Here is a 53,687-nt window from a genome sequence, read left to right as displayed (position 1 = left end):
TCTATGAATTGTGCTTAACAAACATTTTTATTTACATCTACAAAGTATTAAGACTTTAACATAATAAAATTTAATTCCATAATACTTGCAATAACTACACATAAACGTTGCTACTGATAACTGAGGTTTCGGATGAATCTGTTTTTAAGATATTGATAAACCTCTATGTTAATGTCCTCCGAGGTCTGATTAAGACCAATACATGTATCAATATTTTGGGAAGACCCACCCATCTTAAAAGTTTTTCCGTAATTATAACACTATTTGTTTAATTATAATCTATTTCTATCGGCGACCGCAACATGTAATGGCTACCACAGAAATATATATACATGTACACCAAACAATGATATCGTTGCGTTGTTATAACAAACCAATCTTGGTTATTTCATCATTTTACATATATCAAACGTGCGTTTGAGCACGTGTTGTTATTTCTACACGCAAGAATCATAAATAATAGAAATCTATATTACGTGTCTCGAGGCTAGTTAAATGTAAAAGCTTCTCGTGTGCCTCACAATTTAAATACATGAAAAATTGACATACCTTTAACTGAGACCATCCCATTCTTCTTATTCCAACAGCGTCAGTAACTGTTAAACTAGACTGTTTATTTACGGAACGTTGACATGACAGTTTAAACGTCAAGGTGATCCTCTCTCCCGTTTATTGTTCGCACAAATTAGAATATTAAATGCGGGCAAGTAGTAAAACAATGACAATCTTATCCAAATAGCTCCGTATAAAGTAAAGACATAGATTAAGACAATAGCTGTGCTGTCGTAGTTACCGATATAAATTGTTACGAAATAATAACATTAGAATGCTTTGCACATTTGCAATCTATCAAGCTTTAAATTGATGCATGATACGAAAATATTCAAACACTGTGTATTTGATATGAGTATCACTTCAGATAAAAAAATGAATGACAGGTACACAATTAGTTTATTACCAATGTCACGATGTTGTTATAAATATGGTTTTATGGTGTTTATTGCACTGGGCGATCTCTTTCTACGAAAACGCACATACTGTTTTTAAGAGATTCACTTGGATACTTGTTGTGAAAAGGAGAACGCCTTGATATATAAATAAATACGTACTTAATTAGCATTGTTGTGTGTCGAAATACGTTTATGCTTGTTAATTTAATTAACAAATTGAAATGAATATGTGAGGGCGGAATGGATTTTTGCGCGATTGTTAAGAAGTGAATTGAAGAACTACAACTGAAGGATTGTTAAAATACCCGGAATTTAGATAATTTGTGACGTTTATCAAAATCATTCAATTTTAAGTTACATGGAGATAATATATCAACAGATTTCAGGAAAATTGTCAACTACACATAAAACACTATTGCTATATACTCGCTAGTAATTTAGGTGCTCATAACATTGGACATATGGAACGGAAACCACGCACAAGACGGAGGTCTATAGTAGACATTTTCGACTTGGTGAATAGTAGTCAACAAGAAGACTTTAGAATAGTTACAAAAAGTGGTAACACAACCGTGAAACTTGCAAATAATCCTAGCTCTAAGAAATTCTTCTATCCAAACATTTTCATTTCAGTTGTAGAACTAGAGTCAGCTTGGATTTGTTTAATTTTCTTAACTTGCTTTCTGTTAAGTTGGTTTACATTTGCATTGCTTTATTTTGTTGTTGCTGAAGCAAATGGCGACTTTGTACCGACAGATGGTGAAACAATACCATGCGTTGAGGACGTCCATAACTTTTTAGAAATGTTTCAGTTTTCCATGGAAACTCAGACAACGATTGGATATGGCACGCGCTACGTTACAGACGAGTGTCCAACTGCTATTATATTAGTTGTTATACAGTCTATACTAGGAGTCTTGATTTTAACAGCCATAACTGGAGTTATTCTATTTAAATTTCAATCTCCAAAAAGAAGAGCTCACACTGTATTATTCAGCAAATTTGCATGTGTTTATGAGGAAGATGATGTATATTTTATCGAGATTCAGATATTAAATATGCAACGATCTCAGCTAATAGACCCAAAAGTTGCAGCACTATGCATCATGAATAGAGAAGATGGGTCTGGGAAATGTAGACTAGATATGGAATTTAATCCTTGTCACGAGAGCTCACGACTTTTCTTTAGACCTAAAGTGTTCAGACACCTTATTGACAAAAGTAGTCCGTTCTGGGACTTTAATCGCAAAGACTTTTTAAAGGGTGATTACGAGATTATTGTTGTGGTCGAAGGCGTTGATGAGTTCACAGACAGTTTTGTACATGCTAGGACATCATACCTCCCATCAGAAGTGAAATGGAGTCGTCATTTTAAACAGATGACCGCTGCACGTAAAGGAAACATTTTCAAGCTTAATTTTAACGACTTTACCAGAACAAAGCGTTCATATGATATGACCGACGACAGTGCGTCTGTAGCTTCAAGGCGAAGTTCAGTAGAGAAAAATGATGATAATGAAATACAGATGTCAGAGTTTGTAAATGGTGATACATATCAATACCAATAACAATTGTTTACTGAAAAATAAACAATAAGTTTAGGTCACAATCATCTATCTGCATATATTTGTAAATATATATATTTGAAATAAGAACACTTCACGTAGTTTATGTTTGTAGTAAGGCTATCAATTTGTTCAAAGGGACAGCTGTCCAGTTTCTTTGTTGTGTTTACATGCACACATCATGATGAGGTTATGTACACGTATATTTCAACTAAAGGTATTACTAAAACTTGTATCTTGACTCGAGCGGGTTTTACTAGACCAGTATCTCGCGAGGCTCCGAAACACTGGGTGTGATCGATCCGTTCTGATAATATATCAGAGTAGATCAATGTTCTCTTAAAATTGACCATTTTTTTTATCTACCTCTTTAAATTAAAACTATTCTTTTTAACCATAACGTATTCGTTGGAATTACGTCAGCATCGTATACAATACGGGCTATATTCTTGTCTGGTCGTATACAAACAGTAAAATATGACAAAATATTTTAATTTTTAATATTTTAATATTAACGTCAGGCCGCATTCGATGGCGATATGTCCGAATGACGGATAGTATTGTGTGCGACGACATGGCATGTTTGTTTAGTGTGAAATTTAACAAATTTAATGAAATAAAAGTGATTAAAACATAACACGGACATTTTATTTGGGGTTGCAATTGGTATTACGCTTCATATGCATAATTTAATTGCTCATGATTAAATTAACCTAGAAGATATACAATATTGTTAACGTTACATAATGCGTCTTTCTGAATAAAATTATGGTCAAATTGTCAACTTGTTTCAATTGTATCGTAATTAGAGTCAATGTGTAAAGCTACAATTTTACAATCAATTGAAGTAACTAGCTCTAATATTAGGGCATTATTAATTGGTTTGACGTCAAGTTGCAATTTGTGAGGGTTGTGTCAGTTGGTGTCCATTCCCGGGCAGTTAATGAGTTATGTCATGTTGTGACAAATGAAGTATGTCTTGACCGATAATAAAATGAAGCTACACAGCGCGTTGCTTTTGTCAATAAACAATAGCAACAAGTAAATAGACTGAAATGTATTTTGTATGCATAAACACGAAACAAATGTGAATATCTAGACGCATGTCATATTTTTAACGTTTTCGGCTATGGTTTCATTAATAAGTAATGCATAAAAAGTACTCTTCTCTGCGTTTCTACTTACCCTGGACTACACCAAGCCAATGTTTACAATACTATATGTACTAACAATTATATGTACTTATATACACATATCTACGTAATATGCTGCTCACAATCTGCACATAGCAAGTATAGAATATGTGAAAATTTGTCTCCGTTTTATTTTCCTCAATATTTGTGACAATTTTTTTTTCCTGGAGTTAAAATTTGTACTCGTAAAATGACAAGAGGCATGTGTGTCTTATTAAATTTAATTTTAGACGCATAATTTTCCTTTATAAAAACAATCACGTAACAAATTTATTCATGTTTTTATTAAATTTATTTCAAAAATATGATATTAACAGTGGTATGAGAATATAATGAGATTCAGTTACAGTTGTATATCATCTCAGGTAACGAGATATATAGTTAAATACGAGGCTTATAATGGCAAAACAGGTCAAGTGCATAAATAACATAACAAGGAGATACATGTACATTATAACTTTCATACAGAAAATCACATATTTCATAAAATAACTGAATAAAATTAATGGTTTTTCATAAAACAATTAATTATTCACAATATTTTCTAGACACGTACAAGTTTGTATGTTACAAGTGCAAGGACAATTTCTCAAGTACATTTCAAAGTTACCAAATAACATTTTCATTGGTTAAAACATAAAGTGGAAGGCGGACATTGACACTGGTTTAAAGCAGATAAAACTTTCCTGTTTTAACAATACAATGTTTGTAATATGCATGCGAAAAAAGCTTCCTAAAAGTAACTGCTTAGGTTTCACATACATTGTATATGCCATGGCAATGTTTCTTCTCATTTAATATTGATCTAAATTTCTGGTAAAATCAGAGTTCTATTGGTTTTCTTTTTGTAAAAAAATCTTATCATAAATTACTTGAAACTAAAGTGATACTATGATTCAAAATACTATGATTCAAAACAAAGTTATAATATTGCAGACGTAAGCCAAACATGTAACATTTAAATGGTCGCCGTGTATAGGAAAAAAATAAAGCGAAACTATTTTCATGGTCTGTTGGTAACTATGCGCAGGTACTCGACTTGTTTGACTGCACCTTAGTAATATCATATCCCTGTAGAGTACTTGTAAACACATCCAAATGATACTAATCCGATACTCTAATATTTTCATAAAACAAAAGAAAACAGTTGTTGTCAACCTGAATTATATCACTCTTCGTGTATCAAATATACGTATATCTATTTTTTATACAAGAAAACATCCATTCAGCATATTTATTTATCATAAATTTAGAATAAACAAAATAACATAGATCGATTTAGACTGTGCAAAATATGTAGCAGGTCTACAAACATGTTTATTACAAGTACTCAGTGGCTTGGTTCTTTGTTGCTAAACAAATCAATTCACTAATGGATCAATAGTATTATACTGAAGGCTTGGAAATGCTACAGGAGTAGAATCTATTCTGCTATTAAACATACGATGTTTCTAGGTGATTTTGCAAAGATATAAGTTCATTGATTTTTGCAATATTAAGAATTATGTATTTTAAAAAGAAGGGATGTCTTTTAAATATTCAATTATAAGATCCTAATTCTAGGAAATCTTATTTCTAGGAAACATCAGGTCATAATGGAAACATTGAAGGTCATCATTCAAGGTCATCAAAGACGGGAAATATGAAAATGTTCCAGTGATCCTTGAACAGCAGTGATTAAAGCTGACATACACGGCGTACATGCACCTTAAAGAGCATTAGCTTGCTTGAATTGAATTCAATTCTGAATTGATTACTTCTGTTTATCTTAAAATCATCCAGATTTAACACTTATTTTCAGCCAAGTTCATAATGTTAATAAGTATTTCCTTTGATTTGACAATGTAATCTAGCTTGATGACACAGATTTGTCCAACATGTATTAATTTTAAAAAGTTGAATGAAGATCCAACCAAGACTTTTATAACAACACCAAAAGAGTAGGCGAAATATTATAGACCATTGATTGATCCTTGATTGAAAAAAGCAATGTCAATTTTCACAAATACAAGTATATTTGGCCTTCAGTACTAATCCAAGAAGTATTATAAGACCAATTGGCAGCAATTAAAAACAGACCCTAATTGATCCTTACAGCTCAAAACTGAGCACTTTAAAACTCAGGTTAGCCACAAACACACATAATCATAATATTAATTAAAGATTACAAAAAGTCCTCTACATTTATATTTACAGAATAAAACAAATCTGCTTAGCACTTTATGGTTATCACTGAGTAAATCCATTATAAAATTACACACTTATTTCAAACATTCAATAACACATTAAATGGACTGGAAGACAAAACAGGGCAATAGGTGATTGAAAAAAGCAATGTCAATTTTCACAAATACAAGTATATTTGGCCTTCAGTACTAATGCAAAAAGTGTAAGAATTAAGAATTAAGCAATTAAAAACAGACCCTGAAAGGTCAATTCTAATTGTGACCTCTTTTAAGACCACATACATATATCCCGCACTACACAATTCATTGGCTTTTAATATGAAAAACCTAATGTAAAAAGAGCTACAATACAATACATATTTATAAACAATTAAAACAAAGATATTAAAACAGTAACAAAACAATATTAAGGACTTTCAGACAGTTTATACATACTAATTTCATGAGAGGAAATTTTAAAAGAATTTTAAACTGGTGGACATTAAAAGATAAAAAATATTTTACGTTTTCTTTCTTTACCTGTTATCAAAATTAGCTGAAGCATTAAAGTACCAGCTTTACAAATTTATAGCTACACTTCAAATATGATAATCTTCATATCAGTTTTATTGAAACCAAATGAAATAACTATTCAAATAAATGCCCTACTATGAAGTATTTCATTTAATCTTTCAATATAGAAAAATACAGTCTTAAAAAGATTCAATGTCAAATGATTAACTTTACTTTAAGATTTTTTTTCATAAAATTGGTGTATAAATTTCAAGATTTTAATTTTCTTGTGACAGCCCTTTTGCAGACAAATTACTTAATTACTTAAGCAAACAAAATATCAAAATTATAACTAGACATATTACAGTTTATTATAGAGGTCATTTTGCTGTTTGAAAACAATTGAAAGATTGAAAAGAGAATTCAAAAAGACTTCCATTTTGAAAGTCATATAATATGAGTGATAGGTAATTGTATGATAATTAAGGGTAATATACAAATAGCAGGTATACAAGGTGGAATGTCCGGTTGGTCATTAAAGCAATACAAACAATGATTTTAATATAGTCGGTCTATTACTAATGTTCTAAGGGGCACTCTAAAGTAATGAAACAACAACAAAAAAATCATAAAAAACATGTGGCTGAAAACATTATTTTGACATGACGAGACTGGAAATAAATTTTCGAGATTGATGCTCTGTTTGATGTATGTTTAGATCAGTAACTTGTGTGCAAAATTTAAGATCATTGGCTCTAGCGGTTTTTTCCAGGATAATTATTCACATTGTCAAAAATGACCCAAAATTGAAAAGCGTTAAACGCTTTTGACTCAAATCATACGCTTTTCAATTCATTTCTGAGTATATTTCTTAATTATTTTTTGCATGTCTTCCTGTTTTACATGCCCCAGCTGATCTGTGAAAATTTATTTTTATGATTTTAGGCTTTTGAACCACAGTGGAGTTCCTTTAATTTACTGAGTCGGTTCATGAGATGTTAAGGACAGAGCAACATCTTTCACAGCCACTGGCACTGACTTATGTAGTACATGCATTCAATCTTTGACACTAAATGGAATAAATTATCACAAAGAACCAGTAAAATAAAGATTAAAAATCATCCATTTTAATTCTCTACTTGAATACTTCCTGCAACTATTCACTACTCTTACGCAAAATAATTAACCAGTCTTGAGGAGATTTTAAAACATTTGGTTTGTATTTTAATGGGTTCAATTAATGCTTGGTTGAGATTTTACATGGTTCAATATTGAAATAAAATTTTCAAAGATTTTATTTCGAGAAAAAATATGAGATGCTGTGATCTGTCACTAACAGACTTAAACTTAAGTAACTGACCTACTGATTTTAGTTTATGATTTCCCCTTTTTCCAGAATTTTCATTTTTATGTTTTTGTCATTTCAAAATAGTGCCTTTTATATACAATTGGAACTAAAAACCTTAAAATAGTGTGTGAATATAAAGTATCTTATTATTATAATAAGAATATTATTTAACTTAACATGTTATATACAAATAAGCTTAGTGTATAATATATCTAGTGAAAACTAAGAGCTATTATTTGGATAATTAATGTAAACAAAATATAAGATTTAAATAAATTCACATAAATAATTATGTATACAGTCAACCAAAACTTGTTATGCTTAAATAACTTCCTATGTTATGCGTATACATCTCACAATTATTCAAGTCAACAACTTTTGAAAGACAGTAAAATACAACTTTGCAGACTGTAACATTTGCAATTTGGCAAAACCTATTGGCTTGTGACTTCAATTTAATGCTTGACAATGTGATGACACATACATAAGAAAATGGGGAGACAAACAAGAAAAGCATAGAAATTGTCTGTCTTAATAATATGACAATTATAAACTATACATCACAATAAAGCTATTTTACAGCTTATCCTATACCAACAGTCTTGTCTGAATAAAAAGTACAAACTCCACAAGGTCACTAATTTTAATCTCATCTAACCATAAAGAGAACATACATTAATGTATTTTTTTTTTTCAACAAGCCAAGTGCATTAAATGTATGGATCATAATCATGATATATCACCACAAGGCTGCGTCTTGATGGAAAAATTATATATAAAATACATCCACTGTGTGGAAGTTATATTGCTTAACTGTATTACTGAATTTTCAAAAATATTAAATATGGTAAAGTATGGAATGAATCCCAGTATGCAAAATTTCTGTTAATAATTATAATCCTATGGTTTTATATAATATTATACACATAATAAGGAAGTTTACTTCATTACAGATAGGTGTTATAACTTTTGTTTTCTGTTTTTCCCTAAATTTGTATACTTATCCTTCAATTATCCACTAAAAACATGTAAATCAGCAAAAAAAAATTATCTTCATTTAGTAATGTGAAAATAAGTTTAATTGATTATGGAAGTCAGGCCCTAGTCATCCCATTTGCTTGTTGTATTACAAGCTTGTATTATAACAAGAAAATCAGTGATTCAAAACAGCATTTCACATCTCAATTAAACCACAAAAATATATTCCCATTCATTCATTCATAGAAAATAATCTTTTTTTAATACCAATACCAATATATATATACCAATAGCCATGTTAACTTAATTTCATACCTATTGAAATAGCACCCTTATATGTTAACATGTGATATTAATTCATAAAAAAAATCAAAAAGGAGTTAAGTTATCCAAACCATATAAGCAATAAATTTGTAATTTTGACACTGACAAATACAAGGCTAAAACAAAATGAAAATGAGATTCTAGAAACAAACCTCTGTGTTACCAACATAGCCCCCAAACATTATTTAAAGTAAAAAATCAAACAAACTTCTTTCTGGTTAAGCATTGAATTCAAATAATAATTAACAATGATAAAAACAAGAAATCTGTCCCTAGTACACTTATACCCCCATTGCATTTGCCAGTCACAATAGCTTATTTTACGTATTTATCCATATTTAAAAGGAGGTAAAGTGTTATATCAACATGTAAAAATATATATATATATAATGATAACATAATAATTTCTAAGTTTCACATACATAAGTCATTGAGTAGACAAAGATTTCACATTAAGTGTCACTGTAACCTTGACCTGATGACCTCAAAATCAGTTTATGTTTTATGCATGCAAATCAGTCATTTACTGGCCATCTCAGCAATGTCCTTATTAAGTTTGACAAACTTTGGCTTATTCCTTCTCAAGTTACTGCTCAGACATGGATTTTACATGAAGTGTCCTTGTGATTTTGACCTTTGACCTAATTACCTCAAAATCAATTAGGGTCATCTTCTAGCCATGAGCAACGTCCCTACCAAATTTGATAAATCACAGCTTATACCTTCTTAAGTTGCTAAACAAACAAAGAAAATGGGACATGTGCAAATACTGAAAGACAGACGGACAGATGTAAAGACCACCAAATCATATTATGTTTTCCGCTTTTAAAGTGTGGGCATAAAAAATTCCCTTCCAATATACTTTATTTATTTATAGGTTGTTACCCGAACCTGAATATCATTTCATTTTGGCCTAACAATATCTGAAGAAGCTGTAGCAAGTATAAATATCAAAATATAACATATCTTATTATATAAAACCCTAAATCAATAAAAATTTCTGAGTCATGACAACTTTGCTGTAAACAAAATACATGTAAATAACAAGTATAGACATACAAATATTTTCTCATACTAAAAACACAGCAAAAACAAGGATGTAAGCACAGAGTATAATCACTGTATCAAATACTACACAAGTAGCTGAAATGATGAACCTAGATAAACTTCCTAATGCACTAGTTGACAACTGTTTTATCCTTAAGTATTTCCATCTTAAGTTTTCATAGTTTCACACTGAATAAATGGTTTAATGCAATGAACAATGTTTGCAAAACAAGGAACAATTTTATTTTACTTCTTTGATATGTAGATCCTTGAATTATTGCCTTCTTTAATGAGAGTTCCAAGGGGAGTAACACAACTTCATGTTGAAAAAATAGTACTGTATGAGTTATGTCTCTTTCCTTCGTTGGATACTCTCATTGGATAATCTGGAAGAAAAAAGAAATGGAAGTTAAACAAAAATTAAATAATTGTACACAATCTTTAAGAAAAAAATACTTCAGTTTAATTTTCATATTGTTGTTAAGTTTTTTGTAACCTAAATGCTGTGTCTGCCTGGGAAACAATTCAAGGGAGATAATTTTATGCAACTAAACCATTAGTACATGTCCCTATTTCTCATATTCTCGAGGTTTCTCATATTCTTTGGATTGAGTAAAAACGGAAGGAATCCAACCTCATGACCATTTATGAAACATGTATATACGTGTACCATTAGTTTTTAAAATTTTTTATAAAATCATGTTATACTGATTGAAATTTTATTCTTAAAAACATACATGTATATCACATGCAAAATACACAACAAAAAAAACATGAAAAAAATATTTTTATTAAAAAAAATTCATGAGATCAATTCATTTTGTAACATCTATTTTACATTATAAAAGCAAAATCTTCCATGTAAAGTTTCCTTCCTCAATAATTGTAATTTCTTTGGCAAAATTATACATTTCTTGGTTCCATTTTTTACCTGACTTGGCAACAAAACCATAATTATTACAATTCTTACCCTGTTATCTTTAATTTAGAATATTTAACAAATAATGTCCCACAAATTTCATTCAGTAAATTTAATATATTTTAGCTTAGATATCTCTTATTATAGTTTTTTGCAAACAAGTTTGTCATAAAAACTGTTGTATAGTGTATGTGGTACAGTATATGTTGTACAGTATAATATTTCTGGTGATCAATTCTCACAAAGACAGTCTCATTAGAAAGAAGACACCAGTTTTAATTCTTATGATCTTAAAGATGTAATCTAGGGCATAGAATCCAATACCTTATCTGAATTATAAAGCCTCTAATGTAGGAAATACATCTGAAAGTTTGATTGGTCCTACTGGCATTGTCACCTGTGATTTAAGTTATTATTTCATCCATGAGGTTAGCCTAATGTTTTCCTTTGTGAAGAAGTTGTGTAAAACCATCTAAAGAGCTATAAAGATCTGTATTTTACAAGTTAATACACAAAATTGGGTTGGGGTCAACCTTTAATGGTTCAATCATATACTAATAGGCATTAAATCAAGTAACATTAGATTTCTTAGACTATGTGTATGATCTTTTACATATATATATTTATATTGACCAACTTTTCATTTATACTGACTATTTTTAATTCATAATGCCTAATTTTATATTGACACATTTTTTGTTTATATTGCCTAATTTACATTGACCTATTTTTATCAATATTGACCTATTTTTCTATTACATTGACCTATTTTTTGTTCAGCAATGCAAACACTACACAGACAACATTAAAGACAATGAAATAGAGATAACCTGTCATTTTTTAACATTGCCCAAGGAATGACTTAGCTTTCTATACTTTTATTTATATTATATCATAAACATATTTTACAATTTAACAATCAATAACTAAGGTTTCTCTTACATAAATATAGCAAGTTATTTATACAAGAAGAAATCAAATTACATTTTCCATTTAGTCTTCAGGGCTTGATCAGAGTGTTATTATATTTAGAAATGATATTTCTATGCTGTCATTTAGGAGAAGTTCTATACAGAGACATTTGCACAAACCACAGTATTCAATGTGTTTCTAAATATGCCAGTATTTCACTACAAAAAATATCTTTCATGTATGAAAGACCTTAAGGCAGCAATGCTTCTAGATTTATACTAATTTTCATGAAAATTTTGAAAATGTATTTAAAATTAAAATATTGTTAATTGCAAACAGCACCCACAATCCACATAAATTACCAAAAAACTATAAAAATATGCACAAAAATGATCATTACTGTGTTAGTCACACAGTAGAAATATGGTGATAAATACCACAAATCAATCAACAATCGAATATAACATGAAACATACTATTTGACTCTTGAATCTTTTTATTAAAAAAAAAAAATCTTAGTCCTTTTTTTTCAAGCTTGATTTTATTGACATATTTTGACTCATCTGGAGGCATGCAGCTATAAATATATACCTTTCTTATTACAACTCACAAACTATACTACCTGTAAAATATAACTTTACATTAACACAGAAGGGATTGACTACACTAATCACAGACCTCTTGATTCTGTTCTAATGTCACCAGCGCATGGGCATAAACAATGTTACTAGGAGTCCAAATAAAGGTTCACAAAGATGAAATTGCATCCATGTTTGTTGCTGGTAATAAAGAAAATAATGTTTTTGTAAATTTAATCCTATAATTTTTGTTGTATTATTAAAATTATAGCATATAACTTGCACATATTTTTTTTATCAGAACATCAGACCCCTCTCAACCAATCAGGTAAGAGAATTCATGTGATCACTAACAAATATTCAATGTGTGGACACTGAATTCTTTAATGTCAAGGCCATGCTTAATATACCTGATGAAAATAGCTCACAGGATTGGCAAAACATTGCACTTTGTTCTTATAACATCAATTTTTTATTCTGTAATTTCTTACTATAACTTTTAGAGACAATATTTCAGACTGCTATATATTACGAAAGATTAATATCATTATATCTACTTGGCAGTAGATCATATAGAATCTGGAGAATTGCCTTTTCTAAAAGACACCAGGTATGGTTCATATTATTCCAATAAAAGGAAATGTGAATGTTTGTAATAATAAGAAAGTCACATTCTTTTGTAAGGAAGGTCATGATTTATATATATATTACATTGACTGGTGATGATTTCAGTCAAGCCGAGGCATACATTTTCATACAAGGATTTGAGAAGTTCATTAAAGACAGCCATTTGTCATTAGCAAGAAGTTAAGGTGGTTTATGCTCTTATGCAATGGTGATATGCTTCAGCTAAAGGTATTTAGATTTGCCCTGCATACTTTACATGTTGCACTGGACCAACCATATCTAATGAACTCATTAAAACAAAACTCGGCAATTTTTACATTTTTCTCTGTTTTTATTGCTCATGTGAGAGCACCCTCATTTTCCAGATTGACTTTAATGAAAACAGTCACCCTTTTATGCAAGAAAAGGTTTATGGTTTTAGTATGATATTTCTGACTGAACATTTTGCAAGTATGGTTGTGAAAGGTTCAAATTTTTTACACAATGACAAGGCAAGGAATGACAGTTTAATGCCCTGAAGTCTTTACAGTTCCTTCTGGCTTAATAATTTCACCTATTAGAGATATCATCCTTCCACTTTCAAGAATGGTATGGTCAAAGTTTTCTTTTGTATATGCATATTTAATAATTGACATATATTATACATATTTAATAATTGACTTTGAATACCTGTACACAATGTTTAACAGATGAAGCCTGTAAAAAAAATTAAGGGATTGGCCAAGAAAATGGCTTAGTATATGCATCGGATTATGAAATCTACCTGTGTCATACTTTAATATAAAACTAAATTGTATACAAACAGATCAATATAAAGCTTGTCTGATGGGAAGTTAATGTAGATTTGACAATTAACTACAATCTTTAGCCCATAGATTACATTGCAGAAGGATGATGTAACAGTTGCAACTATATAAAAGAGACTGGATCAATATAATCTGGCATGAAAATTGAGCACAGGTATAATAAAGCAGCACAAACACTATATGATAATTGGATTCTTTTAAAATGTCAGCAGCTGGACTGGTATACAGGTGTTGTTTTTTTTTTTTTATTCAAATTTGATTAACCGCATAACACCAATCTGTTGTTTAAAGTTTTACAACAACTTGAAGAAGCTTGCTTATTTATGATATTACACATGATTTAAAACTACACAAACTGTGTGCAGCTTGATTTGAATAAAAAATGCATTATAAGCAAAAATATCTACACAAACTGTGTGCAGCTTACTTTAACAAAATGTAATGCTTAATATTAACATTAAAACTGTTACTTTGGTAACACAATTATTCTTGACACAAAAAATCTATGAAGCTTTTATTTTGTGCTAATCTGGCAAACAAAAATCTCTTCCTCAGATATAAATGGCATATTAGTAACTAATTATTTTGCTTAATTTGATTTAAAATTTGCAACCCTGAAATTTAATAATTAATTGTTACAATAAAATATAATTGAAGGTCATGATTTAAAATGCAGCTTCTAGTTATAAAATATTTGAATAAAAATATGCAATTATCACAAATACACCAATCAAAATGATAAGTATCATGATTGTAAATATTTATATAAGAATCTCTAAATTCATGATAAATAAATAATGCTTCGTATCTGACCTATGACACCTGCATGAGACCTTGACCTAAGGCCCCAGGGATCAGATTATTGCACATGACACTGTCTCACAATGGTGAACATTTTGACATATTAAATCCCTCAATGTATGTATAAGCTTTGTTACAAAAAGGTGTTTTCCTCTGACCTGCAACTGTGAACTTGATCTGGTTTATGCACAGTACAACACTACATTTCATTGTAATTTACATTTGAAGTAACACTTTATTTCTTGTGCATGTAAAAGATATACTCTGGACAAAGTCTGGACAATTCATCATCTCTGGAGACCTTGACTTTGCACAAACTGACCGGGATACTCAGTTTAATGAAAGTGACAACATTCATGATATTAAAGACTTCTAACTTGTTTGTACACACATTTTTATATTTCTATCTGTATCTGAACTCTTTCGGTAACCTTGACCACTGGGACCTATATGACACCCAGTCTCACAATGGTGTGCCAAGCAATATTAAAATCCCTTCATAGATTAAATTTTGTTCTGGACAAGCATTTTTTACTGACCTCTAAGATTGACCTTAACCTTTGACCTAGTGATTGGTTCATTTTTATGACATTTAAGGACAAAACTGAATGCACCCATCCACCGGGGGTGATCCCATAAAACAACAAATTTTTTTGTCAAGTAGGTACATTAGAAATTGAAAATATCTCATAAAATGAAAGCATTTTTACATACAATCTAAATTTCAAACGCAGTAACTTATTCATTTGTTGCATGCTGTGATTTTATTTATTCTCTAGCTCTACCTTAAAGCCACGCAAGTAAACTTTTAAACTGTGTTAATATGGACTTAAAGAGAGTGCTTGTAAAGCCTAGTCATTAAAGATTCTTTTCTCTTTGATGTAAATACCTGGCAACCTGCTGACATTTAAGAGCATTGATTCTTTAAAGAGCTTTCATTTACATTTTTATTTACAATTCTTATGAGAGTTTATACACAGTGCTGGTTCAAGTTCCTGTAAATCATGAACAATATTTTCTTGCTTAAATCAACATCAGAAACAAACAAGATTGCAAAATATTTTTTGCTTAAGAGGTCTTAAGTATATCACATGCTTGCAGTTATTAATGAAATACAATGGGCTATATATTTGGCTGTTAAAATAAAATGATATGGGACATACTTTATACAATACAATAAAATAAGTCATATGAAAAGTTGCATTGAAAAACACAACACTTAAAACAGAACTGGTCAGACTATATGGAGGTGAGGTTGTTTGGACTAGCACTAATGACAGTAGGCATAACAAGAGCTGTCGGTAGGACAGCACGCTCGACTATTCTAAGTGCTTGATAGTTAAAGAGCCTTGATAATGTTAAATTTTCTAAGTTCACAAAAGGGCTAATTTTTTTTATAAATTCATGTTATAGGCCTTAGAGAGAGTCTAATTATACAGTATTGGCTTGACTTTTTGGAACTTATGTAATGTCACAAGGGTATTTTATTGAGTATAATAATACTAATTACCTATGAATACATAAAATTGACAGAAAAGGTATTAAGATGTTTTATCAAGTAAATCACTGCTTTATTATTATGAATGCATAAAATTGTCCCAAAAAAGGCACAAACCCTTCAGTAGTTATGGAGATAACAGCTTACAAGCAAAACTTTACCATGAATTTCTAAGTTGAAAAAGGGAAGAAAAATCAGCCTAAATGCAAGATAGAATTATGGATCTTTGTCAGTGACCTACAATTCTGACCCTAATTGCATATGTGAAGTTTTCAATAAATATCTTTAATAGTTATTGAGATATGTAAAACTTGCATGTAAACATTAACCAAGAGACTAAGTAGAAAAGGGGATATGAATCAGCCTTAATGCAAGATAGAGTTATGGAACTTGGTCAGTGACATACAATTATGACCCTCAAATTATGACCCTAAGTACATGTGTAAAGTATCAAGTAAATATCTTTGAAGACCTTTAACCAAAATTTCTAAGTTTCAAAAGGGGAAAAAATTCTGCAAATATTGCAGGCAGAGTTATGAAATTTTGCAAAATGATGTACATTTTACTATAAAAAAGTATTGTAAATTTCAATTGAATATCTCAAGCAATAATTGAGATATTTGACTTTACAAAAAAACTTTAACCAAAATTTCTAAGTTTCAAAGGGGCATAATTCTGTCAATATTGTAGGCAGTGTTATCCAACTTGTCAATCTGATGTACCTTGTTACTATAAATAAGTATTGTAAGTTTCAATTGAATATCTCAAACAATAATTGAGATATTTGACTTTACAAAAAAACTTTAACCAAAATTTCTAAGTTAAAAAGGGGCATAATTCTGTCGATATTGTAGGCAGAGTTATCCAACTTGTCAATCTGGTGTATCTTATTACTATAAATAAGTATTGTAAGTTTCAATTGAATATCTCAAACAATAATTGAGATATTTGACTTTACAAAAAACTTTAACCAAAATTTCTAAGTTAAAAAGGGACATAATTCTGTCAATATTGTAGGTAGAGTTATCCAACTTGTCAATCTGATGTACCTTGTTACTATAAATAAGTATTGTAAGTTTCAATTGAATATCTCAAGCAATAATTGAGATATTTGACTTTACAAAAAACTTTAACCAACGCAGACGCGGACGCCGACGCGGACGCCGACGCCGGGGCGACTACAATAGCTCTCATATTCTTCGAATAGTCGAGCTAAAAACAAGTCATTATTTTTACAAGCACTTTAAGGGTAAATGAGACAATGCCTGATTGTAGTTGTCATCTCAAAAATTTCTTCTTGATAGAATTATTCTCTTCTCCCTAAAATAAATCACAGACTGATACGACTTCTTGACCACTGTCTGCCAAGACTGACCATTACAATAAAGTAAGTGTCTATCATTATAGGAATTAATGTAGACTAGGGTTATGAACTTGTGACAGAGATAATCAATTTCCTATAGCACTCTGTTATAAGATTTCTGTTTAAAGCAAACCATTGATGCTTCTGTTTTACTTGTATCAGTCCTTTCCCAGGTTAGTTCTTGCTTGCCCAATACGGTTTATGTTATCAAAGGCTTAAAGGTCCAAGATGGATATTATTTTTTTCAGAGATCATAATATTAATGTTTTCTAAGCTTAACTTGCCTAAAATCCTTCCATGTTTTGTTTGCAAAGATCATGTTATGTTTTCAAAGACAATTCATGTTTGCCTAAACTTGCCTAAAGACAATTTATGTTTCATGATTGGTAGTGGCTTTTTTGCCAAACAAGCTTTCATTCAAATAGCCATATCATCATAGCTGTCATTGATACATCATGTTTTAAAACTTTCAGTACAACAAAATTAAAGAACAAAATATTCATTATTTAATGCAATATCAGTGTAAAACTTGGGTGCTTTTACATGTATATTTAATATATTAATATATAGTTTTATTTCTATGCCAAGTAAAGTATGCAATGTTGCAAGGGAAGTTGAGGCAAACGTATTCTATATTACTAATGTCACAACCATATTCTATATTACTAATGGCACAACCATATTCTATATTACTAACGGCACAACCATATTCTATATTACTAACAGCACAACCATATTCGATATTACTTTTAGCACAACCATATTCTTTATTACTAACAAGACTCTATTCATTCCTTAATGTAATTTATCAATGTACTTCCAGTCCTGTTACAATACAAAAGCCAAATTTCTAATCCAATCCTACATATATTTCCACTACCCTTGTTAACTCTTCTTCAATACAAAAGATCATTTTTACCTAATTTGGCGGCCCAATTCCCTTTTGTAACTGACCATTCTAATATGGATAATAACTTTCCCAGAAACCAACAAGCTGGAAACCAACTATCATTCTCTAACATGTACTAATTATCTTTCCTAGATGTTGTTTTCCTTCTTTTATAAATTACGTAATCTAATATTAGTTAGATCTCTCAGGAGGATGTATTGTTTGCCCTCAAAGAAACTAGTTGCTCAGATCTGTAAGCTTTAGACAAGATTACATTTCCACATCAAGAAAGATTTTGTAAAGATGTAATTTCAAATTGGAAGATTTTCTCTCACTTTTTTACTCATAAGAATTTAATCAGTATGAGATATTTGTTTGCACCATGTTGTTATAACATGTTATAAGACATTATTGCATAAAGATATTCAGTTAATTAACTGTGGATTCCGATCAAGTTGACAAAAATATGTGCCAGAAGAACTTAATTAAACCATAACAAGAAATAGAAAGACACAACTTTGTTTGCCATTGATTTTAAATGTTTATCTTTTTATACCCAAAAATTGTTAGCAAAGAACTTGATTTTGTCCTGCATGCTTTGAAAGCGTGAGTCTGCCGGCAGCAATTACATATACCGTTTGACCTGTGCAGAACAAGTACATCTAGCACATCTGTATTGTCTGATCATGGTCTGCACTGTTCACAATTCAGTTAGTAAATATTTTGAAATTTTCTCATAAAAGATGAATGGTTTTGTTGAACAAGTCAATTTATTATAAGATATTTAGCAAGGTAAGGTTTTTAATTTTATGAGCAGACTACCATGATATTCAAGTTGGCCAAGTACTGGTAGGAGAATAAAAAGTTCCCCTTATTTTCATAATATGAAAACACACTTCTAAATTACAACAACAATATGCTTAATGTTTACCATGTTTACATGCTTTAACATATGTAGTGACATGAATAAATATAAATAATTTATCTTATTCTCAATGGAATTCGATCTTTTAACTTTCTGTTTGTTTATTTATTCTGATGTGTGAAAATAATCTCATTATTTGCTTAAAAGAAAGCTTCCAACAAGATCTATGAATGTTTAAAAAACAAGTCTTATAGTTTTTCTCATCAGAAAATTATTCTGAAACATATGAAAAGTTTTCTAAAATTATTTATTGCATCAACAGTGATATATCGAAACAGTTTTAACAGTGGATTGAATTTATATGTACTTGTACTTGTAATAAAATGTTATCACTTTGGCAATTTCAGTCTTTTTTTACACTCAATGTATATCAAATTATCAGTGAAGTTTATAATCTATATCATTAAAATAATGTATTCCGAGCTGCTTTAACAAGATTTTGTTTATCGTCACACAGATTGTATATAGAAACCAGCAGATGGCATAAACCGCATCCGATTCCAAGGAATGAACGCAAATGTATCTTATGTAACACACTAGAAGACGAATTTCATTTTCTTTTAGAATGCGAATTATATAAAGATTTAAGAATAAGATATATAAAACAATATTTTCGAAAAAGACCGAACATTCCAAAGTTTGTTGAACTTCTTTCCAGCGACCAAAAGCAAATAAATACCAATCTTGCGATATACTTATTTAAAGCCATGGAACGCCGTAGCATAGTTTTATTTTAAATGTGAGTCACTTTTCTCCACAAAATATATTTTTACATTTTTCTCTTGTGGAAGACTCTATTTTGATATATTAAATAATATTATTGTATGCATGTGCATGTGTGTGTGTGTGTGTGTGCGTGCGTGTCCGAAGTTGAATACTCATGTATACTTTCTGTATTTTTCAAAATCTTATTGACGATGACTATAATAGGTGTATAACTGTTTGAAAATTTGAGAAGATTTACATAAAAGCATTTATATTTTATTGATTGATACTGTTGTTTCACCAATTGCCTCTTATAGTTTGCAAAATGATAATGATTGCATGCAGTGATGATTGATATTTTTTACGATTACATACATTTATGATGATTTATATAGAGTTGGACCGTAACTGATTATTTTGTAAAAAACCCTTGTATTATGTGTTTGTATATAATTGTACTCACAGGCATTTGCCTTTTGTTCAATAAAATTATTCATTCATTTAGTCTCAATTTTCATGCAAAAACAGTCAAGTACAACTTAATATTCAGTATGACTTTCATTTTCTACGGTATCTATATTGCAACAGTTCCAATTTTGTAAACCTTCACCATCACTCAAACAAACAAAAAAGCCAGACTTTGTCAAAGGGCCAAGACCTTCTATCATTCTTCAATGTTATTAAGGATTGATACATTACATCTATTTTATACATCAGCCCAGCATTAAATGAATACAAGTTTACAGGAGGAACCCTGACATTATAAACTATCACCCTCTATAATATTGATGTATTGGTTATCAGTCATTGGAAAATATCCAACAATTGTTTACAAGAGTAAAAAGTTGATCATATCTATCTAAGCAGGGGGCTTCTGTCCTCGGAATTCACCCAGGAAATAAACTGTGTTTAATGGTTAGATAATAGCATGGAATCACATTTCCTTGGCAGAGTAATAAAGGATACACATTGTAGGAAATCTGTCTTATATATGGAACTTAATCATAATAAACAAAGGTAACACGTGGCCAAAGTTCATATCATATCTCCTGCTTTACTATTTGTCTTAAATGTAGAAAAAGAATTACTAACTTTAATTTTTTTTCAAATAAAGACCATGGCTTTTATGTGAGTTTAGGAAAGTATTCTTACTTTTACAGCTAATCTAAGGTTAAATACACAAGTTAAGTATCTAATAAACCTCAAACTAGCAAGTTCTGTAAGGTCCTATTCTAAAATGGGGTTTAAATGCATTGTTCTTAGAAATGTACCTGTTTTGGATATAATCAAGTATTTATGTTATTTTTTTTTTTTGAGAAATAAATGTGACAATCAAACTGAATTATAGGTGCAACTTTAAAATACTGAAGACCAATCAATTTCCAAAGTTTTGTTTTATCTGTCATCAACAACAATTAAAGTTGACATTTAAAGTAAAAGAGTAAATAAGTAGGCACAGAAAAAATATTAAAAATCATTTAAATTTACAAACCAAACTCTCCATTACATTAAGATTATTTTGCATGAAATGATATCATTGGAATATATAGTATGATCCAAACATGGTATCAAGATGCAGTTTCCCCCAAGTCTGCATATGTCAAGAAGAATGTCTGTGGAAATGAGAGAAAGGGATTCGCTATAAACATTTCTGTATAGATTTGGATAGAAAGTAATGGTTTGCACCTGGCAGACATGATTGGTGAAGAGGGATCAGAGAATAGTGTAAATCCCACATATTGTGGCACCCGCATTTTGGCACTACTTGTTGACTGTGTATACAGATGACATTGCAATTTATTCAGCTTGACATTTACTGCACTGTACACTATATGAACAGTTACACACACTTACACAATTACAGACTTCACTATGTTACATTTGACACTAAAAGCCATGCCAATTGAGCATCATTATCGGCCAACAAAGTTCTTGACAGACTGATGTTTTTTATTGACTGTCTGGAATGAGTCCAAAAGACGGTTAAGATAATCTGAACAAGTACTCAACCGATCTGTATTTGCCGTTAATTATTGATTGAACATTTTGCATCATGCAACACTATCAGAAATCAGAGTCCAGGAAAACGTGATTCCCCACAATATCTTAACTGAATCACTTTAACAATTAAGGAATATGGATCACTGGCAGTAATTTATATTGGCTTTTGTCAGGCTATTCTGTCTTACTTTGGTGCTACAGACACAATAAAGACATTTTTGCTAACAACAGCCTGAGAGTGTTTGGTCACTGAACATTGGATTATTTGGTTGACCATATCTGCAATGCCCCTGAAGAGGAAGGATATGGATACATTGTAACAGCTGCCCTATTTAGAGGCAATCCTAGTTCTTTAACATGCCCTGAGTGTATAGCAATGGGACCTTCAAGGTCTCAAGTGAAAGAATATTAGTATTGTTAGCAGTGGAGCAGGTTTATAGAACCTACCACCCTTGAATTATTAGTCCAGCTTGTTACTGCTGGGCCACAGATCTGCTCTGTTTGACAAGCTGGTGGTGGCAGTTTTACTTTCCAGTTCATAACTAAGCAACTTTGAATTCACCAGAGCTCAGTTCAGCCAAAGTTAAATTTTATTTCATTATTCCTTGGCAGGTTGTTAAGCAGTTTACCAGAATAGATGCCTTTACTTTTGCATGGAACTGCTATTACTTCTGTACATGCCAGATGATCAATCTCAACCAATGTGCAAAGGGAAATTGAATCTGCTGGACCAAAAAGAAAGCTCTTATATCCTGAGTATCTTAGCAAAATGACATCTTTTCCAATCCTTATACAGCTTAAACCAATCAATATATACAAAACAAAAGTAAAACACCAGAGGATAATGAACTTATTGAATATAAAATATAAGACCCCAACCATTAAATAAAATATATAGCTGTTTGATAGCATCATCTCTAATATTAATGACATTAAACAAGATGATAATTCTTTAAATAATTGTAATTGGCAATAAATAAAGAGTAAAAAGCTAAAAATATGAAAAAAGATTGTGCTACAGTTCACAATAATCTTCAGACTTATTGATAAATCCATGGCATCACTTGTGCAAAACTGACTCGTCATTATGATCGAATTTCATAAAGAAAAATACTTGAGAGCACTATCCTGTATCCTTAAAAACACTGTTTAATACATCAATATTTCATTATCAAACTCATCAGAAACCTTATCAGTCTGTAAGATTACAGATCACATCTCGCCAGCGGACAAAAAACAACCCCATGAAAACATCAACGATGATGCAATTCCTTCTCCAGGTTTATACATCAACAAAGGTGCGATTTTATGATTATGTTTTTCAATCTTAAGATAACATTTACAAACACGTTTTGTAAAATGCAGAGGTGGAAGATAATCGTTTCTTGATTGAAAATTCACTATCACAAACAAACCAGACTTCTGTAAAGTGCATCAAAAAAAAAACTTACGCTATCATTGGATCTGGCGTTTGGTTGGCAAAAGACTTATTCTCATTTACCACAGTTCTGTAGAGATTAAAAGATCAACTAGAAACATAAAATAGTAAAAAACAACATTTTTTGTAGGAAGAAAATAATTTCAATGTCAAACTTCCTAAAAAGTAAACATTTCAACAAAAGTCAGGAAGTTTTAGAAAAAGAAGTTGTCATACTTGACCAAAGCACTAGTAAAAGTGCAGTATCATCTGCAGGATTGCGCACACAATAAAAGGATTTATCACGAATCAGTACTTAAGCATTAATATCGTTTGACTTTTTTAATATTTATACAAAGAACAGGATTTATTATGAAAAGGTACAAACGATAATGTCCATTAAAATTTTCATCCAAAATTGAAATACCAACAATCAATCATCAGATTCAGGAAAGAAAATAAAAGTTTAGACTTTCATGGAGATATTAATTTAAAAAAAAGTACAAATAAGATACAACTGAAAACACAATCTTCCGAGAAACAAACTAATATTTCATGTCATTACTCAGTTGTGTAGGAGGACTAGACAACAGGCTTGAAAAGTACAAGTAAATCAGCATCAAAGATAGAAGGATGGTTTTCAAACCATGAACATTTAATCATTATCACAAAAATAATATTTTTTATATATTTATTATCAGAAATGCATTTTTTATGATGCAAAAAATGCACTTTTAAATATATTAAGATATCACCTGCAATTCTTCAGACAAAATGATAATACACTTTTTTCAGTAGATTAACTCCACTAAAAAGTTTAATATTATAATGCCACCAATATTGTCAAGAAAGCCTGACCATAAACTTACAGTAAAGCTGGAGTGGCCAGTAACAGTTATGATTGTGACAAACAAGAGCTGTCACAGGAGACAGCGAAGCTCGACTAATAAAATATTGGACACAGTAAGGAAGACAAAACTATTAAAGAAAAATCAATTATGTATAATTATGTATAAAGTTATAGTAAAAAAAAACATTTGTTAACACAAATTTTAAGTTCAAGGTGGAATAATTCTGAAAATAGTCACACTACAGTTATGAACCTTGCCACACAACATGTGTGTAATGATAAGAAATATATATTTGAAGTTTGAAGTATATACCTTAAAAGTAAAGAAGTTATAATATTTTTTTTAAAAAAATCCTAAGTTCAAAGACAGATAAATCTGAAAATATTGCATCAAGAGTTATGAGCATTGTCACATAAGATGTAATTGATGATAAGGAATAAGTATTTGAAGTTTGAGGTAGATACCTTTAAAAATAAAAAAGTTATAGTAAAAAAAAACAATTTTCAAGTAAAAAATCTAAGTTTATGGGGAGATAATTCTTGCAATATTGTTGCTAGAGTTATGAACCTTGTCACATAACATGTGGTTTCATGTGGTTAATGATAAGGTACATATAAAATGTAACAAAAAAAACCATTAAAATACGGTTACTTGAAATCCATGTGAAATTACCAGGTACTTGTGGACTGTTCCAAATTAACAGGATAAATAGGTTTTGTGCATGTATGTATAGTTTGATAAAATACATGAAATTATATGTGTCCAGAGACATAGATAATATCTCTACATATCTGATGTGTCACATAAATGGGCAGCAAGAAATATATCCCCAATATATAATCTTGGTATTTGGCAATAAAAATGGTATGCTCATATTTTAATAACACAACATATAATCTTTACAATAGTCCTGAACTGACTGGTTTACTAACTGGTGTAGTATTTTGTCATCATAGAATTTATTAATTTTGGTAACTAAATACAAGTCCAACAAATTCTAAGCTGGACTGGTCCACTATAAAAATTTAGCTTTACTGATTTCCTTATACCTGGAATATTTCTGTAACACTTTCAGACAGAAAGTTCACAGAAAGCATATGGGTACATATCACAATGATTTATATCCCTGAAGGCTTGAAGAAGACATTATCATCTGTTGGAATCTACCTGAATCACAGGGTAATCAATATTTTAATAACCTTTAATGACTCCATTCCAGGTTGAGGCAGTGTCTTGGTGCAAGTATATCAATTATTGTCAGTTTTTCACTTATGACCTTGTGCATATCTTCTTTCTTTTTTATTCTGTCCCACTTTCTTTGAAAGATAATTGTGGATTTTATTGAGCCAATTGGAAAAGACTGAATTTAATCCATATTGTGTCAGATTGTCTAGAAATAAGATAAGAAATGAGAACAATATGTCTGTCAGCATCTGTTGAACATGCAATAAATCTTGATATATTTGACATTTCAAGGGTGCATATATTATACATCACACTGAAGGTAAAAGAAAATCAAATACCACCAAGATATGAAACTACTTCATTTTTTTTTTCAAATGACAGACGACAGACTTTACAGATTAGTAAATTATCTGCAATATGTACTAGCAATGAAAATATGCACTTTTATTTTTCCGTTTTACTCAAATAATTATTATTAGGATTCTTAAGTATTATGGGGTAAGAGGAAGGGAAAGGATGGGTGGGAGGTGGGTGTCAGTGAAAGGATGGGGTTATGAGTAAGTATAGAAGAACCAATAATCTTCCTTTAGCTTGCCAGATAACACTTTTTATACAACATATTTTTAAATCAGAATGCTGGTGTCGAATTCTCAAAGTTAAGTTCATGGACTACAATTAAAAGTTGTTCCTAAATTACAACATATATACAAAGTTAATTCAGATTTAGGATTCACCCCATTTTAAGAACTTGCTACCTTAAACACAAAAACATTGATTAATTTTGTACATAATGCAAATTATGAATTTAAATCATGTCTTCCAATTACAGATCTTTTCAATATTTAATGCTCCTGTCAGAGATATGTCATACAAGCATGGAAGAAGGCAGTTTTCTTTATACATACATAAATAATCTATATCATTAATAGCAGTATGCAAATCTAATTTGTTAATTTCAAATTTTTCAATCAATAATCTCTTTAAGTTAATGCATTGAATCCTAATTTATGTGCTTTGATTATTTCAGCACAGTATCAGCACTTTAATTGCTAACTCTAATCTGATTATGGTAATGAAAACAACCCGGTGTTCAGTGATGAATGCATTCTTCATATTATTGATGAAAACCAATGGGAATATTGGAGCAAAGTCAGCAAATTCTTTTTTATTTTAAAGTTGCTGAATTATGCACTTTGTAACATTTTAAAAATGCCAAGGCAGCTTTCAGTATATAAAAAGTATGGAAATTTAACATCATTGAACAGATATATTAAAATTAAATTAGTATATAAGGAAAAAAATCAGTAGTTTTTAAACAGTTCTATTGCAGGTGCCAGGACCCTAGACAGTTTTATTTTAGATTTCAGACTCTCTTCTCAGATCCAATCAATACTTTGACTGAAGCCATTACAAGTGAATTTTTCCAAAAAAAGAAGAGAATTATCAACCAGGCAGACAAATATAATGAAAAATGTAGTACTTTACTAGCATTTAAACTTGATTTTACTAAACTAAGCACTATATAAACTTGAACAAAAATCTGAACAAAATACTGATTTTGAAACAACAGACTGGAAAAAGCCATTTTGACAATTAATTTCATTAACATTATTGTTATTGTCACGTCGCTGTTTGAGAGAATTCCCTCTCGTGACATTAACAACAAGCATATTGTTTGTCATACTTACTGTCATAGCAGGGTTTCTGAATCTTCATTGTTTGGCAAGTAATTACTATCCAGGGAATCAAAGTCATTGTCATACTCAAACTCAGTCTGCGCAATATTATTACGTTTGTACATGTACGAGTTTGTAAAAGGTTTTGCTGAATTATGTGTAGAGTCTTCTTCATTGTTTGAGTCACGGTCAACGTCCGTAATATTTCCGCACATTTCCGATAATTCCCGGGCACTGCATTGTGGGGTATCTACTGGAATGGTATTATTAAATCGGGAATAGTCTATCTGGTATTGTCCGTTTTCTTTTTGGAATGTCACAAGGCGCTCAAACCTGTGACCCCAGAGTATTTCACCCGGAAGGTATGAGCTTCTTGCCTGAGTTGTCATACCCGTTGACTCGACAATACCCTCAAGAATGACAATAAATTCAAACTGCTCTTTGTGCAAATCTTCTGGGGACATTTCCCAAAATGGAGAGCTTTCCGTTATTTTATGAACTATTATCACAGGCCAGACTAAAAATAACCTATCTTGACCTTCATTAAATCCCAAGTCTACATCAAACTGATACAATGGTAACACTTCCCCTTCTTTCGTTATTTTTTTCTTAATCACTACGCCTCGTATATGAGCTTCTACGATATGCGATTTTCTCATGTCACCAACACGGAACAATAAACACATTTCACCATCTTGTTTGCATATACAAGCATTCTTGCTAAACATTAGTGTTTCTGCACGCTTTTTTGGCCTTGAAAGTTTTGCAAAAACAATCCCTGTCATCATGGCCTGACATATCACACCAAAACATGACTGTAACATCATTAAAATAATTGCTTCAGTGCATTCCTCTGTGGTATGTCTAGAACCGTAACCTATTGTATGTTGCGTTTCTATGGAAAATAAAATAGCAGAAACAAAAGACTTAATTTCAACAACACAAGGTTTCCAATCTTTATCGGCTAGATTTTCCTCGTCTAAATCACCATGAGAAAAACATATGAGCCACCATATAAGTGCAAAAATAAGCCAACTGAATGTAAATGCTAAAGTAAAAACTAACAAATTGTATCTCCATTGAATATCAACTAATGTGGTAAAAATGTCTGCAAGATAACGTCTCCTTCTTTTCCGAATATTTGCTTGTGTAATGTTTACTTCACCATTTTTATAAACTAAACGCCTTCTCATACGCTTTGAATAATGTCTGTCTGCTCTCCTTGATACTAAACTACTTTTACTAACAGGTGGATTACTTTTAGCAACAAATTCTGCAAACGACTCCTGTGACCTCCTTTCTGGTTCTGTGTTGTATTTCTGGTGCCCACTTTCAAGTAAGTCTGGTTCCCCACTGGCAATGCCATTAGGGGGACCAGTTGTAGGATATCCATAACCTGTTTCCATAACAACCATTTGAAATAGCCGCCAAATCAGGCCAAGCGCATGTTCTATGCCGGTTTCCTTGAGATCTCTGTATGCGACTGGATCCACTTTTGTTTCAATACAAGTCTTGTTCTTGGTGAAAGGTAAATTGGATGATCATCTTGACATTCTGTCTGAAAATATATACAAATATTTCAATAACATACTGTAATTATATAAATGATGAAGTGCAATACAAAATTATCACCTCAACAGATCATACATGTAAAGATGTATTTAGAAAAGTTTATGTTGACCCGTTTTTCAAGAAAACATGTTTTGATTCAGACTAACAACATTTCTTTTAAAGAACACATTTTGTGAGGTTCTGTAATATATGGACTGAATTAATGTAACATGGATGTAGCTTTGTGATCACGGTGACTGATATAAGAGCTGATTTAACAAGAGCTGTCCATAAGACAGTGCACACAACTCTCACATTGCTTGACTGTCAATGAAAGTAAGAAAAGTGGCATAACTCTTGAAAAAAGGTTACTAAAAAGGTAGTTATGGAACCTATGCCCATCATTTTAGATTATCACATAGTACAAGTGTGTAAAGTATCAATCCATTCTTTTCAGAAGTTTAAGAGTACCAACTTGCTTGCAAAAACTTTACCAAAGTGTGTCTGTGATGCCAACGCCAGGATGAGTACAATAGCTCTACCTATTCCTTGAAAAGTCAAGCTAAAATCAATCTATATTAATAGTTATGGAGATGAATACAAGCATTTATTTTGAATAAGAAACATAAAGAACATGCTTTAAAACATTAAAGAATAAAATTACACAGACAAGACACTTAGAATATTGACTTGTTTGTTTCTTTTGAGAAATAAAACAACAATTAATGGCTTACAATACAATAAGGTTAATATGCAATTTTCAAACTGACAAAGAAAATTTTTCACATGCCCATTAGAACAGTAGCAGTACTATAATTGCAATATGTCAATATTTCTTAATTTACCACAGTTCCTGCTGCATACAGATTAACTGACAAAACTGTCTGATGGGGTTTGAAAAAAAAAATGTTATATCTATTATAGCATATCGTTTTGATATTTCACACTTCTTTAAAAGACATCCCTTTCACACTTTAATTAATTAACTTTCACAAACAATGCATGTTTACTGGCGGTTCGGGATTGACACTGAAGTCTTCATCAAGATCGCAATTAGCAAGCGAAGAGAAACTATAAAGCACAGCATAAAACCGGTTTTTTCCTCAAAGGAAGAATTCATTTCATGTGCAAACATTTCCATGCAAGCATTCCTTGGATGTTGATGAAGCAACAATCTATATTTTTTGCTTGGAACAAGAGGTATTGAGCCAAGAAAATAATAGAATAATAACAAGAAACAATTTCCAGCAATATTTACAATAGAACCAAAGTAATTGTTTCATTTGTAACAAAGCGCAAAATCAATAATATTTCTGACCGCAAATCTATTAAATTGGCAAGAAATAAAAACAATCTATGTGTATATCATAGATCTACCCCACTTTAACCATGGTATTTAACAATAATTATGAATGACATCAATCCATGCTTAATTAACAAATAAGTTACAGGTATAAATAATTACCTATAAAACGATACAAATAGAAATAAATAGTAATAGAATCATTTAACACATTCACTTACACTTATCACATTCACATAATATACATTTAATGTATAATATCCATCCCTCAGAATATAATGCAATTTCTTTTATTAGTATATTACTGAACTTTTTATCAATTCTTTGCAATAAGTAGGTAATATAATCAACACAATAGTTAACAAGTATGCTGAATAAATTGTAACTAATATAAAGTCTGTCAACCACATTGAACTTAAAGGTCTGTTATTATAATAAAATGTCAAATATATACAGCTAATATTACATTTAATAGTTTGGATGGAAGTTGTGTAGAAGAAGGTTAAAAAAAGGTTACCTCAATTGTTACAAATATACCCATCCAACGTCATTGATTAACAGTACAATGACACTGGTTTGAATCAAAGGTGGTTTACCTGCTTCACAAACGCCAAACCTGACATTACTGATATATTGTTATATATAACCTTTCAGCATTTGTGTAACATATTTCTTTTGTATTTAGATATGTCATTTGCAAATGTAGGAGTCCATAACAAAAATGATACAATTAAAAGACAACAAGGATGTGCAAGTTTCAGCACCCATTTACTATACATGTATTTTAAAAGTAAATGGGTGCTGCATAGTAATTTTGTTCTTGATGATCAAGGGAAGATTTTTTTTACGATAATCTGACCATTATTGGCAAGAAAAATGTGGCAAATGCCTGTTGTCTTACACAATATAAATTTGCTGTCTGACAGGAATGAATAGCAAGGAAATATCATCTTATAATAACAATACTTGATATTTTCCTACTTGCTTTAAAGTCAATCCTTAACTTAAATGAATTTCAACACATGGTTATCTTAATGTAAGATTTTTTTTGCACATTTTTTCAAGAAATTCAGGAAATGAATATTATATGAACGGACCAATTAACCTGCCTGGAATCCATTTAGAATCCTCTCTTAATTCCTGATAATGAACCCATTTATAGAATGTTATAGTGACATGATCTAAATATAGTGTCAATATTCTATAAATGTAAAACATCCAATTAAGAAACAAACTGTTTGCTTTAATGAACTTATTTTAACACTGACAGAGCTTTGTTGCTTTTTTAGAGAATATCTGATGTTGTTACTTCAATGTAATTAATGTGTGATGTATCAAGTAAAAAGACGGCAGTTGTTGGACGTCATCATGAAACAATTTAAAGTGTCAGAAAACCACCAACACAATTATATAAAGTTATATAGAATGGTGAGAATTCATATCAGTTTTTTTGTACATAGGTAAATATGAACAAAGGTAAGATGAGTCACATGATTATGAACAAAGGTAAGATGAGTCACATGATTATGTACATAGGTAAGACAAACAAAATGTTTAGATTAATATTTTTGTGTATCATTACATTTGGATCACTTTTTTCTTATATGTCACTTTCTCCACTGATGTCATTTGACAAACATATTTTCCTGAAAGCTATCTATAGATAAAATGTCAGCCTCATATGCATATTTCCATGAAAGAGAGTAATTAATACAACATAGTAACTATTAATGAAGCCTTTGTTATTAAATTGTCATACGCTATATTGATTATTCATATGATACTGTTGAAATTAATAAAACAAAATGCTGTGTCTGTTTTCAGAATATCTAAGCTGCACTGTACATGTATCTATATATTTGTGGATAAACTATCCAAATTTCTTTAAGAACTGAAGAAATCTTTACTAGAATTACACTCAGTTCTCCCATATATAAAGTTTTAAAAAATGTACTCTAAGACTGCAGACTTTGGGTAGACTAGTGTACTGCAGTTTTTGAGTAAATTTCTCTAAATGGGTAAACTGCAGACTTTGGGTAGACTAGTTTACTGCAGTTTTTGAGTAGATTTCTCTAAATGGGTAAACTGCAGACTTTGGGTAGACTAGTTTACTGCAGTTTTTGAGTAGATTTCTCTAAATGGGTAAACTGCAGACTTTGGGTAGACTAGTGTACTGCAGTTTTTGGTTAGATTTCTTTAAATGGGTAGACTGAACTAAGTTAGTAGAATGCAGTCTTATTTGTGCTCTGTCTGTACATATTGTCTTTGTATATGATGATATACATGATAAAATAACACATCTTATTTATTAATTATAAATCAGCTATACTTAATATAAAATCAACGCCTTTATAATTGTAAAATCGTCAACGATTGTGATGTAAAGAGCAGGCTTCAAATAAAGTTTACATACAATTTTCAAAACAAAACAAAAATTCAGGGGTTCACTTTAAAAAACAATGTTATTTATTAATTATATATCAGTATACTTAATATAAAAATCAACCCTTTATAATTGTATGGATAAATATCTGACAGGACTGAACTGGACTTGTCCGTCTTTCAATATGGACTAAACAGTTTATTGTTTTAAGATGAAATTTCAAGATATGTACATACTGTCAATTAAGCAAATAGTGCTGATCCTGATCAGTTGGCATGGATGTGCCAGTTGATCTTGGTTTGCATTGCTTGAATGGACAGATTCTGTTGCTGCTCGCAGTCTCAGTAAGGAATAAAGAAAGAAGTGAAAATTTAAGAGTAGTTTTTAGCCATTTATTGCCCATACTCTCCAAAGATTTTACAGCGTTTTCATTGGTCATGGTTTGGTATAAGTAGCTAGCAGTAAATACTGTGGTGGCCAGCTACTGTGCCAACTTAACTGTGGCTTATAAAGAGCACTGAAGGTTTAATAACCTTCCTAGTACAAGATATAAACAGCTATAAAATGTTGTTGTTTTCTCCAGTCTTATAGTCTGTAGTTTCCATTCAGACTTAATCTGATTGCTTCTTGTAATACTTTAAAAGCCACCAAAATCCTGATTATTCCAGTTTATCATTCCAGGAGTAATGTTGTTACCATACATTATAGAAGATTTAATATTACTTCCTCATGATAGGAGATATTGCTTCCTCATAGGCAAAACATTATTTCCCTCATACCATTATTGCTTTTATTTGTATTAGAATTTTAAAAACTAAAATTGTGCAGTGTTTTACCTTTATTCATATATTTATATTCCTTTTTGCCAACCCTTTCAATTTCAGATAAAGGTTTTTCTTCTATGCTTCATCACTGAAAATAGATAGCAAAATAAATATAAACATATGTGATAATTTTATATACTAGATATAGAATTGAAAGTAAAAACTCATAAATCCTCATACAGACACAGAAATATACGTACTGTCAAACAAAGTTATATAATCCAGAAATTATTTTTGTAACATCTAATATTAATTTTTTTCTCTATTAAAAAACAAACTGACATTTTTCTTTTTCTCTAAAATCCAATTTGTGGTAAGTATAAAACCTGCTTTAGAAGTAAATGTCAAGATGGGGAATAGGAAATAAAAGATCATTTAAACAGAACATTTATTACAAGCCATTTTGTTGCTATGTCTAGCTTTAAATTGGAGACATATAGTGAATGTTATAACTGACTGATACATGTGTCTAGTCCCTGGAAGCTATATAATCAAATTTACATTCAGTTTGTATCTTGAGTAGGCTTTTTATCACCCTTGATTTGAACAACATTTTATTTCCAATCATCAGTTGCAATGTACAGTTGTTAAGTTTGTGCCACAATGCCACATGAAGTGGAGAATACATTTACTAAAAGCAGACTGCTTTCTAACATAATTTTTTATATACAAAAAAATGAATAAATAAAACTTTATATATTCAATGTTGAACAGCTTGCAGTATGATGTTATATTTATTTATAGGTCATCTGACAAGTCACTACTGGTTTATAAAGAAAGATTTTACTATTTTTATTATAATATGTATAACGTTGATATGCTCTGTTTTGATTTTGGAATATAGTCCAATGGTAATATAATTGATTTAAATGTCTAAAACTAAAAAGCTATAAAACTAAATTAATTAAAAGCACTGAGCTGCAGATTAAATAGATGTGTTAGCTGCTGTGATTGGTGCTATATGGCAAGATATATGTAATATCACTGGTAAATGCAAGATCACTGCTTTCTTTACAATGTTGATTAACATTTAATGATACATATACATAATATTACACAGAATCTTTGTCAACCAAACATCAGCTCCCTTAACAAATACAAAATCTATTATTATTTTAAATGATCTAAATCTTATAATGCAAGAAAAGCTTATTCTATAACTGCCACATATATTTAGCATCAGTACAAGTCCTTAGAGAATATATTTATTTTATACCGAACTGACACAGATATATTCTACCTGGTGTAATTCATCCACGATAATAGAAATTCACAAAGTTACCATTAATATTGCTATTTAATAACCATGGACTCTTCATGTCAACAAAAAATGGTATTATTCTATGGAAGTTATATTTGACTAGCAGATACAAATTATGTGATACTCAGAATAATTTCCCCTACAGGCCTCTTGATTTACAAAACAAACAGTATTTGGTTGTATTTGCCAATTTTACTCTTTCCAGTGTTGCTAAATAAGGAAAAGCTGTACAAAAATATTAGTTATTTATTTCTGATAGAGATTAAAAATGTCTGTTGTTGCAGCAGACAATATAAGATTATGTCTGTAGTGGTAGTAATATAGACATAATGTTTTATTTATTCTGCCAGACTGATGCAGTCATTTTTGTCCATGGCAACAGTTTTGCAGTCTTCTGACACCCAAATATAACAATATTAGACCTTATCATCTTAAGCTTATCACATATGTTGAGGAAGATAGAAAAATAAAAAAAAAACATAATCTTTACACAGTTAAAATATAAAAACAGGATTGCCTGTGCATTTATGATTTAAAAGAACAGTTAATTGTTTAAAAAATACGTAAGGAGATATCATCATCAAATGTCTTAGCCTGCAGACTTCTAATTGCTCTTGTTATTTTATTATGTTGCAATGTGACCTTCAATATGATAAAACTGTTTCAATAAAACTGAATTAATATAAGACAAATGTTATTTAAAATTAATTTTCTGACATTAGATAAATGGAAGACAAATTTATTACTACTGACTTGATAACACCCATTAACTTAATTGCAGACTATTATTCAAGTTTTTTAGCTTTCAGTGGGCACCTGAGGTCTTCCTTCAACTATAAAGCTGGTGATGCCGAATCAACAAAAAAATACTGATAAATTAATTTGTCTTACTTGCATTATTACCATTCATTGATTTATGAAAATTAAACTGACTTATATAAATGACACATTTCATTTTTTATGCAACACAATAAGTACAGCAGACTTTTTAATTCACTTATCCTTTACAATTAATACTTTATTCACCTGAACTAAATTTCAATCTGAAATTGTTAAAAAAAAATAATTTAATTTTCTTAAAGAAAAAGTCGTCTCTTACAAGGTTGATTGTCCAAAACCTAAACAAATATAATTTTGACCAGAAAATCATAAGTCTTCAGATGAAGTATTGATGTTGCTTAGGACAAATGAGCCGTGCAATGACAAAACCAACATTATGGGTTTGCGATCAGCATGGATCGAGACCAGCCTGCGCATCCGCACAGTCTGATCAGGATCCATGCTGTTCCCTTACCAACCCTATTACAAGTAGAGAAACTGATAGCAAACAGCATGGATCCTGATCAGACTGCGCGGATGCGGATCCATGCTGATCGCAAACCCATTATGTTGGTTTTGTCATGACGCGGCTCAAATGTTATATGCATCCTTCATAGCTCATCATTATAGACATGCAAATCTAGTCAGTAAAAAAGGAGACAAAACATGTGGCTACTTCTTGAGCATGTAAATGAGACAGATTGTTTATTATTTTCATATTTCATTATCATCAAATGTTCTCAATGATGGTAAAAATAAGCACTGAATTTCTAGGGTTAACAACCAGATTAAAACCATGTCCCCAGTGGGGAATAAAGTATTTACTAAGCTCCACTGAGTCTTTTATAAGACATACACTATTGGCATATATCTTAGAATTATATAAGTCTGCATGCTATAATATTCAGACAGTAAATAAGGTAGCATGTGGTCAGAAAAAATGTTAAGGTATTAACTCCATTATTAATGTAACAAAGACTGCCACATGACCTTGACTATTCTTAAGACATGATTATAAGGTCTTAAAAAAACTCTTTGTCAAAAGGGGGCATAATTATGATAAAATTCACAATAAAGATATATAACTCTTGTCAAAAATAGCAAATAAGATCACAAATAAGTTTTCAAAGCAAAATCTCAAATATTAGGTATAGTGAAAAAGTGAAGTGAAAAAGTGAGGTGGTACAAAATAAAATTATCAGAAGGCCAACATGTCAAAATCTTATAATGACAGTTACTTATACCCTTACAACTGGAAGTAGAGTGATCATTAACATATTTATAAAGCTTCAAATGCAAGACCTTAAAAGGTACATTTAAAATGTGGGGTAGTACAAAAATTAACAAAAGGTGTAAAGCTGATGCCATGGCTAAATAATAATGCCCAGGCATGTAAAATAGTTCTCCTTATTATATGAATATAAAAGTCAAGCTTATACAACCATGAACAACTTCTACTGGAAAATTCAATTGAAGAAATTTGCTATAGATGCAAAGTAACATAACAATTCTCAGGCACTGTGTCTAAATGACTGACAGAAAGTGAGAAGTAACGTACAGCTGTAGTGTGTAGGCTAGATATATGTTCTCAACATATTGATGGATGGAAAACCTTAAAGCAACATAAACCACTCAAATCTGTCAAATCCCAGGAGTAAAGGTGACCAATACTAAACTGATTACATTTCCACATGGCTCACATTCAAAGTTCAAAGTCTCCAGTTTCCTATGCTACACTGGCATAAATGAATTGCAAAATGATGGAATACTAAGTTACCATGTAATATAACAACAGATTGAGACGAAATTGATTCTATATTTAGATGAAATCAGATTGCTCCCTTAGAATGAAAGATGGCACAGCTGCAAAAAAAAAACCCTGTCAGATTTGAACAGTCACGTTTATACACCTCCATATATTTCTGCCTATATCGTCACCTTGGAGCAAAAAGTCATGTAACTGACATTTTTTTAAGAAAATCACTTTTTGTCATTATTTGGTTAGAAATACAAAGTTTCACCAGTCTCTGAAGTTTAGAAGCTGAATTTTGATAAAAAATTATATTGACACTCTTTTTAGCCAATGAGAACATATAAGTTACAAATTAATTAATTGAATGTTGTAATCATATGTTGATTTTTTTTCCAATTAACAAAAAAAACAACAGAAGTTGAATATTTAAGCTAGGCTTATACAATGAATGTATTCAAATTCTGAGATTAATTATGTCATTTTTAAAATGATTTACTTTACCCTAATGCAGCATGTAATTTTCTTTGTTTTTGTGCAACTTTTCTAAAAGATGGCTTGATAAAAATAACTGTGTATTTCTAATAAAAGAACAAAAAAATTAACCAACTTGGTAGTTACCAAGGAGTTTTTGAAGTACTTCATTTATACCGCACTTGTAAGAAACATTAAGCTTCAACATTTAAAGACAAGCTTTTAAACTCACATTAAAATATTAACCAATACATTATTGTTTATTACACAAGTGTCAGTAATTATGGCAGAATCTTGTACATTATAGCAATTGCTTCATTTATATATAGTTATTCAAATATTGATATTTCTGTTATAACAAAGTTGCCATCCAAGTGTTAAGTTATAAAAAAAAATATATTGATATTTAACTCAAAGGTGCTGAATGTTTTACATTGACTTGTCCATCTTCCACTTTTGGAACTGTATTTAAAGTTGATCAGCCAACATTATAATAGAGCCTGATCAGACTGCCAAGATGTGCATTCTATACTAAGGCACTTTTAGTTATAAATAAACTTGCAACTAGGGTTAATTACTTGATTTCTTTGATTTTGGTAAATAGATGAACAGTAAAATTATATTCCATTTACGACAATTTCTTTTTTCTTAACCAAGTTCTTAAATCAAATTTACATTTTTAAGTCAGTATAAGATAGATAATATCAAGATAACATCTTCTTTGTTAAATTATTGTCAAAATCTTAATATCCACTACCAATTATTAATTAACACAATTACACAAATCTGTACGATTTTTACCTGGTATTGAAACTAAATAACTATAAAAGATCAATAAGTCAGTAACATTATACATATCAGAAAAATATTTTGAGAAACCAAATACATATAATACCTCAATGATCCATATAGTTTTACCAAAATTGATATTAAATTGATGTCCCATAATAACCTGACCACATGTTAACAAAATAAATATATCACCTATCAAAATACACAATTCAAAAAAGAGCTGTTTTTATGAATAGATTTTTTTTAAATAATTATAAAAGAATATACCCTTTAAAATCCAAAATTTTTTGTAACTAAATCATTAAATATTCCAAATTTGAACACATCAAGACAAAGTGCTTTGATTGACTCATCATGAGTCAAGACGGAAAAACACATAGAACTGTGATCATTATAGTGCATGTTAACAGAGATCAATAAACACAGAAAATGCATTCTAGCTTTGTCACCCTTTGTGTAATAGAGACTGATTTTTCATTCATGAATAAATTTAACATCTGCTACTAGCTTCCTGAATTAAAGGACAATAAAATTAATATGGTAATTACCCTATTGAACTCTGGGCTCGTTGATGGGGAAAAAAAAAACAATTATCAGATAAATTTCTATTTTTGAAATGTTGCTAAACTAAAATGTGACAATAACTTCTGACAATAAACATCTAAAATATGTTGTTTTTTTTATATTTAAACATTAAACTCAGACACTAGATAATTTCAGGACATGATGGAAAATTTATAATAACTATAGAAACTGTGATTCAGAAATAAAAAAGAAATAAAATGACAAAACACTCAGATACCAATAAATTTGTAGGCCTGGATCTCAGTTTTATCATATATTACATACAGGTATATATACATTGTATCATTTGTATCAAACTTGTTTACTATGTCTTTAAAGCAGCTAAATTTGAGTAACTTGTATAATTATGTCCTGTGATTTTAAAAGTTAAGTGATTTCAGAATATAAGTACTACTAAGATAAGTAATTAGTACATTATAATCAAGACATTTCAATATGTTAATTCCTTTTACCTACATTATTAATTCTCTTTAAAAATCATACCATTACCAATGCAGATCTGATGAGAACAATTTTCATGTTAAGTGTCACCCTTAACCTGAAGAAATTTAACCATTTCCAAAATATATTTAAAGCCTCTGACTTAAAGAATCTATTGTGCAAAACAATTTATAAAAATATAATGTAATTATAACAGAAAATCAAATATAAAATGCTCATTTCAAACTGCAAATTATTGGACTCTTTCATAATGAATAAAAACAACTTTTAAATTAAACTAAAGCAAATCAATCAAAAATTTAAAAGCTCGAAACAGAACAGCATTGCATAATTGGCTGGGATGCTTAATTAGAAAGTGTGCACCAGAGAATTAAAACTTAAATAACTTTACATGAAGTATTTGCCAAACAATTGCCAAAGACAATTCCAAGAAATTAACATTTCAAGACAGATTTTCTAAACTAAAGGTGTATATCAGTAACCAAGATAAAGGGCATGTCAAACTGTAATTGACTGATTGTACTTCAGTTACAACTTATTACCAAGAGGAACATTTTCTTTGTGTGGCAGAATAAGCAAAATTCCAAACAAAACCTTCTAAAATACCAATGAATATCCTGAAATTGTAATTCATTGTAGAGTTAATTACACTTTCAAAATGAAACTTCATGAATATTACATGTTTAATGTTGTATAAAACAATTTCTGCTACTGGGTTGATAAGATACGAAATATGCAAAACATGCTGAAATGACATTTTGCACAATTTTTAGATATGTTACAATTAACTGTAATGAAACAATGAAATATCTCCTAATATCTTTGTTAAACCTAATTACAATCATGAGGGCCATGAAGGACTTTGATCGCTCAACTGAGAAACAATGCAAGAATGTCAAAGTTAATGTTATTTTAAGTCAAGAATTTAACTTGATCTATTGAGCTTTGTCCACCACCACAACTTTTCAACCATTCAAATAATTTACAGATTTTTGGCACTGTGAGTCCAAAAGATTATTCCTAGTGATGTCACCAAACAATGTGTACCAGTTTTGAGGAGACATCGTTCAGCCTTGATGACTTTCTTGTCTGACAAATTGTAATGTTTTATTAGGGCTGTTTTTGTAAAGGATCATCATAAGATCACTCATTGAGTTTCATCAAAATCTGCAGTGTTCTGGACATGCCATTTAAGAGAAATTTCAATTTTTAGTTCCAACAGGAAACATATTTTAAAGTTAAAGTTGAAGATGGACGGCACACGCTAGTTGACACACACTGATCACATAACACATCTTAGCACAATGTTCCAAACATCAAATACTTGAACAGTAAATGAAATTAATTACTGCAAATATTGTGTATCTAAATTTGAAATGAATTGACTAAAAGCAACAATGCAAACCTAAATGCTCAAATTATAAAAGGACCAGACAATTATATTGTGTTCACTTAAGTATTGAAATTGATGGATTATTGTTGAAAGACAATAAAAAATCTCCTGCATTATTAAAACAGGCTTTTTTTGCTGTAATTACAAAAGTGCACAGGTGTTCAAAGGAATATCTAAATGCAAAAGAAGATGCATTTTTAATTCAGCACTTAAATTGCCAGACTATTATCTGTAGCCCACAATTTGATGTATGAGTAAGACCAAGTCTTATAATGCCTCTGAAAAATAATACAGGTGTCTGAACCTGGAATGCAGTTTCTTTTACCAGCACACTCTCCATGGAAAATCTGCAATGTTAAATACAGAAACTTTTAACTTTTTGAATACATTAATGGCAATTATGGTGCATTTTAATGGCAATAATAAATAAATAATTAATGTTTCAAATAGCAATAATGGTGCAAATGGCAAAATGATGCAAATGGCAATATTGGTGCAGCAAAAGACAATATTAGTGCTCATGGCATAATTGTTAAGAATGGCAATAATGGCATGTTAATGACCATGGAGTAGAAACCAAAGGACTGAGTTGAGTCTTTATAATGAATGTTGTTGTATTGTAATGTTTAAACTTTTGCAAATAAAACAAATGATTAATCCAAAGTCAAATCATGACAAACCCTTTAATTACGGTTTATGTTAATTTCTACCTATGTTCATATAATTTGTATATGATTAAATGAATTATAAAAGAACTGAATTACTATAAAACTTTCACATCATTTTGTCACAGTGTATCATATTGATGATGTAGGGAGTTTTCAACAAGAACACATTGATTCAATACTTCATACTAGAACAGTTTTAACAAATGTATATTAATTTCCTGGGGGCAGAGAACACAACAGCACAATCTAATAAACTGAGACCAAGAGAAATGCTATAAGGTTAATGACACAAATCTGTCCATTTCCCTAGTATTGTAGCCTGTCACATATGGCATTTGCACCATACAACATTTTCTAAATTAGAAAACCAAAAAATATTTTTGTTCTTTAAGGCCTGAGGTTTTGGCCTAAATGGCAAAGATTATCTGAAAATGAAAAACTTCAGTCAATTATCAACAACTTAAAGGACAGACTCTCAGAAAATAAAACAGTTAATAGTGGCCAAAATACTAAGATCTTAATACTTGAAGAAGAAATGTCTAAACTAAAAATTACAAATCAGTCCTTAAAACAAGAAAATAAAGCATTGCGTGAAAAGGCCTCTGCAAAGCAAATACAACAAGATTGTATTAACACACTCCAGACAGATGTGTCATCAATAAAAGAGCAATTCGAGGAACTTGCAAGCTCACTTGACCATGTGAAAAACAGAATAGAGAATGTGTCATCAAAAACAGACATTAACTCACTCCAGCATGAAATGCAACAACTAAGGAAAGAACTTGTAAATGATGGTGGTATTCAAAATAAAATATCAACAACAGTCCAGAAAGCGAATCAGAACACAAAAGACTTTGTCACATCATCAAAAAATACAAAGTCATTATCACCATCAAAGCCATGCCAAAAAACAGCTGACACAGAAAAAAATTCTTCTTCACCTGAAAGAAGCACAAATCCAACAACAAAGAAATATGAGGTACTCATCCTGGGAGATTCCGTAACCAAGGGACTTATACGAAAGAAAATGAACTCACAACAAGTAAATGTAAGCATAAAATCAACCAGTGAAGCAACCATTCAGGACATAAATAAGATAATAAGTCACAATATAACACAGACAAAAGAAGCTGATATAATCGTCCTACACACAGGCATAAAAAACATCTCAAATGCGAACTCTCCTCAGTCCATATGTGAAGATTTTACTGACCTAGCTACTTCCATACAATCAGCAAACCAAAATGTGAAAATAGCTGTATCATCCATTCTGCCAAAAAGGAGAGATTTATTATCAAGAAAAAATATTGATGAAGCAAATAATCTACTAGAAAAGCTTTGCAAGAACAAAGGATTCCTCTTCCTAGATAATACCAGCGCATTCATGAAATATGATAAGGTAAATCAGAATCTCTACTATGATGAAGTACAACTGAATAAAGAAGGTTCAGCTATATTGGGAAGGCAAATTAATGCAGGCATTAGAAAAATCCTTGGGATTTATACCAACAATTCCGGACAACAAGAAAACAATTTCTCTAGAGAAAGTGTAAATTTTCGGAATGCCAACATCTGGCATGGAAATGCTCGGCGACATCAACATCCCCATCAAAGATTCCGAATGTATCAGGGACCATGGAATCCCTGGCCAAAGACAACATGGATGAGACCACACCAGTTTTATTAAATGAAAACCGTGATGAAACTGTACTGAACATTACAAATCAAAATGAAAGGATAACAAAACATATTAAACCTATTTCTGAAAATCAAAATTCTATGAATATGATGAAAGAACAGATTTGCCTCTTCAAACTTTGAGTGAAATAACATTCGAAAAAAATAGGAATTAACTTTTTTTATTTAAACATTCACTACCTGTATCCTAAAATAGATGAAATCAAAAATTTAGCTGACAAATATCCAGACATTGACATATTAGGTCTACAAGAAAATTTCCTAAGTGATATTTTTGCTGACTCAGATATATCTTTAAACAATTATCAACTCTTTAGACGTGACAGAAAATCAAATGGTGGTGGACTTGTTTTGTTTGTTAAAAATTCATTGCCATGTGAACTAAGATCTGATTTACAATCTGAAGATATTGAATCAATTTGGCTCGAAATGAAACTTGAAAAGCAAAAACCTTTTTTGATAGGTTACATTTATAGGCCACCTTCGTCATTAACTTCATGGAATGATAACATTGAAGAAATTCTTGGGAAAAAAATTGTTGAAAAAAAAAGAAATAATTATTTTTGGAGATTTTAACTATAATTTTTGGAACTACAGGTTCAAATAACTCAGCATGGAATAATATTATTAATACATTTAATCTGTCACAACTTATAACACAGCCTACAAGAGTTACATCAACATCATCAACTATTATTGATCATGTCTATAGTAATCAATCACAAAATATATCATACATTACTGTCCCTATACTTTCTATTAGTGACCACTTTCCAATAATTTTCACAAAACGAACTATCAAAAATGTTAATAAAGGTCCAATTCATTTTACAATCAAATACAGGTACTTAAAGAACTTCAACGCTGATAAATTTCTAGATGATCTGTCAAAACAACCATGGTCCCTTATTGATATGTTTAATGATCCAGATGACGCTTTAGACACTTTTAATAAATTATTTTTGGAAACTCTCAATATACATGCTCCATACAAACAAAAACGAGTTAAGCATAAAAACCAAGCTGATTGGTTCAATGAGGATATAGCTAATGCAATACATAACAGGGACTATGCAAAAAAGAAAAATAATGTTGATAACTTCAAATATTGGAAATTAAAAAGTGAAAAAAACTTATTCATACAGCAAAAAAAGATTTCTTTCATTATGAAATAAACTCAAACAAGAAAAATCCTAAAAAACTTTGGAAAAACTTGAAAAACCTATCAGGCAAAACAAATGTTCAACAAAATTCTTACATAAATGATGAGAATGGTTTACCGATAACTGATCCAAAATTAACAGCAGAAACCTTTAATACTTTCTTTGCAAGTGTATTTGAAAAAGCTGAAAATGTATCAGAAGGATTATCATATGAATTGAAAACTGCTTTACAAGAATCGGTTAAATCCAAAATTTCAAATCAGTCAAATAAATATGAAATACCCTTTGTTGACTTAAGCTATGTAAATCAGAAACTCAATAGTCTAGACGCCACAAAAGCAACAGGCCTAGATGGTATTGGTGCAAAATTCCTAAAAACAGCAGCTGATGTCATAAGTAAACCTCTATGTAGTATTATAAATCTAAGCATAAAAAGTGGAAAATTTCCAACTCAGCTAAAAACAGTCAAAGGTAACGCCAATTTACAAAAAAGGACCAAAGGGAGACAAAAATAATTACAGACCAATTTCAGTACTTCCCTTATCTCTAAAATAATTGAAAAACATGTATCAGACCACTTAAAGCTCTATTTAGAAACAAACCATTTACTTTACACTGCTCAATCAGGTTTCAGGGCACATCATTCATGTGAGACAGCTCTTACAAATATAATTGATAATTGGATCAGTGCTCTGAATGATGGCAAACTTGTCGGAACTGTTTTTCTAGACTTATCAAAAGCCTTTGATTTAGTAAACCACCAAATTCTTCTAGAAAAACTACCTTTCTATAATTTCTCTTCACATACTATAGATTGGATAAGATCATATCTATCAGACAGGTCACAAAAAGTAAATGTGTCTGGTGTTTTATCTGAACCAGCTGAAGTTGTCTCAGGAGTGCCTCAGGGCTCAGTCCTTGGGCCCCTACTATTTTTGATATACATAAATGACATCCATCTTCATGCTAAACAGTCAACTACCGATATGTTTGCAGACGACACTTCCCTTACTTCTACTGGAAGTACTTTAACGGAAATGAATTATAATCTTCAAACTGATCTTGATAGTGTTAGCACATGGTGTAGGCAAAATGCAATGATATTAAATGCACAAAAACTAAGGCCATAAATTTCTCTTTAAAAAATACTAAATCAAAAAATACTGCTTCATCTACTCTGCACCTTCAAAACAAAGAGATAGAATTTACAGACACTGAAAAACTGCTAGGAGTCCAGGTTGACAAAAATCTTAAATGGAAAACACAAATTCAAAAAATATTATTAAAAAATGCAATTCACAGCTCTATTTGCTTCTTAGAATCAAACAGTACCTTGATCTCCATTCAGAAAACTCTTTTTTAATGCTTATATTTTGCCACATATTGACTACTGTTGCACTATTTGGGGAAACTGCAGTAGTGAATTACTTTCGCAAATTGTGAACTTTCAAAAAAAGAGCTGCAAGAATTATTTTAGACAAAAGTTTTGATACCCCATCAAATATTCTATTTAAAGAATTAAATTGGATGTCCTTTGATCAAAGAATTATGTACAAAAAGGCAATCCTCATGTATAAATCTATAAATGAACCATCCTTTCCTATTTATATGAAAAATAAATTCCAAACAATAAATGACAAACATGACTTTCACTTAAGATCTATACAAAATGAAAAACTAACTGTACCCAAACCAAAAACAGAATTTTTTAGAAAATCATTTAATTACTCTGGTCCTGTGGTATGGAACAGCATACCAATCCATATTCGAAATTCTGATACCCTGAGGAAATTTCAATCCTCCTATATCCAGTGGCAATTTTCTAACTAATTTTTTGTACATATTGTTTCAAAAACATATACTTTCCATGCTGAAGTTATGAAAATGTCACTTCTCTATGTAAGAAGAAAAAATTGTTTACTTATTTATTGTATTGATATGATGTTTAATGTACATATTATGTTGTCTAAATGTTGATTGTGATTGTATTTTATGTTGTTTTGTATATACTGAGGCCCGCATGGAAGATCGGGAAACTGAATGTGTTAGCCTCATAAAATAAAGTCGTTACTTACTTACTTACTTACTTACTATATCCATACCATTTTAGTAAGAGAACATTAAACAATAAAAACTTTATATCTTAAAGTATTACCCTTTAATAAATCATGATTCCCTAGATCATTGTTTTACAAATATAAATGTCAACTCAGAACTCTAATTTTGTTGCAAATAAATTGCAGAAAATTTAACAAAGAATCAATTATTTAACACCTAGAATGATTTCAGATGCAGTAAAGATAATTTAGATTACTGCTTTTAAACATTAGATAAGCAATAAAGTTTACTAGGTTGTTACAATCAGATAATTGTCTAGAATTTAACAATTTAAACATTTTCAAGAGAAAGTAATAGCTATTTTAAAACTCTCATATTGGTATATACACATTATATAAACCAAATCACTGTACCCTTTCTTGAGAGCCAATACCATTCAATGTGGACTGATTATGCTAAAGAGCATGTGTTGCTTTTGATCACGGCACCTTACTTGGGAGCCTATTAATTTTATTTTAACTTGTACCTTACTTGTGATAACAGGAAGTAGACTTGTATATTTACTGTGAGTAATGGAACATTCCCAGTAATGTTTGAATTACTGAACTTACTAGTATGTAATACTTATAAAAAGCAGTCTAACAATGCATGTACATATATAGTCCTCCTATTTATATCCTGGTAAATACAGTCACATCGCATGTAGCTTCTTTCTTTATTATAAATAATGTTGTCATAACTGACTATTTGACAACCTTTTTACTTTGTTTATTTCCTTGATAAAACAAACCCTCTAAGACTGATTCTGCATAACATTATCCTTAAATGACATTTATAAAGCCTCTCACTTGTATATGAATACAATAATTGTAATGTAAATAAAAAGAGATCTATTAATCTTCACACAAAACTATTGTGTTATATGGACTTTACTCCACCTTGAATTATAGTCAGCTGTTTATACATCACAAACCATGTGAAATTCCCTAAAATCTAATCAGAAATGACTTAGTCTTAGTTGGTCATTCAACACATACAAAATATTAATGAACTTATTAACATATGCAGACTGACTTATTTTTTGTAGTATTAATTTATACAGATACCAGCTAGCTTCTGTTTGATGGTTACTGTACAGACTGTATTAGTGTCACAAGTTTCCACTGAAGCTGTTATGTAACAATCAGAAACTAAACAATTTCTAAAAAGGATAAAATACAGATCATTTAATAATGTATGTTACCATTAGGAAACTCAAAGATTTATGTACAGGCAGACAGACTGTTGTCTCATGTAATTACCATATTACTGTAAATTTCCAATTAACCTCATGTTATTTTCCTGAAAAGCACAATTTTAAAACCATTAAAAAATTCCTGTTACCATGACCACCTGTACAGAGTAGAGAAGAGCTGTCTCTTTATAAAATCAATTTGTTACCTCAAATAAAAGTGAAACTAGATAGAATGTTAATAGAAACTTGAAGTTATGTAAGACAATTTTAGTGACAATTTAGAGCATATGTATACATGTATGTACTTTTTTGCATTACACTTAATCAGGATTATCAATTATGACATTAAAGTGACCTTTCCTGTGATATTTTAGATTATAAATATTCTAAGAGATGTGCACAATAACTCACAATGAATTGTAAAGTAACATCATTCCCTAAGTTTGACAAAAGACTGAACAGTCCTGAATAGCTATTCTTTAATGCTGAACACTAAAACAAAGGGGGGCGTTCATGGCCGAGTGGTTAAAGTCGTTGACTTCAAACAACTTGCCCCTCACCACTGGACTTTGGATTCTTTCATGAGAGGAAGCTATCCAGCTATCTTACGGAACCTCGGTGGTTCTACTCAGGTGCCCTTAGGCACCTGAGGTCTTCTTCCACCAGTAAAGCAGCGAAGTGGAATGTCGCCATATGACCTATAATGTGTTTGTGTCCAATTAAACAAACAAACAAACAAACTAAAACAAAGTTTTAAGAAAGACCTGGCTGCATGGGTTTGAACTCATGCATGCAGAATGATGGTGCATAGCTTGATACATACAGAAATGATTCACAGAGATGTTTACAAGTTAATTCATCTGCGTAGGAGAATGACCATGCAGTACTCAATTCCAGACAAAGTATTAAGAAGTTACATAGTTCTTATGGGAAACTATTCAATATTCCGATAACAATTCCCAAAGCTACAGCATAGCTGACAACATAGATTTATGGAAATATTTGTATAAGAAAATAATTAATGATACAAGTCATGAATAAAAACATATTGGCAAATAAACTCTGCATGTCAATAGCACACCACTACCCCCACATCCCATTTTGTCACTAAAGAACTGCACAATATTGCTGAATATAAATTGTTTGATTTTTTTTTTAATTCTTTGTCCAAATATGCTAATAATGACCTAATAAATGGGCATGACTATGTTAATCTTCAATAAATATATATATTTATCTATATATGCTTCCCTCGTCCCAACACTCAAAAGTTGTCCCCACACTCAAAAGTGGGGAAGCCATTAAAGGTGGCATAACCAAACATGTTTACACAGAAAAGAACTTGTAATGAGTTAACATTTCCTGGAGCAATTAAAGCACAATGGTAGCAGAATTGATTGTTACAAAATGTTTACTCTTTTTTTAAAATGTAACTATACATGTACTTATTCACATCTTAAATTGTAGATTTAATATTCCATTAGGTTTTACCAGCAGATGCTGATTTATATATGGCTGAGTGGTTAACGTGTCAAATAATAATCTAATCATCACTAGCTACATGGGTTCAAACCCAGTCAGTGCAAAGTTGTTGTTTCCTTGAGCAAGAAACTTTACACTCATTGCTCAGTACTGGTTGGTTCCAGGAACAGATTCGACTATAGCTTCCTACATAATCGAACTAAAATATATTCTGTATATGAAAATTCCTTTTTTCCTCTATGTGATCCATTTAAGTTGCAAATAATACGCAAGCAAAAATTCTTTTATCAAACATTAACATGTTGCTACAAATCAAAGATTATACTTTACCCTGACAAAAACCCAAAACATTAGTTAAATCTATCTATCTAACATTTATTCCATTAAGTTCAGGAGCCAACCACACACAGCAATACATAATAAAGTTTGTAAAAAAACCAAGCACACAATAATTGTAAATCACAATAATGTATTAATGTTAGCATCTGTTACCAAGGATAAGCTGTTACATGTCAGAATTCTTTCAACATCTTTCTTACAAGAAGCTCAAACCTACTTATAACATGAGTACTTGATCAATATGTATAAATTTACCAACCACCTACACATATAAACATGCTTAACTCTTTGAACATGACAAGTCTGTGCCAGCAGTAAAGATCCAGTAATCCAGGCTGCTTCTACAGTTCCCTTAATGTAACAGCGTAAGAGTCATTCATAGCAAATTATTTTACAGTAGGACTGACATTTAAAGGTCAGAGATAAGTATGATTTTTTTATCAATAAGATATCAATTACATTGATTTAACATTGAACAAATTATAAACAAGCCTAGCAGATATTTATTTACTCTATGTAGTAATAGGTTATTTTGTTTGCTAGTTTTATAGGAGGTTTTTACCTGTATATTATAAGTAAGTTATTTGCCTATTCAGTGTCCCTGTTATACCAAAACATTGTCTGCCAAAATAAACCAGTACTGTCCCTGTTATACCAGTACTGTTCCTGCCAAAATAAACCAGTGCTGTTCCTGCCAAAATAAACCATTACTGTCCCTGTCATACCAGTACCGTTTCTGCCAAAATAAACCAGTACTGTCCCTGTCATACAAGTACTGTTTCTGCCAAAATAAACCAGTACTGTCCCTGTTATACCAGTACTGTTCCTGCCAAAATAAACCAGTACTGTCCCTGTTATACCAAAACATTTTCTGCCAAAATAAACCAGTACTGTCCCTGTTATACCAGTACTGTTCCTGCCAAAATAAACCAGTACTGTCCCTGTTATACCAGTACTTTTCCTGCCAAAATAAACCAGTACTGTCCCTGTCATACCAGTACTGTTTCTGTATAATAAACCACTATCGTCCCTATTATACCAGTACTGTTCCTGCCAAAAAGAACTAGTAATGTCCCTGTTATACCAAAACTGTTCCTGTAAAAATAAACCAGTACTGTCCCTGTTATCTGGTTATACCAGTACTGTTCCTGTCAAATAAACCAGTACTGTCCCTGTTATACCAGTACTGTTCCTGCCAAAACAAAGCATTACTGTCATTGCTATACCAGTACTGTTCCTGTTTTAGTCCATCACCTGTGATTTATCAAATGATACTATGGTTGAAACAGATAATAGCTTAAAGGGGACAGGTCTACAATGTGGACATTTTTTAAATATTGATAAAAACAATAGAAATGTATCATTTGGATATACTCATAAAATATTGCTTGAGAAAAAAATGTTGATATAAAGTTTTTATTGATTTAATATGAAAAATTCATATGATGAATAATATTTTATTCAAAAACATTTTATTATCTGCTATATAAATATATGCAATAATGTATCCCACACTTGCAGACAACATCCATATACATATATATAATTATGTATATTTTTTGTGGTTTGTTGTAAGGTCTGATACTAAATACTATCAAGGTAATTATTTTTTGTATTACTACCTTTCCATTATTATGTGACCAGAACAGAGATTAATTCCCATTTCTTATAGCAGTATTGAACCTTTTGAAAATACTGTGTGAATAAAAATAAAGCACCAGACTACCAGTAATGTCCTCCAGCTACCAAAAATGCCAGAAGTTTTAATGATCAACTAATTTATGGATTAGTAGAAGCAACGTTTTGTATAGCTGTATTGTTGTTGTTTTTTCACAAAAAATATATTACTTTTTGCTAACACAGCATTCTACTACAAATGTATAAACAGGTTAGTAAAATTAACTATGGTATAATACTATTTATTCAAGAAGAATTTTATTCTGAAATTTTCTGCAGTATTTATTTCAAACAAGACAGATTGCCAAGTCCTGAGTAGATGACCCATTAATATACCTATATCCACACCAGTGGCAATTTAACATTGCCATGTTTTGAAAGTTTATCAGTGTATGATATTCAACAATAGTATAATGTTTCAAAACATTGCTTTCCAAATGATAAAAACTATATCTTTGATAAATAGCATAGTATTAGTTTATAAAAGATTAAGGAAAACTGGTTTATCAAAGCATTTGAAACTTCATATTCAGGGGTCTAATGGGTTCAAATCTGGTCTTGGGTTCAAATGCCAATGAAGATTATATTCTGTTTTGGCCTCCTAAAATCCACACAGGCTAAATTGAGTGGACACCATTATCTAATCATATTTAATGATATTTGAACATAGAAATTAAAATTACTTATTATAGAGAAAATGAACTTAGTTACCAACTTAGATGTTTAAAGAAAATAAAATTAAAACAATTAATTTATTTGTTTTAATCTTTTTTAGTTGCAAATAAAGGCATGGAACAATCACTTTGAAAAAAAAATCACTAATGTTTTTCTCCTCCCTTTCCTTTGCTGATGAAAGTTTTAATCAGTTCAATTATTCTAATTTAGCTTAATTAATCCCAAGGGAAGAAATGTGCCCAATGTTGAATAATTAAACCAAATTGAACCATTCACAGGGAATTTCAAAACAATTAATTTAATTTGTTTTCCTGGCTCACTGTTGGAATTTAATTATGACAACACTCCATTCACTATGTAAAACAATTTGAATATGCTAGACAAAAGTTTCAATATTTAACTAAAATTTTAAAAATAATAAGATTATCATAAATAAAATAGAATTTTTACCTTTTTTCTCCTGTAAAATCCAAATCATATTGTCATATACTATAATGCCTTAGTAATGCAATAAAGAGAACTATTCTAAGCCTTCACTGGTGTAGAATACAACATTGTATAATAAAATCCTATTTCATTACTTATTATACATCCAGCTTTAACACGATTAATCCGTTCTTCTAGTGCATTATACTGTTGTCATCTTGTTATTACAACAGAGTATTCCTCCAATAAACTCATGAAAATATACAAACATTATTTTGCTGCTATTCGAACAAGCAGAAAAATCACTGCAGCATCTAGCCCTACTATCTATTAATTGTTCTCCTGCCGTGCATGTGCTTAAATACTAGCAGTTAGCAACTCACAGTTTAACTGTTAGAATAAATATCACTTATATTAATATATACATTGTATCTAACAGTACAACATTTCAGTATTTTAACAGTTAAAGCATAAGAATCAGTGGTATATCTTAATTAAAGGTATTTCATTATTTGTCCCCAAGTCGGTATTAACCGGAGGAACAGATAGCCGTGTTTAAGGATCGATCCACTATCTATCAATCAATATCAATCATAGTGGCGAGAGATAAAGATCAGCAGAGCTGTATCAACACGACAGATACATGGGTGATATGTGATCAGAAATAGCTTGTTAACTCGTAATTACTTCAGGGTGGCAGTGTTATAGGGTCAATATTACTATAGATTTTCAATTATCATTCAACAATATTAACTGTTATACAATCAGTGTTGCTGAAATCCGGGAAGCATTACAACTTGATTACTCAGCAAAATATTGTACAGTAGAAAGAAATACCGTAGTTTTTGACCAGCATGCTTGACTTAAGGCTATAATTGACTCAAATTTTATGTAATCATATTCAAACTCATAAAAGGGGCAAATCAAACTTGTCAAAAACTATAACAACAAGTTGGCGATAAATATTTTTTCCTAAATTAACTTTCATTAAAACATTCTAAAGCTTTATTTTTACATATTTATTTTGAATTAAGTGATTATTATACATATTTGTTTTTACAAAACTTAATTACATTGAGACAGTTACATTGTTTCTAATTAATCACCAATTTATGTTTGAAAAAAAAAGGAGCAGTTAAGTATCAATTTTATATTGACCAATGGAAATCTGAATTCATCTTGCATTGAAATCCTACAAGATACCATTATATCTACAGGAACACTGGTTAACAATCATCAACACTGTTGTTTATAGTTGATAAACCAACAGAAAACAAGTGTTATCTCTATCAAGACTCAGCTTATAATCAGCCTTTCTAAAATGTTCTATCTCATTTTGCATTGCAAGAACAACAACAACAAAAACCCCTGCATCAGCAACTCCTGTAATACCCCTGCGAAATGAAATGCATGAAGTCAAGAATATTTCATACTTTAAAGAACTGTTCATGAACT

At 30.6% G+C, this 53,687-nt stretch overlaps 3 protein-coding genes across 5 annotated transcripts in view; 1 reads left to right on the top strand and 2 right to left on the bottom strand.

The window, feature by feature from the left end:
- LOC132736760 (inward rectifier potassium channel 2-like) overlaps positions 1–728 on the bottom strand; it is a 2,256-nt gene extending 1,528 nt beyond the window's left edge. Inside the window, exon 1 of one of the 2 annotated variants that reach the window (XM_060723968.1) lies at positions 550–728. In XM_060723968.1, coding sequence (XP_060579951.1) covers positions 550–570 — 21 coding nt within the window. In that variant the 5' untranslated portion in view covers positions 571–728. Of the gene's footprint in view, positions 1–161; positions 310–549 lie in introns of those variants that run through there. The other variant, XM_060723967.1, reaches the window with a different exon arrangement.
- Positions 729–1,017: 289 nt separating this feature from the next.
- On the top strand, positions 1,018–3,853 carry LOC132736761 (ATP-sensitive inward rectifier potassium channel 12-like). The gene has a single exon (XM_060723969.1). The coding sequence runs from the start codon at positions 1,412–1,414 to the stop codon at positions 2,516–2,518; it is 1,107 nt and encodes a 368-aa protein (XP_060579952.1). The 5' UTR covers positions 1,018–1,411; the 3' UTR covers positions 2,519–3,853.
- A 4,972-nt stretch (positions 3,854–8,825) lies between these two features.
- On the bottom strand, positions 8,826–52,574 carry LOC132736759 (G protein-activated inward rectifier potassium channel 3-like). Of its 2 annotated transcripts, XM_060723965.1 has the most exons (4): positions 52,257–52,574; positions 33,310–33,385; positions 27,249–28,794; positions 8,826–10,469 (listed from the first exon to the last, which is right to left on the bottom strand). In XM_060723965.1, exon 3 carries the CDS (start codon positions 28,649–28,651, stop codon positions 27,251–27,253), a length of 1,401 nt encoding a protein of 466 aa, XP_060579948.1. In that variant the 5' UTR covers positions 28,652–28,794; positions 33,310–33,385; positions 52,257–52,574; the 3' UTR covers positions 8,826–10,469; positions 27,249–27,250. The 2 variants fall into 2 exon arrangements, with proteins under 2 accessions (XP_060579948.1, XP_060579949.1); XM_060723966.1 differs by lacking the exons at positions 33,310–33,385; positions 52,257–52,574 and adding an exon at positions 32,710–32,837.
- Between the last annotated feature and the right edge of the window lie 1,113 nt (positions 52,575–53,687).

Source organism: Ruditapes philippinarum, unplaced genomic scaffold, assembly GCF_026571515.1.
Source record: "Ruditapes philippinarum isolate M1 unplaced genomic scaffold, ASM2657151v2 ctg1457_1_1_1_1, whole genome shotgun sequence".
Classification (NCBI taxonomy): Eukaryota; Metazoa; Mollusca; class Bivalvia; order Venerida; family Veneridae; genus Ruditapes; species Ruditapes philippinarum.
The sequence above is the reverse complement of the archived record's forward strand: the minus strand, read 5'-3'. Positions and strand labels throughout refer to the sequence as shown.

What these genes read in the sequence shown, in the direction of transcription:
- LOC132736759 (XM_060723965.1), bottom strand. Translation starts at nt 28,651, where the DNA reads ATGGTTGTTATGGAAACAGGTTATGGATATCCTACAACTGGTCCCCCT.
- LOC132736761 (XM_060723969.1), top strand. Translation starts at nt 1,412, where the DNA reads ATGGAACGGAAACCACGCACAAGACGGAGGTCTATAGTAGACATTTTC.